This window comes from Lissotriton vulgaris, chromosome 2_2 (assembly GCF_964263255.1).
Source record: "Lissotriton vulgaris chromosome 2_2, aLisVul1.2, whole genome shotgun sequence".
Taxonomy (NCBI): Eukaryota; Metazoa; Chordata; class Amphibia; order Caudata; family Salamandridae; genus Lissotriton; species Lissotriton vulgaris.
The window spans coordinates 336157392-336229480 of record NC_141688.1 but is presented as its reverse complement, the minus strand read 5'-3'; the positions used below and the strand labels follow the sequence as shown (position 1 = coordinate 336229480).

At 47.9% G+C, this 72089-nt stretch overlaps 1 long non-coding RNA gene across 1 annotated transcript; it reads right to left on the bottom strand.

The window, feature by feature from the left end:
- Window positions 1-32960: 32960 nt before the first annotated feature.
- On the bottom strand, window positions 32961-64930 carry LOC147729433 (uncharacterized). Its single transcript, XR_015309220.1, has 3 exons — window positions 64813-64930; window positions 62936-62994; window positions 32961-33134 (listed from the first exon to the last, which is right to left on the bottom strand). It is a non-coding gene; the product is annotated as an uncharacterized LOC147729433 (long non-coding RNA).
- Between the last annotated feature and the right edge of the window lie 7159 nt (window positions 64931-72089).

Here is a 72089-nt window from a genome sequence, read left to right as displayed (position 1 = left end):
GGTACCAGGCTCGGCTGGTGCAGGTAAGACCAGTGGGGGGGAGTCACTGACAACAGAATAGGGAAAATCATATTAAATAATACATTAAAACACTTACCTTGCGCTGAGCAATGCAGCAAGTGAAAGGTAAGGGTTTTAAAAATATATATATATATATATATATATATTTAATTTACTGTTACCATATGCTGAGTATTACTGATCGGGCTTGGTACCAGGCGCGGTTGGTACAGGTAAGACGAGTGAGGCGGGGAGTTGTGCTACAGACAACGGACTAGGGAAAATCATATTACCAATAAATAAACCACTTACCTTGCACTCGCCTTGGTGAAGCGGCGAGCGTACGGTAAGTGTTTTTTTTATGAATTCGATGTTTCCTATTCTGTCTGTCGACTTCTCCCCTGCCCCGCTCTGCACGTGCCCTGCCCCTGTTCCCCACCAGCCATACCTGCTTGGTACGCACACTAATAATCACTGTCTGGTGTTGCCACATGCTTAGTTTCCCTGACAGGGCCCTGACATATACTAAAGTATATATAATGTAACTAGGACAGTGCTTTTGTCAGATAGATCCTTTTGTTACTCTCAGTGGTGTATACGTTGATATCCTAATTTAGAAAAGTGAGCTAATAACTGTCATCAAAGAGCTGCATGCAAACTGCAAGGCAGAGATTAGAGCAATTCGATTTTCCCTCTAGTCTTTCATTATTATAATGTTGCAAAAAGGGTTAATTTTGGCCAAAAAATAACAATTCTTATTGTTAAATATAAACTCAAATCATAGTGGTATGTTTTAAATACTGAGGTGGTGCTCCGCCAGACCAAGTACTTTTGAAATAAATGAAAAAAACTGTTATATAGCGCTATAGCTACCCTGAGGCATCCAAGTGATTCAGATTCAGAAATGCTTTATTCGATTTTAACAGTGTATAAAATCATAAAAGCTTCACAATATATATACACATTTCATAATATACATAATCACCCTCCATTAAAAACAACATTTTTTTCAAGGAAAAAGAGCATTAAAATGGAACATTCATCGATATAAAGCAATTCATATTATTTACATTAATTATCTCGATTAGATCGACATTCAATTGTCATCATTAACTTCCGTTTCTTTAAAATACATTTTAAAAAACCAATCATAACCATGAGACATTTCTCACTCCCTAATTGTAGTAAGCTTAAATACGCAGGTCTACATTGTCGCCAATAACCCTGGCTCAAATATTGTCTGATCCATCTTCTGCGTTCAATATCGTAATGTTTACAAAAAAAGATCAGATGGAATGTGGATTGTGTAGATGAATTATGACAAGTACAGGGTGCCAGATTCCGTGACCAGTCATTTCTTAATGGAAGAGTTACCAGGCGAAAAAATAGTTCAAATCTAAACCGTGTTAATATAAAACGGTCAAAGCCCACATTAAAAATAGATAAATAGTGTTGGATCAGCTGGCATGTCAGGGTCATTTGATGTTGAATGGCTGTACATTTCAAGAGTTCACCTGAGATTCTTAGTGTTTCAAAGTGACTCATACATAGTCTTTTCAGATCTTTCCTTGATATCCCGGTGTTATTATCTGGGTTACTGTATAACTCTGGTCTTTGCAAGTCTGAGAGGGTGTTCTTGGCATACATTAACCACGGAATACATTTTACATTACCAAGGGCCATCGCATCCTTTATAATGTCCCGATTAAGTCCGAAAGCTTTCGCCGTCCATACCCTATGCCAGAGTAAGATAGGTTGAAGTTTTATAAGATCGGAGATGTGATCCAGACCTAACCCTGCATGGCAGCTAAATGTTGAAGCACCTTGCGGCAGTGCTAATAAATATCTTAAAAAACTGTTTTCAACTATTTGAAGGGTTGATACATTTTGGATCCCCCAGATACCAGCCCCATATAGAGCGATACTCCTACATTTTGCCATGTAAAGTTTTAGAAGGATTTCCGGAGATCTTTTGCCCAATTGTTTAGAAAAATTCATATGGGCCGCTATGGAGCATTTAAATAGCAAGGTCCTGATCTTTATGGCTGCACCCCACGTGCCTGAACCATCGAGCAATACCCGCAGGTAAGGGAAGGTTTTTGTATATCCAATTGTAAGGCCATCCACCTTAATTTCCTTGTGTTCGGCCCGCCCCTTCCCACACACCATCATGAATGATTTTTTGTCATTGATTTTTAGCCCCCTTGATCCCATAAAATGATTATATTTTGCTAATGCCCTTTTGGCACCCATCTTTTTTCGGGCCATAAGCACTGCGTCGTCTGCATAGAGGAGTGAGAAAGCCTGTCTCTCACCAAATCTCGGGGATTAATTGTACTGGCCTCCAGTTCCCCCTCCAATGCGTTCGTATAAATGGAGAATAGGAATGGGGTCAGCACACAGCCCTGTCTCACCCCCTTCTCTATGCGGAAGGGCCCAGTGCATTCTCCCTTTGTCCCATATCTTACCCTTGCTCTAGCCCCAGAATACAACTGGCGAAGGAATGATACCATGGCTGGTTCCACTCCTATTTCTTCAAGGGTTTGCCATAACTTCGCATGATCCACACAGTCGAAGGCGGCTGTGAGATCAACGAAGATGGCATATAGGCGTTCTTTCTTTGCCCGTGTATATTTCCCTTGAATTATTACAAAATTGAGGACCTGTTCCACCGTACCCATCCCCTCTCTAAAACCGTATTGAACTGGACCTAGGATGTTGTTGTCATTTGTCCATATATGAAGTTTGTTTAGGACCACCCTGCCTGCTAGCTTCATATGGGAGTCCAATAGGGAAATTGGCCTATAGTTAGATGGGCTCTCTCTATCCCCCTTTTTGTGTATCGGTATTATCACCGATTCAGACCAGGTTTTAATAAATCCTATTGAACAACATGACTGCAAGACACGCGTGCATATTGGGGCCCACAAATCCGGGGTCAGCTTAAAGACGTCATTTGGTATACCGTCAGGGCCCGGGGCCTTATTTCCTTTACTACTATTAATTGCCATCAAAACTTCGTCAAGGCGAATTTCTAGGCCTATCGGTAAGTGGTCCATGATTGGTGCATCCGTTTCGATGATAGGACTTGGACTTCCCGCCTCCCTTTTGTAAACATTTGAGAAGAAGTCGATCCATGCCCTCTCATCAATGGCGACCTCTATTGTTGCCATATCCTCCTTGATGAAATAAGGAGCTTTAACTGCTTTCCAAAACAGCTTAGGGTTTCGGCTTTTTGAGGCTTGAGGCAGATTTTGCCATGCTTGTTCTTTAAGTTCCCTTTTCCGTTGTGACCTAGCTTGGTTATATGCCCTTCTACAATTTCTTATTAGTTCGTGAACTCTAGATTTAGCGCTAAACCCGGCTTTTAGCTTGGTATATGCCTTTGTACATTGGGTATCGAACCACCCCGTGGGCTTAGCACGCTTTTTACTAATTTTAATAAGGGTATCCTGGATTACCGCGGTGATATTTTCAAAGGCATCCAGTATTTATTTATGTGTGGCCTTTTCGTCTAAGCAGACCTGAATGTGTGGCAAAGCTTTAGTAATAATACCCTTGTTTGTTTCCACAGGATCTAATGCCCTCCACTTTAGGCTATAACCATTTAGTCGTGCCAGTGTTACATCCTGCACCGAAGCCAGAGCCTCAAGGGTGGTTGATTTATTGGAAGCTGGTAGGGTTAGATAAAGACTAATAGGCATGTGGTAGCTAAGGCCATTTGAATGGATCTTAAACTTTTCCACCCGATTATGATGTTTATTAGGTACTAGTATGAAATCAATGACCGATTGTAGGCCCCTTGATATAAAGGTCGGGCTAAATTCCACCAAAGGAGAGACCATCATATTTGCGAACCCCAGGTCAAAGGTGGCCATAATGTCATTTATTTTTTCCCCTTTCTCTGAGTGTGTAAAATGATTCGCACTATTGCTTTCTTCCCACTCATCTTCTCTGGAATTACATACATGTGAGTTACAAATGCTGATGTTAAAATCCCCTCCCCACACAACAATTATATCTCTATCGTTGGCAAGGTACAAGTGATTTAAGTCTTCCTTCAGATTATTCAATGCATCCACAAAATTTCCTTTTGTATTATTTTAAAAGTTCACCACCAGCAAACCTAGCCCCGATATTAGTTGGATGGACACCATTTGATAATAGGGGGAAGACTTCAGCATTTTTATCCCCCACACTCTCGGGAAATTAAATAAATATACGCAAATTCCCCCTTTGTGTCTACCATGAGCGGAGTATACAGCCGGGATATGAAAAGTCTTGTAGCCATCCAGGTGTTTTTCCCCTAAAGTCTTTATAAAGTCCCTCCATACTGTGTTAGAAACCTTATTCTCCAAACCACAGATGTTCCAGAAAACTACCCTTACCCTGTCTCGTGGTGCCGCTGCCTTTGTCAGAGGGTGGTTAACATTTTCATTTGACAGCGGCACAGCTACCTTTGGCCGGGTCACCGCTACACATGCTGGATTCCCAATGGGCTTATCAACATTTGCTTTGGGGATAGCTTGCATTCTGTTCAAATTAGTTGAATCCGTTTTCAAGATACTAGGGATTCCACTAACTGCATCGTTAAAGACCTCCGCGTAAGGTGTAGTTCCTAATGCTAGATCTTGTGCATTATGGGGTTCTGTTGGTACACCTCCTATTTCATCCCCTTCCAAGGATATTACTACCCTACCCCCACTCAGCTTTTGGATGTGGCCCCTATGTTTATTATAGCCCTTATTCCTTCCACACCGTCAGTCACAGTCATTTAGACCGGACAACGCTGTAAATCTATTAGGCCCTAAGTACATATTAAATCCCTGTACACCCCATCTCTGTCCTCTTAGCGTTCCACGCTGGTATCCTTCCTGTCCGTGGGGGACTCTCCTCGCTTATTGACAGTTATTCCCATTAGCAGGTCTTGCTTGATTTATGGGTCTATAGAGGAAGCCTAGCGGTAAGATCTCAATACCTTGACCCCTAATCCCCCCCCCACACCTTACTTCACTCATAATCCTCTCAACTGGTACTCAGCTATTAAAATTAATCACCACACAGTCACCCTTTTTTGATTTCCTAGAACTGCCAAGCCAAAACACCCGTCTAACCATCATGATATTCGCCCTACCATCCTACCCTCTGTTGTATTGCTAGACAGCCAGTGCATACCTTTGTTTCCCAGCTGATTATAGTTCTCTCGGGCTCCATCCTTAAGGGATGGCACATTTCCTAGCACTAAGACCAATGGTGCAGATTGCGGTGGTAGATTGAGGGTCTGAAGCTTGGCAGGGGTGCTTGCTATTTCAGCAATACATCTTGCTCCCTCATCCTGTGTGGGACATGAGTTTACCCCGGGATTCCTCTGCTCTTTAACTTTAGTGATCTTCTCATTACCTATTTTATTCCCTATGCTGTTCCCTGAGTCACTCTTTGTTCTGATCAATCTTATCCCCTCAGCTACACTGCCTGGTTTCAGACATGGGGTGGGGGCGGTAGGTTTATCCTGCTTACTTTGTTCATTAGCATGTCCCCTTTTTTGCTTATTAAATTCTGGATTCCCTTGTCCATTTCTATTGTTTGCAACTACCCTATAGAGATTATTCACCATATCATTTAGGACCTTCAGCCTCTCAATAAGTGGGAGAGTAAATGATCTTAATAGTTGTTCCATATCTGCTATGGTACAAACCCCATCACTATTGGCTGTGGCTCGAGGTTGGTAATCGATCTCTGGGAAGGGTGTAGACAGTGCTAGGGGCGGGTTTAGTCTTGGAGGGCCAGGTGGTATAGCCTTGGCTTTACTCGAAGATGTTTTCACCAATTTATTAGTTGTTTTCGGGACTTTAGATTTCCTACCTACATGGCGCTTTCCTCCCCTTTTCCTTTTTCCTGCTTGCTTAGAGCACACAGGTCTGCTATCATTTGGCATTACTTTACTTTTTATTACTATTGAACGGAATTCCTCTGAAGAGACACTGTTACAGGTTGACGAGTTATCGTCAATAGTGGATATAGTCACATTTAGATCATTTCCTGAAGATATCAAATTAACTGCATTAAGTCTTTGGCCATCAGCATGCTCTGGTGTACCCGCGTCTCTTATAGCACCTAGCGATGACCTTTTTGTTGCACCAAGTTCCAAGGCTAGCCGCTTCTCTGTTAATTCTATTTCCTTCCCCAACACCCAGGCTGCCCTTGTGAAGAAGCTTTCTAGGGTCCCAATTGTACTGCCACCGGATCTCATCAGTTCAGTCTTTCTCCCTTTCTTTGATTTGAGGACCATCTTACTTTCAACTATAGGTGGCCCAAGGTTCACTGTCACAGTCACAGTATTCCCTGTTACTTAATCGCCTATTACCCGTCAGACATCAATTTTTAGGGGGGCGGCCCAGCCCAGCCCAGCCTCCTCTGGCCTCCGAGGGCCCGCCCTTTGCCCGGGCTTGGCCCGGCGTTCACCCGCGCGCGTCCCGCGACGCGGAAGGGCTGGGTTGTTTTTAAGCGCCTCCAGGCGCTGGCTGGATGTGGGCGGCGTCAGCCGCAAAGGCTCTTGGGGGCTGTATTCCCCCCCTTCTGGCGGTCGCAACGCGAGATGGTATAGCGTCTCTGGCAGCTGGGGGGGACCTGTGCTGATGACTGGAGCCCGCACGAACAACAACAGACCTGGGCGTATGGCAGGAGCCCGATGCAGGAGCCCAAAAGGTGAGCACAAAAGGTTCGTCAACAGGTCACTTAGGCAGAGTAATCCCGCTCTGACGAAGGGCTGGGTTGTTTTTAAGCGCCTTCGGGTGCTGGCTGGATGTGGGCGGCGTCAGCCGCAAAGGCTCTTGGGGGCTGTAGTCCCCCCCTCCCGGCGGCCGCGACGCGAGATGGTATAGCATCTCTGGCAGCTGGCGGGGACCTGGGCTTATGACAGGAGCCCGCACAAACAACAACAGACCTGGGCGTATGGCAGGAGCCCGATGCAGGAGCCCAAAAGGTGAGCACAAAAGGTTCGTTAACAGGTCACTTAGGCAGAGTAATCCAAGTGCTGCAGACGGACACGGACAGACAGAGAAGGTCCAATAATTAAGTGCATTTATTAAAGAGCCAGGTTTTTAGGAGTTTACGGAAGGGCAGCAAGTTATGCTCTGCCCATATATGGGTGCGGAGAGCATTCCATAGTGTGGCAGAATTATAAGAAAAGGAGCACCCGTCACATCTAGCTCTCTTTATTCTCAGGAGTATGGCAAGAGAGATGGAGGCTGAGCTGAGGTTTCTGCTTGGTTAGTATGGAATGATCATAGATTAGCAGATTGTTGGTCCATTTCTCCAAAAGGGCTTGTGTGCAATACACAGAGCTTTAGTTTGGGTTCTCTCCCTAACAGGCAGCCAGTGAAGGCTCCTCAGTGCCGGTTTTGTGGATTGCCGGTGCGGGGTCTGGAGGAGCAGGCGGGCTGCGCAGTTTTGAACGATCCGGAGCTTGTGTGTAGTGCATTGAGGGGCACCTAGATAAGCGCCGGGATGCCCCCGGGTAAGCTGAGCGCGTTACAAATTTCATATTATTATTATTCTAAAGGGCATATTCTAATAGTCCAGGCAAGATAGAATGAGAGACCGGATCATAATTTCTCTTGCCTGAAATGGGAGAAGGAGTATTTTACGTAACATCCCCAGCATGCCATAACAAGTGGACAATATTTTTGCTGCCTCAGGGTAGATCCCTGAGGCCCACCACAAGTGAGGGACATACGTTTGGATACGACGTCTCCTTCAAAGACCTAGAAAGATCGTTCTCCTAGGAAAGTACTTTTAAACTATTTTATCTGTCAGTATTGATGACATGTCACTTCTACCCCTTGTAGTCCTCTGGCATATGTAATATTTCTATACACTGATTAAAACACACATGATTGTCTGTCTCTGTATAATGTGTGTTTGATGTAAAGTGCTCTGACACCCTATACTGGTATGAGTGGCGCTATAAACCTTATTAAATGCATCCGAGCAAGAGAGTGATTATGGAGACTTGAGAGGCAATGTTAAAGGGTGATTGTGAGGGAATCCGAGGCAAATATGGTCATTCAGGGGCGCCAACAAACACTTTTTCACACGGCGCCACCAGTGCGAAAGCCGGGCCTGCTCTCAGGGGTAGAGTGGGTCGAGCAGTCCAAGGCTTTGTGGGGGGGAAGTAAGTGGACTCAAAATTCATCAAGTAACCCGAATAAAGGATTTTCTAGTCAAATACTCGCTTTTATGTAAAAATATGATTTATCTATAAACACAACGTACAATACAACACACTACAAATAATATACACACTCTTCTTAAGGTAGGCGTGCTGCAGTTACCTGGGTCAGCTTCAAGTTCAACTTCCCCTTCTAGGGGTGGTGGTTATTCCCCATTACTGTGTGGCAATAACCACGCTCAGCTTCAATAGAAGTCTTAAAAGTTCTACACTGGCTTCGGCAGAAATTAACATGTCCACGCTATAGAGTACGTAGGTCAAACTAATTCCTTTCAGCGCCTGAGGGTCCAGTGGTCAGTCTTGCCCATTATAGCTGGAGCAGCAATTCAGAGCCCCGCGATGCCCCTGTACGGCCCAGCAAGGAGAACCAGTCTGGAAGCTGCGGGTGAAGCAACAATCTTCCACAGCGCTCCTCCGGTCCTGCACTGAGTTTTTTTCTCCATACAGATGCAGGTCTTGGCTGCTCCCAGACTCAGGCATATAAGATGTTGCTCCGACTCAGCTGTAACTGTGCAGAGGTCAGAATAAGGGGTATCATCACAGGCTGTAGAGCTCAGAATAAGAGGTATCATCACAGGCTGTAGAGCTCAGAATAAGAAGTATCATCACAGACCAACCAACAATAATCAACCGATTTTGGCGAACTCACGGCACATTCTTTAACTGACAATGGCACGCAAGAAAACTTGCAATGCACTAGCCAAAGTCGACCTGTCATTGGAACCCCAAGGCGCAACAAAAATGCATAGGCAATTGATATGGCAGGAAAGAAAACAGCAGAGGGAAAAGGATTGGCAATATCTCCCCTCAATCATGAGCAATCATAATCAGGCGATACATCAAAAACAAAAGAAGCCAAGAATTAGTAAGGAGCAACTCCAGCACTGAAGCAATGTGGTTTTCGCACGTAACTAACCTCTATGTAGTTGATCAAACAGAAGCCTCTCAGCCTGAATACTCAGATCCTTCGGATGACTCAGAGGACCATGCCCCCATATTTACGATTACTAATATTCAAAAAGTACTAAGCAAAATAAGATCTTCAGGTGCACCTGGTCCGAATGGCCTCCCGGCCCAACTGTTCAATGAAGACGCGTCATTATGGTCTGCAATACTTCTCTCACTGTTCACAACCTGCACTAAACACCATCAAGTACACAACAGCTGGAGAGGTTCAATATAGCACCCAATTTTCAAAAAGGGCGACAGACTGAATCCCTGTATTATCGGCTGATAGCCTTACTGGACATCGAGGCTAAGATCTATGCAGCGGTACTCCTAAAAGATCTAGAGGCTTGGGCAACAACAAATGCAATAATTCCTTTTTGCCACATTGGCTTTAGACCCAATTCCTCCACACTGGACAATATCATCACCCTATTATACCTTGTCCACCAGGCAACAAACCAGAAAACGTCAGCACTCTAGGCATGTTTCGTGGACTATTCATCTGCATTCGATCTGGTTGGACAGAGGCATTCTTTGGAGAAAACTGCAGGCGTGGGGCATTCCCAGCGGCCTCCTCAATGCCATCATATCGCTATACACAACCACCTGGGTGAGGGTCAAGCTGTCAGACACTGCGCTAACCAAGAAGATCAATACCACCCAAGGGTTAAAGCAAGGGTGCGTCCTCGCTCCACTGTTGTTTAATTTATACACAGCGGACATGTCGCGGGCGCTTACCAACAATAATCCAATCTCCCCAAAAGTCAGCTACACAAAGATCAAAATATTGCAATACGCGGACGATATCGTCCTCCTCGACAATTCAAAAATAGGAATCCAGAGAGCATTAAACTCTTTCCACCTATACAATAGTGTAAATAAACTAAAAGTAAACGAAGCAAAAACAAAGGTTCTATCATTTGGAAGGACGCTACAAAAAATAAATTACAATTGTTTCCTGGGTCCCTTAAAAATCTCTTGAGCCAAATCCTATAACTATTCGGGCACATGGTTTTCTGCAAATGGCACATCAGCAACACTTAAGCGTCACTTAAAGAACAAGGCAGCATTAATAACCACAAGACTGTATCAACTACATGCAGCCCTTGAAAGTCCTTCCTTAGCACCAATTAGAAAGGTACTCAGGGCAGTATTACCATCTGCAAATACCTACGGCAGTGAGGCTTTTCCAGGTCAACTCACCAACACCATCGAAAAATTACATCTAAAAATATACAAAAGAGAGCTCAAGTTGCCCTGTTATACCAGGGGACCCTTGATGAGACTTGAATTTGGCCTGGAGGGCATCACATGGTCAAGTATGGGGTATTTTATAACGTACTATCACAGATGCATCACGGCAACATCGGGCACCCTGAAATTTATTTTACTTAATCTGTTTAGCTGATAAATGAAGTAATAATCTCCCTGCTGACCTTGACTTCTTTGCTGCTGGATATAAGAGAACATCATAACCTGGTGAATTAAAAACATCTAAATTCCGGGGCCAGATTTACTAATGCTTTGCACCAGGCTTGTGTAACACAAACCCAACAAAAAGTGCTATGCTAGGATTTGCTGTCCAACGCAAACCAGAATGTGCATTTGATAGTTTCCCAAAGGAACACAAAGATGTACAATGCACTGTCTGGCGGTAAAGTCCGGCCAGGAGGTGTTCCATTGGTGGAGTACGGGCGTTCACATGGGTTTTGATGCAAATTCATAACACAAACCTCAGTAGTCAGAGATTTCTGATAAATCCTGAACGCAGGTGCAACGAGAAGAAATGTTTTATTTTCTCCTCGTTTTTCTACTTTGCACGCACGGCGAATTGAACATCACACATACAAAGCAGCAAACGTTTAAAAAAATAATTTTTGTACCAGAAAGTCCCTTTCTATTACAAAAACTTTTCCTTACAAATGCCACACACCCTGCTCTATGGCGTGGCAACCAGTGCAGGAAGTGAGTCTAACAGCTCCATTGTTGGTTAATATAGAGCTTTCTGCTGTCTCTCTGTCAGGCAACATAGTACAGACACGTTAGTTGCTGCCCTTGTGTTGTGTTACTTTTTAGAAAATCTGGGCTAGGTGGCCTATTTTTAGAGTTTGGTGAATAGTACATCACAAATGTGGTGGATATTCCTTCCTCTGTATTACATATGGAATAAAGTACCCCTTGCCGTATATCATAATGATATTGCAAGTCACTGAGGGGTTCCATGACCATATAGAGCTATGAGGCTGCATGCCAAGACCCTTTATAAGGTTAATGAACTCTGAGGTGGTTTACAATATCCGTACTGTCGTAATTTGACAATGACTGGGTTAGCGTTTAGTTTTGCTACACGTTATTTCCCTTAACTTGGCCTTATTCGAAAACGCCATTTTGTATGTTACGGCGGCCATTTTAGGGAATGAGCGGCCTCGTGGTCAGCATGCCCTTTTGTCCTTTGTCCGTGCCGCTGACCACTCGAGTTTGCCCAGCAACAGGCTATTTTTAGTAACGGTCAAGCCTGTACATGCGTAGTTCCAATTGACCAGTCACCCCTCAGGAATGTTCTGCCAAACTGACCAGTGGAGTTGTAACCCCTCCCATGAGTTGGCCGTGTTCCAAAAATGACCATATATGTACCTACACTCTGTAACCATGTACCGCCTACCTTTTTATTGTCTGTAAATTGTATAAAAGAAGGACTCGCACCAACGTTCGGTGTGATACTTCTTGCATTGCCGAAGGGTGCTGTAGGAATGTACCACCACCCCATGGGGTCTTAATAAACTTGTCTTTTGTACTTTTCAGTTTCCGTGCCAACAGTTCTTTTGGTGTACATGGGTATTCTGCGGAGCATGTAGGCCTTGGGAACCCAATACCACAAATTGGCGACCACGACGGGACTCATCGGCGACTCGGATGCCCGAAGGAGAGGTCGTGACGAAGGATTGGAAACTCGCCATGGACGCGTACGCTGCCACTGAGTGACCCAAGTCTTGGCACCCACGGTGTTTTCTTCCCTTCCTTCTGATCTGACCTTCCAGGTGGCGCCGGTCTCCGACTGAGATCCTGATCGTCTGCGTTGCTGTACAGTGCCCGTTTGGCTGATTCGATCAAAGACCTTGGCAGTTGGAATCTGGATATTTGATATTGGGTAAGATTTGTGATCGGTAAGGTAGTCTACGGACGCTTACTGAAGTTCTATGATTGTGACTACGATTTGAGTTAGCTAACATTTTTGACTTTGTGAACTTTGAATATATATGTGTAGTGCACTTCACAAAGGCAGGCATGTAGAGATGTTTCTCTAACCTTGTTCGTACTTTGAGCGGCACATTTGTGTGAAGTACTGTAAGTGCCATTTTTATGGTATCACGCTTTCGTGGTACTTTTTGAACATGCCTGTTTTAAGCACACTCCGAGGGATGTGCTGTCTTGGAAATGGTACCACATATAGGTTAACAGAATCTCAGCCGGCTCCCCCAGAGGGAACACCTAATCGTGAGATGTATGTGAAATTCGGCCTTCCCCCTATACTGTACAGTAAATTATGGCATAAATACACTAGAACCGATCCCGAGTTGCAATGGCCACTACATGGGTCGTTTGATATGCGAAAGGTTCAGTTTGTGGAGCAATGTTTGTTTCAGCGCAGGTCTAGACAGGATATGTTTGATTGTGTGCGAATGTGGGAGAAAGCGGTGCGTGAACGTATGAAGCATGAGGTTGCCTTGGAGGACAAAGAGCAGCGCAAGGCTGCTCGAGATAAAGCTTTACAGCTTGAGGAGAAGGAGGCGCAGGAGAAGAAAGAGAGGGAGGCACGGGAACGTAATTTGCAAACGACCGGTCAATTTCCTATTCGACGTCCGCTTTATCCTCTCCTTAATAATGAAATTGATGATTTTTCGTTCTTAGATCGATCTCCGCCTCCGTACGTTCAGCCTACGGCCCCGACTGAGGATTCTGGTGATGAAGAGCGGGATAAGTCGGATAAGACGGATAAGTTGAGTGTCAGGTTAACTGCGCAGAGAGCTGCGGATTTGCGTAGTTTTGCTAGGAAACTGAATCTGAATCAGATAACTGTGTCAGAAGTTGTAGCTGAAAGGAATAAGTGGACAGAATGAGAATTGATGTGTTTTTTGAATACTCTTGCAGATGAAGTTATTACTCGATTCCGTAAAAATTCAGAGGACCTAGAACCTAAGGATATGTCAGTCCATCGTGAGAATTTGGGTAAAGGTGTATTTGTTCTTGCAGATGCAGATTACTTTTTCATGCGACTGCTCCAGTTACGGGATGAGGCATCCAGATTGCGGGAAGAACGAAAGACAGACAAGGAGTCCGTGCCGGGGTCGACGGAGCAGTCCAAACAGTGTTCTATCCTGGGTTCAGATAAGAATTCTAAAGTGCATGTTATGCCTATGCGTGAAGCTGCACCTTTGTATGTTCCTCCTAAAGGGGACGGTACAGATGATGATAAAACGTCGGCAAATTCAAAGGGGTATTTTATATATAATTGGGTGTATACGCCTTGGAATAGAGCAGATGTTATGGCATTGAAAAACGCTTTACCTGATCTCCGTAAGAATCCGGCCGCATTCTATGAAGAGGTGGAGGGGGGCATTTCCTCTTGTGTTATGACTCTTGTTGATATAGATCTTTTCTTTGGATTAATACTTCCCCCTGATATGTGGAGGTCGATTCGTAAGACTAATGATCAAACGATGTTTGGGGCAACTTGGAAAGAGATAAGCCAGGTTGACTTAGACAGGGAACCTGCATGCAAACAATGTGATTTAATTTTAGAACTCCCAGCGGCTATTTTGAACAAACTAAAAACGCTTGTTCCTCCTAAAAAGATCGATTGGACTATGTTAGCTTCGTGCAAACAGAAGCCAGATGAATCGGTATCTGATTTCTTTACACGTTTCGAAGAAGCGTTTCCTGATTACAGTGGTCAATCATTAACAGATGATACGGGTAGGCATTTGTTTGTAGATAAGTATGTGGCTAATCTCCTACCGGAGATTGGGAAGCGGTTGAAAACAAGTGAAAGTTCCTGGACCACGGCGACCCCTGCGTCTTTGTTAACTATGGCTCAGTATTACGAGCGGCAGGAATTAGAGGCCAAAGAAAGTGTTGATAAGAAAACGAAGGAATTGAAAATGAAGGTGATGTTGGCACAGGTTCGCGGTGCGCAATCTAGAGGGAATGACAGAGGTAGACGAGGAGGGGGTAATGCGTCGTACGGTCGTACCGACATTGCTGAGGACCAATGTGCATATTGTAAAGAGTTTGGGCATTGGGCTGAAGATTGTCCGGTGCTTCGTGAGCAACGTAGCCAGCGTGGTCGAGGAGGTGGAAGGTCGAGGAATAGTTATTCAGGAGCGAGAAGTGGCAGAAGTGATCGTGGTAGGTTTGAAGCGAGGGGTCGTGGTCAGGATGAACGAAATACCTTTGATAGACGGAATCAATATCAGATATCGGAGGGTGAGAATGTGGAGCATCAGGATTATGTGCATGCATAGGATTGCGTAGGATGGGGTACGGAATCAGTTGAAGTGCCAGTAGATCAAAGAGGTCCATATGTATCAGCGGGCATTTTGGGTTCTACTGATCAGTTTTTAGTTGACACAGGAGCTACTCGTAGTGCTTTGTCCAAAAACTTGGTTCCAAGGGCTCCCCTGTCTGGCGAAACGATAACATGTATAGGGTTTGATGGCACACCCTCTCCTAGCCCATTATCACAACCTCTTGCACATTGTATTGACAAATTTTTCAGCTTTTGCCCATTTTTGTTGTCACCTCACACTCCAGATAACATTATGGGCATTGATTTGCTCAAATATTTTCGAGCAACGATACGCTGTGCTCCTGAAGGAGTGCGGGTTATTTTGAACGACAATTACCCAGATTCGGACAGATTTTGTACAATGAAGGAAATTGAAGCATTAGCCTCTCTCCCACACATGTTATGGGCGACATCAGATACGGATGTGGGACAGATGCTTATTCCACCTATTCGAATTACTGTCAAGGAGGGAGTACTTTTGCCACGTGTACCACAGTATAAGATCTCTAGGGAAGGTGAAATTGCTCTGACACGTATTGTTCAAGATTTGATCATTGCAGGAGTAGTGGAGGAAGTTCCTTACAATGTTTGTAACAGCCCTATTCTTCCGATCCTTAAGAAAGATACTGACGACAAAGTCTACCGATTTATTATTGATTTGAGAGAAATTAACAAAATTGTCATTCCCCAATACCCGGTGGTGTCTGACATCACGACATTGCTTACATTGGTCCCCCCAACAGCAATGACCTTTTCTGTTATTGACCTTAAGAACGCATTCTTTTCCATTCCTATTCATCCCGACAGCAGATACCTATTTGGCTTCACGTTAAATAATAAATCGTATAGATTTTGTCGTGTTCCCCAAGGTTACACTGAGAGTCCTAGCATCTATAGCCAGGCTTTAAAAAGATAGCTTGACTCTTTTGAATTACAATCCGGAGTGGCTCTTATACAGTATGTTGATGATCTCCTATTGGCTGCAGACACCTATGGACAATGTGAGGAGAGTACACTTGCTTTGCTTTCCTTTTTGGCTCAGAACAACCATAAAGTCTCCAAGAAAAAGCTACAATACTGTAGACCCAAGGTGACCTACCTCGGTCATCTTTTGTCTAAGGAGGGGCGTGCATTAACATCAGATCGAATTCAAGCGATTTTAGATACGCCAGTCCCCCGCAATCAGAGAGATGTACGCGCCTTCATAGGACTAACGTCCTTTTGCAGACAGTGGATCATGGGGTTTTCACACATTATCAAACCTTTGTTAGCGTTACTGTCCAAAACTACACCAATGCCCCTTGAATGGACAGATGAATGTCAAAATGCTTTTGAACAATTGAGACAGGCCCTTTGCTCTGCACCCGTGTTAGGTACACCAGATTACACAAAGATTTTCACGTTGTACGTGCACAAGAAAGATGGGTGCGCGTTATCAGTGTTAGTGCAGGCACACGGGGATAAGCAGAGGCCATGTGCGTATTTTTCAGCCATCCTTGATCCTGTAGCACGAGGGTTACCTGGGTGTTTTCGAGCAGTTGCAGCAACAGCAGTAGCTATACGGCAAAGTGAGGGAATAGTTTTGTCGCACAAATTGTTGGAGCTAGTTCCCCATGCAATAGATGCCCTGTTAAATCAAACAAAGACTCAGTATCTTACGAGCGCACGTTTAACAGGATATGAGCTCACACTCCTGGCGCCACATATCACACTGAAAAGATGTGCTACCCTGAACCCTGCCACTTTATTGCCTTATCCGGTTGAAGAGGGCCAGGAGGAAAAACACCATGATTGTGTTTTCCTGACCGAGGAACAAACAAAGGGTCGTGTCAACTTACAGGATATGCCACTTCCAGATGTGGATGGGGAACTGTGGGTTGATGGATCGTGTTTGAGGCTGCCAGATGGCACGACTTCTGCAGCATATGCGATCACGACGCTTAAGACAGTGGTAGAAACAGCACGAATACCCCAGAAATCAGCCCAAGCAGCGGAGCTGATAGCTTTGACAAGAGCCTGCAAATTAAGTGCTGGCTTATGTGTGAACATCTACACAGACAGCCGGTACGCCTTCGGAGTAGCGCATGACTTCGGCCTACTCTGGAGAGAGCGTGGGTTTTTGACTTCTCATGGAGTACACATTATGCACGGAAAACTAGTGCGTGATCTCCTAAACGCGTTGCTTTGTCCAAAGAAAGTAGCGATAATCAAATGCAGTGCACATAAAAAGGTCACTGACAAAGTAGGACAAGGCAATGCCTTTGCCGACAGTATAGCAAGACAAACAGCTATGTCACGAAACGACCCCCCTATGTATGTAGTGAAGTCGCAGGCCGAGCGATGGCATGATGCTAGAGCAGAGATACTAGACATCCAAAAATCAGCGACTGAAGCAGAACTTGTAGCATGGGCAGCAGAAGGGGTGTTGGATTATGAGGGTTGCTGGAGGAGCAAGGACATGGAACAATCGAAATTGCCTGCAGCTTACTTGCAAGCGATGGTCCAGATGACACATGGGTTGGCACATGTTGGAGCTCTTGCGATCACTCGATTGTTAACACGAGTTTGGGAGCATCCTGAGATTGCCAACACTGCCAAGAGAGTAGTGCAAACCCGTTTGATATGTTTACAGCACAATCCTGCAAAAGGGACGCACACTCCGAAAGGAGGGTTCGTTCCACCTTCTGCACCATTCGAGGTACTTCAAATGGATTACATCCAGCTTGAGCGTTGCAATAACCTTAAGTATGTCTTAGTGGTGGTGTGTGCCTTTAGCAAATGGGTTGAGGCCTTCCCAACGAAAGAAAATATGGCTTTGACAACAGCTAAGGTCCTGCTCAAAGAGTACTTCCCTCGATTTGGAGTTTGCAAATTTTTGTGGAGCAATAATGGTCCTCATTTTGTTGGGAAAATTGTGGAATATGTGCTAAAGGGATTGGGGATCCAGCAAAAGTTCCATGCTGTGTTCCACCCTCAGTCAGCAGGTCTTGTCGAGCGGTACAATGCCACGTTGAAACTAAAACTGGCTAAGATTGTGGCGTCCACGTCATTGAAGTGGCCGGACGCCTTGCCGCTAGCATTACTCTCTCTTAGACCAGTGCCCCACCCTCGAACTGGCCTCACGCCGTATGAAGTGGTGTTTGGAAGGCCTATGAATATATGTTGAGTTCCTAAGCCGCGATTGTTACATGATGTGCCTTGTATAATGATGAACGATTATTTGGCACGATTAACAAATGATTTACTTTCTATTCACCAGCAGGTTCGAGAAGCGCTCCCTGACAATTCCATTGGAGAGGCTCACAATCTTCGTCCTGGCGACTATGTAATGATTAAGTCGTTTGAGAGAGCGAACAGCTTGGAACCGAGGTGGCGTGGCCCCGAGCAGGTCTTGCTTGCAACTCGAATGGCTGTGCGAGTGACCAACAGGAAGCGGTGGGTGCATTCAACTCACTGCCGTCGCGTCTCTCCGGACCTGGTGAATCCTACTGTGCTGTCCGACTACAGAGATATCTTGGACGAAGAAAAGAGCCCAGCTGTGACGTCGGCCGAATCTGAGGGAGCCTTTCCGGACCACGCCGTTTCTGGACGACAGCGCTACAATCTGCGGCCACGATAGGAAGAAGATTTTTTTTTGGTGCGAGACTGGTTGGTTACCGCTCTGGGGTTTGTGAAACGGAAGCCGGGAATCTCAAGGGGGGGGGGATCAGTTCTGCCAAGAGTAGCGACACCCGTCTTGACCCCGGAGAAGAAAACAACGGCTACCTCGGAGCTCAGCACTCACATTTTTATTTTTTTAGTTGTATATTCGAGACATTGTGAACTCTTTGAACTATGGCGTCCTCTGCTTCACGAGACAAGAGAATTCTTGGTGCTATTCTGTTCGTACTGACAATTGTGGTGATAGCAGTGATAGCCTGGGTAGTAGAACTTGTGGTGCCTGTACGGGAACATTTGCTGCCAACTACCCCGGCTCCATCTGAACATTTTCATTTCACCTTACCCTATCATGAAGAACGGCACCGACAGACTTATTTGAACAATAGCTTCATTCAAATCTTGCATCATACTCACAATATGACGAACACTTCTAATTGTTGGGTGTGTGGGATGTTACCTGGGCATCAGAAGAAAGGGGGCACACCGCTCATCCCACTCCCGTTTTCCCATAATGGTTCCTGCAATGCTTGGTATACTCTTCTATTCACTTTGCGCTGGCCAACAAAAGGGGGGGTGCTGTTCCGTTTAAATAAAATATGCTACCATGACCGGGATGGCTATCCACAAGCTGAAGGTACTCGGTTCGAATGGGAGGAGTACCGCCCCGATAATGTATCTGCACCCCGGGTTTACAGTAACCAAAGGAACATTAATATGTCCAGTTCTCATGTTATAAATGTCATTGATACTAAGGCGGATCTTTGCATACGAAATAAAGGTGCAATCCCGGTTGGAAAAAGTGAATGTAACACCACACTTACATTTAACAGTCCGAATGGGATATCATTTGTGGCATCCCGAAATACATATTTCATTTGTGGTAATAAAGGCTAGCATCAGCTCCCGTTAGGATGGCTAGGTACATGTTATATCTCTTTTGTATTGCCCCCTGTATTCATTGCCCCACCAATGTACCATAATGATTATATACTGTACCATGACTTTGTGTTAAATAGAGTTAGACGTGCTGTAGTCCTGGAAGACATTGACCAGACCTATACTGCACTACAACAATATGTAGATTTTAATTTGGGTTTGTTTTCCTTTGTGGGGGCTGCTCTGAACAGTCGGAAAATACGACGACTGACCCGTGTTATTGAGGCTGTGGCTAATGATACCGCTTTTGCATTGGGGAATATAACTGAAGAGCTTCAAATATCTAGAATTGTTACGCTCCAGAACCGGATGGTTCTTGATGTAGTTCTAGCCGATCGAGGGGGGGCATGTAGAATTATCGGAAGTAGCTGCTGTATTTACGTTCCTGACAACTCACCATCTGTATATGATGCTATATCAAAACTACACAAAATCGCTGCTGAAATACACCCAGACAATGGTACATGGACCCTTTCGGGGTGGTTCTGGTCAATGTTTAGTACATGGGGCTGGAAGCTACTGACGATTTTATGTATCATAGTTGGGATATTATTATTCTTGTGTTTATGTATACAATGTGGTCCTGCATTATGTTCTATGTGTTTATCAGCTTGTATTCCATCTAGACGAGCTCTTGCCCAAAATGAATTGATGCTTCATAAAGAAGTGGCTCAAATTATGTCAATTGATATCGAAGATGAGTATCCCGACTACGTCCACTATGAGGTATCTTCAGCTAAACGCTAAAAGGGTCGTCTGTCGTAATTTGACAATGACTGGGTTAGCGTTTAGTTTTGCTACACGTTATTTCCCTTAACTTGGCCTTATTCGAAAACGCCATTTTGTATGTTACGGCGGCCATTTTAGGGAATGAGCGGCCTCGTGGTCAGCATGCCCTTTTGTCCTTTGTCCGTGTTGCTGACCACTCGAGTTTGCCCAGCAACAGGCTATTTTTAGTAACGGTCAAGCCTGTACATGCGTAGTTCCAATTGACCATTCACCCCTCAGGAATGTTCTGCCAAACTGACCAGTGGAGTTGTAACCCCTCCCATGAGTTGGCCGTGTTCCAAAAATGACCATATATGTACCTACACTCTGTAACCATGTACCGCCTACCTTTTTATTGTCTGTAAATTGTATAAAAGAAGGACTCGCACCAACGTTCGGTGTGATACTTCTTGCATTGCCGAAGGGTGCTGTAGGAATGTACCGCCACCCCATGGGGTCTTAATAAACTTGTCTTTTGTACTTTTCAGTTTCTGTGCCAACAGTTCTTTTGGTGTACATGGGTATTCTGCGGAGCATGTAGGCCTTGGGAACCCAATACCACAGTACCATGTATGACAGGGGGTACTTTATACCTTATAATGCATGGTCACATGTTCACCTTTCCTGCACCCACTTAAATCCTTGGTGCTTAGCTCTTTCATATGAAAGCGAGAGCATTTTTGCAAACATTAAGAATAACAAAAGAATCTCTAGTGCAAATTTAAACACATCAAAAATATGTTAGGTATTTGTTGCAAAAAGATATTATATTAAGTTTAATACATGTTATTTAAAAAAAATGGAGCAGTATGGATCTCTGTCACAATATTGTAGTAAACAATATTGTTGACAAAATTATTGTGTCAAAAATATTGTTTATCACCATACTGTGCTCCTATACTTATAATATAAAATGTATTTTACATAATATTGTTTTTTAAATAAAAGTAGGTAGTTTTAGTTAGGACCTAGGGGCATATTTACAATCAAGTGGCCAAGAAGGCTAACAACATGCTTTGTCACTTTGATACGCCGGGGTGCACCATATTCACTAGATTATGGTGCAGCTCTGCATTTCCGCCAGCACTGGTGCTAACTTCAGCTGCCCAGCACAAACACAGGCACAGCTGTGTTGAGGGAAGATTGATGGCTGTTTTGTAAATTCTATGTGTGCTGCTTAATGAAGCATACATAACATTTTCAAAACTGCGCTTTTTTCCAGATGATTGTTTATGTGCAGGAAGAGGGACCTTCCTGCACATAAACAATCATAGGCAATTTGTTCATCTATCTGTGCTGCACAAGGAGGCACAAATGGAAACAGCAAAAACGAGGAGAAATAAACCATTTCCCCTTATTTTGGCTGTTTAAGAACAGGTTTTCCTACTATTTACGCCACCCTTGTAAATAGGGGTCAACGGCAAAATCAATGGGCGTTGCGGTGGAATTCCTACCACACCACCCTTTGCCCGCCCCATTCACGCTAATATTACTATGTGAAAGGCCACCTTATTACAAGGCAGCGTTAAGCCACGTTTAGTTGCTTAATGCTGCCTTGTAAATAGGGTGAAGCCCCTATCGCCACCACAACATCAGTAAAAGTGAAGTTGTGGTGGCGATAGGGGCTTGTAAATATGCCCCTTAGTTTCCTTAGACGAAGCATTTTGTTCTTTGCTAATAACATTGGCGACGTTTGACGAATCTTCACAACATTTTTAAAACTAGTTTGTCACTCACTTCCACTGCTGTTTTGAAAGTTTTGAGGTGACCAGAAAAGGTGAGTTGGGGGTCTAAAGGTCTCAAAACACATTTTCACCATGCAGTTTCCCATATGAATTTTAGACATGACTACAGCCAGAACAGTTGAACGGAATGACACCAAATTTGGCAGAGAGCTAGATCTTAGTCCAGGAAGTTCTATTTTTGTAATTTGGTGTAAATCTTTTCAGTAGTTTTGGAGTTATTAAAGAAACAAGAGATATAGATATTTGGGCAAAGCCTAAGCACAGATTTTAAAGTGAGATCTGATAGGAAGTGATTGCAGCCATGTTGGGACTCAGGCCTGAGACCCAAAAAATACATTTATAAAACCCCACAAGGGAGCATGGGAGGAATACCCTGACCGGGCTGCAGAGCTTGATGGCGGGGAAGATGGCGGCTTTCAGTTGAAGCTCCGGGAAGGAGAAAAGGCTGCGCCCCTTTTTCGTATCTCTACATGGTCATCGCCGAAGCGCGATGCTGGATTCGTCCTTCTGAAGTGCCGGTGACCCCGCGACAAACAGTTCTTTCACCCGGCGTTGCGCCCGTCATTGTGAACTCTGGCTCCTTCCACGCAGCCTGCCTTGTGACCTGACGCACACAGCTCCGAAAGGCCCCAGCTCAGGCGCAATCCCATGTACGGATTCACAAGGCAATTATAGCCAATGACTAAATGACTGAGAGCGTCATTATGAGGTACTGTTGTTGTGCTTTGGTTAACTAGAGTGGAGACAAGTGTATTTTACCTTCACTCAATGCTTAAGTCTCACTCTCATCTATAGCCTCACCCAATCTGAAGCAATGAACACTGTACATTTGAAATGTATCTCTCTTCTATTCCAGAACGAGCCATGGTTTAACGAGGCACTGCGGATGGCTAGAAATGCATCTAAACGGCTAACATGCAAATGGAAGGTGGGATTCCTAGAATCAGATAAAGCAGAATCATTTGGTATCTTCAAGGAGCTATCTTCACTAGAGAGAACAGTAGCACCAGCCTCAGGTTCAGAAGAGTTATGCAATCAAATTACAGACTTCTTCGCTGAAAAAGTATCCAAAATCCAGTACACTTTCCCAGCCGATGCTCGGAATGGCTGTATATGCCATAATGGACAAACGCGCGATTGGGGGAATTATGGGGCCTCATTTATGAAAAGTGACTCGTCGCTGCGTGAAAACAGCGATTCGTCACTTTTCACTGCGCCCTCTTTGCAACACCAATGATGCGTCATATTTACAGTATGACGCATCATGGCGCAAGGAGTTACAGATATGTCAGTATTTCCAACGTATTTGTATGGCGCAAAAGTGACGCATTGCGGGAGTGTGTCACAAAAGTGATGCAACTCCAGCAATGTGTCCCTTCAAATGGGGTAAGCCCCATGTGAAAGGGCCTGCGTCAGTCTTGCGCCTGCTGTGAGGCAGACATAAGATATTGACGCATTTGTGTCCTAGAAGTGGCGCAGTGAAATCGTATTGATTTCACTGCGTCACTTCCATGACCCTTTCTTGCCTCAATACGACCCCCTTGCATACATTATACCTGGCCCAAGTATAATGTGGCGCAGGGGTTTACAAAGTGACGCATCTACCTAGATGCGTCACTTTGTAAATATGGTGCAACAAGGCACATTTTTTACGCCACTAGTGCGTCACAAAAAGTGACGCCCCGGCGACGTAAAAGTGACGCACAGCATCATAAATGAGGCCCATAGTATCTCACAATGTCTTCCTCCCTCTCTAGAAGAGTTGAGAAAGGTAGTGCGAAGCGTACGATCAGGTTCCCCAAAAGACCCATCTACACCCAAAGTGATCTGCACAGGATAGACTATATCCAGCAGCTGTTAGAATCCTGCTCTTGGGAAGGGCGGGTACCTGACATGTGGAAGCGAGCAATTGTTCGCCCACTGAGCAAAACACCTCCAGCTGATGGCAAGGTATGGGGGAAGTTGCGACCGGTCTAATTGCACCCTTACCCTTCAAAAATAGCAAAAAAAGTGGGTTATTCACAGCTGCTGGCACATATTTAAGAATACAACTTACAACACCCCACACAATCTATTTTCATATTTATTTATTTATTTATTATTGAAACTTGTAAAGTGCGAACAAATGCCCTTGGGCATCTCGGCGCTAAAGATTCCATGCAAGATCAGGACTGAATGTTTTACTGATTAAAAAGCCACGTTTTTATCTTTTTCCGAAACAGTAGCAAAGATTGACATGAGCGAATCTGCGGTGGTAAGGTGTTCCAAAGTTTGGCTGCTGTCACCATGAAACGTCGATCACCCTACTCGACTGAGAAGGCACTGCTCTATGCCACTGAGACAGTACGCAGGACAGTGGATGAAGGTCTTACAACTGCGCTGGACCTTTTAGACCTCAGTGCAGCCTTTGACACTGTGTCACATGAGCTGTTAGTGCACCGACTCAGAAGAGGGGGTCTGGATGGTGCTGCTCTTGATTGGATGGTCTCTTATCTGCATGGTCGTGTCTTTCAAGTGTCCCAATCTGCGTGTACTTCCAAGCCCATCACATTAGCCCAGTGGGTGCCGCACCTGAGAGGCCTGTATTGGCTCCCCGTCAACAACAGGATCACCTTCAATCTCCTCATCCACGCACACAAATCCCTACACAATGCCGGACCAGCATACCTCAACGAACGACTCAGCTTCTACACCCCCACCCGCAGCCTCCGCTCTACCAGCTCGCGCTTCTGTCTTCGGACTGAGTGTAACCCCACCTGTGACCTGTCAATCAGTAGGCTTGGGTTTGGGGTGCAGGGCCTGCCTCACCACATATCTCTGACTCAGGGTCAATGGGGAGGACATCTCGGATGGATTCTAAAGCAATGATACGAGTTTGTTATGAAATGTACATATGACACAGCAGTCATTAATATTGCGTTTACCGATATTAACATTTTTATGTGTACATTTGTCATGACGTACACAACGTTGTATTTACATTGTTCTGTGTTCATATATTATGGCATACATCAACATAGTATTAACCGGCACTGACATTATGTGTGCATGTATTATGGGGTACATTGACATCACATTTACTGATATTAGCAAAAGAATGAACTCATTTACTCTCCCGCTTTTACCTGCCCTAGTGGTATGAAGAATGAAACAACGAAATTAGGGGCATATCATCAAGCCCTGGGGATAAAATTATCGCCGCTTTAGCGTCAGTGTTCGGCCGGAAAGCACCGATAATTTTATTGCCTTATAAGCAAGGTCACGTTATCGCGTGAATCCTTGCATTATCGCCCTTTCCCCCAAAGCCCATCTTTGCATCTCTAATGAGATGCAAAGTGGGCGTTCCTGCCCTGACATAACTGGAGAAATGTTGCTAAGTGACATTTCTCCAATTATCAATGGGCACGCTAACCTGCAGAGCGACAAGCAAAGTAGTGATAACCTCTGTTATCGCTACTTTCCTTACGCCTACTACAAAACTTACTTAGCCATGATAGCCTATGTAAGGTGGATATCATGGCTAAATATGCCTTGCCCTATCAGCAAGCTTTCACCAAACATTGTGCGATTATCTGAATTTGATTACTTTGGAGATAAGCGTTGCTGATAGCACGCTATCTCCGCGATAAAATTCAGAGTTGGCCGGCAATAATTATCCTCGCGCTAAGAGTGCTGAGCGATAGTTATCACATGGCCTTGATGATATGCCGCTGAGTTCTCAAACTTCTCGTGTTTTCTCTTTCTCTCCTTTAGAGTCTTCAGAAACAGCACACTATCAAATACTGGCTTTGTGACTATCACTGCCCGCTCTGAAATCCCACAAGATTTAAAAATCTCGGGGGGGTTCGTGAAGCCATGCCTTTTTCATGAAATGCTATTCTGCTGATTGAAACTTTTAGATTCCACAGGCCACCACTCCTGGAAAGTAAATTTAAAAGGTTTTGCACCAGTTTGCAGTATTTTTGTGACTCAAACGCAGCACAAAATCTTAGTAGGAATACACCTGAGTCTGAAGGTAAAAGTCTTGACTGGGCAAAGGCACGTAAATATCGACCCGTAAGCCGGCTTCCCAGGGCATGAGACCTTTTGCTTTCACTTGGACCTCATCTAAAGGCTGTCCCACGTCTTGAATCTGCCCACGGATCCAGTCTGCTGCCTGGCCCTGCTGCAGGAACCTGACTCTATTTCACATCTAGCGGGGTCTAACCAGGTTGGGTTATTCAGCCCGCGCACCATAGTGATTGGCCTGAAATCGCACGTATGTCCAGGTCTACTGCAACCAGTTGAGGCACATTGATGGTTTTGTACTTTTTGGAGCTGTTTATTTAAAGCTTTTTAAAAATCATACCTTTGGTTCTGTTTATAGGATTTTTGTTGTCATTTTGTTTAATAACCTTTTTCTTCACATTTTAAACAGGAATGGGATTTTTAGGTCTCGCCTTTTCCATTGGAAAATGGCGAGAATTCAAGTGCTCAAAATGCTTGTGAAACCAAGGGTTTCGTTCGTGCGGTTTTCTTTAAGTTCACGTGAATCACGTGACCAAACAGGCACGAGCATCAGCCTCCCTCCCTCCCTCCTAATTGCATTTTTTCACGGCCACACAGCACATCAAAGGGCTTCTCCCAGCGTGTGCTGTGCAGCTTCTCCTCCCCTAATTATTCATGGCTGGCCGGTGGCCGGCCGTACTTTCAGTTTCCCTAACATCTCACGCGACAGCCTGCATCTCCCCTGCTCTAGGATATCAAACACTTCCTCCATCTAATGTTGCCTAATTCTGCCTTTTGTTTCAGGATTCAATCTCTTTTTCTGTGTCCTGTGTCACTTTATTTATTTCTTGTTTAAACTGGGTGACTTGACCCGTGACGTATTAGGTGGCCGTTGCAATTCACGCTGGGCGTCGATTTTTTTATTATTTTTAAAGTCGTGTGCCTGACTGCAACCACCGCTTGTCACCGAACAGCTGCTTCATGATTAGCACACACTTCTACTTCATTTTCTGGTGTTCCCCGATCCGGCGTGACATTTCCTCCGACTACATTACAGGCGCGGCTGCAAGTGAGTCAGTCATGCCTGTGGTGGTGTTTGATAAATCTTGTACCAACGTTGGTAAGTATACATGATAAAATGTAAAACCGTGACGTGCAATGGCCAGGATCACACACTGTCCAAGTGAAAGCGCCGGGACTAGAACACAACCCCCTTTGTTTCATAGTCAGCAATTCACCTAATCACTTGAGCAAATCTATTCCCGAAGCCGTTCAAAATGTTGGCAAAACTTTGTAAATACTGTTCAACACCAGCTATGGAACCTACGGCGAAAGAGTTATTTTGCAATAAGGAAACATATTTTTAAATACACAACTTTGTTACAAGCAAAATTAGCAAGATGCAATATTCCCTTTTACTAAATTAGCGTTCCAAAACGCAGGGTTCAAATATCTCGGGAGAAGTTTCAATAAAACAGAAAATACTGCAACAACCGAACAGCTGCTGCATAATAATAGCACATTTCCATTTCATTTTCTGGCGTTCCTGATTTGTGTGAGGACTTCCTCCAACTGGATTACACGCAGGCCAGCAAATGGGTCAGTCGGCAGGCAGACATACAAGGTTTGGTTTTAGTGACACGGTTGACACCGCCCTAACCCCACTGGCTTTGGCAGAGGCAGCTGTAGGTTCAATATTGCCTATTGGTAATGTTTATAGTGCCCACACCCAGGCATTACAATACATGTTGCATAGCTCATTTGTTTTGGGTTTCTTAGTAAAAACACGTGCAGCGTCATGGGGTTTCTCTTCTGTTACCCACCTAATATGTGTACAGTCGTGCAGACGCTGCACCAACTCTGTGTACAGTGACCAAGTGGATCCCACTCTCTAAACCTGAGCTTTAAAAGACTGCAGGAGACCTTTTACTTATTTTAGTTCATTCCGACCCATTACTTTTTAAATACTTTGAATCATGCAAGCGCAGTTATTTGTCGGTACTGACCGCGCTTACATTTTCAGAAAATAAAACTGAGCAGCTTTTACTAAAATTCTTTTACATCCATAGACTGTAAAGTTGCATGACCTGAGTGAGTTTCATGGGGAATTATACACTGGCACTGCAACAGCAGCTGGCTTGCTGCAGAAACGTTCAGGTAAAAAAAAAAAGCAGCGGAAAACCAGAGCTAGCTCAGCATGTAAAACAAGCACATCTGATTTCCAACCTAACATCTGAAACCTCAACACTTCTGGGCACGATTCTAAAAGGTTAGTTAGATTAAAAAAAGGATTGGCTTCTGTACTCCCTTTGTTTGCCAATGGGCTAGGAGCCTCTGAGCATATAGACTGAAGGCATGAATGAAAGGCAAACCCAAGCTGCCACTGGTCTGCCTCTTTACTGGGTGTCCCCAGGTGGCCTTTCCCAGACTCCCTTAAGGTTCTTGGCCATACAAGGGCTGCTACGTTATTTTAGGTTGTTCTATGGCGCTTCGCTTGGTTTAAGTTGCCCCTTTGGCTCTGCCGCTGGATGTTAATCTCGCAGTGCTCCATAGCCCCTGGTTAATGCTCCCTCACTGTTAGCAGAGTACTGCATCTGAGGTACTTCAATGTTAAGCTGTTCAGCATAAGTATCATTCAATGCCACAGTTCTACACCACACAATCCAACTTCACCACATAATTCGACCACAAACCCAAAGCCAAAAGGGCGACAGCCAATGCCAGGACTATTGTCCTTGCAAGTGGTTGTGTAATAAACTCTTGCATCTTTTCCAACCATGACTTGTTCCTATAGGCACAGAAAAGTTGTCCTGAGAAAGAATCACTTGCCAATAGGTCTCGCAGTAGGAAAGTTGGAGCTATTACAATTGCAAATAACAATGCCTTTTTTTTTTGTTTTCATTTTAAAAACATAAAGGGCTTTGTCATTTACAAAACCAATAGCACCAACTTTCCTACTCCGAGACCTATTGGCAACGCCAGTGCTTGTTATTGTTGAGTTTTTGCCTTTTAAACTATAACGGTACTTCTAAATGGTTTACAATTTTTTTTAAGTTAAGGCAGTCTGCTCTTTGCCATATCTAAGAGGGGGTGAGATCAGGTTTAAGTTTCCTAAACCTATTCTGGACCTTCTAAGATAGGGGCTGTTTTACTTCTGGTGACTACCATCCACCCCAGTTAATAACTCACTTTCTTACAGTCATTCAGCAAGCTGCCTGATAAAACTGTTAACACTTTAACTACTGCTCTGGAGGCTAAAGTCTGCTACACAACCTGGTATTGTGGCACCACCTGTTAACAAGAAGGAACTGGGAAGGAAACTGGGAGGAAAAGCAAAGAACAACGGGCGGAAGACCAGAAACATATGGGCTAGAAGACCTATCATAAGACTTGTGCTTCTCAAAGACCCTCCCACTTCCTGACACTCTGGACCCATGGGCAGCCACCAATGCCACTGCCTGACACACTGGACCCACAGGCAGCCACCAATGCCACTTCCTGACACTCTAGACCCACAGGCAGCCACCAATGCCACTTCATGACACTCTGGACCCATGGGCAGCCACCAATGCCACTTCCTGACACACTGGACCCACAGGCAGCCACCAATGCCTCTTCCTGACACTCTGAACCCACAGGCAGCCACCAATGCCACTTCCTGGCACTCTGGACCCACAGGCAGCCACGAATGCCACTTCCTGAAACTCTAGACCCACAGGCAGCCACGAATGCCACTTCTTGACACTGTAGACCCACAGGCAGCCACGAATGCCTCTTCCTGACACTCTAGTCCCACAGGCAGCCACCAATGCCTCTTCCTGGCACTCTGGGCCCACAGGCAGCCACCAATGCCACTTCCTGACACACTGGACCCACAGGCAGCCACCAATGCCACTTCCTGACACTCTAGACCCACAGGCAGCCACCAATGCCACTTCCTGACACTCTGGACCCATGGGCAGCCACCAATGCCACTTCCTGACGCACTGGACCCACAGGCAGCCACCAATGCCACTTCCTGACACTCTGGACCCAAAAAAGCCACCAATGCCTCTTCCTGACACTCTGAACCCACAGGCAGCCACCAATGCCACTTCCTGGCACTCTGGACCCACAGGCAGCCACAAATGCCACTTCCTGAAACTCTAGACCCACAGGCAGCCACGAATGCCACTTCCTGACACTCTAGACCCACAGGCAGCCATGAATGCCTCTTCCTGACACTCTGAACCCACAGGCAGCCACCAATGTCACTTCCTGACACTCTGGACCCACAGGCAGCCACGAATGCCACTTCCTGACACTCTGGACCCACAGGCAGCCACCAATGCCTCTTCCTGACACTCTGAACCCACAGGCAGCCACCAATGCCACTTCCTGGCACTCTAGACCCACAGGCAGCCACCAATGCCTCTTCCTGACACTCTGAATCCACGGGCAGCCACCAATTCCACTTCCTGACACTCTGGACCCACAGGCAGCCACGAATGCCACTTCCTGACACTCTGGACCCACGGGCAGCCACCAATGCCTCTTCCTGATACTCTGAAACCACAGGCAGCCACCAATGCCACTTCCTGGCACTCTGGACCCACAGGCAGCCACGAATGCCACTTCCTGAAACTCTAGACCCACAGGCAGCCACGAATGCCACTTCCTGACACTCTAGACCCACAGGCAGCCACGAATGCCTCTTCCTGACACTCTGAATCCACAGGCAGCCGCCAATGCCACTTCCTGGCACTCTGGACCCACAGGCAGCCACAAATGCCACTTCCTGACACTCTGGACCCACAGGCAGACACCAATGCCACTTCATGACACTCTGGACCCATGGGCAGCCCCCAATGCCACTTCCTGACACTCTAGACCCACGGGCAGCCACCAATGCCTCTTCCTGACACTCTGAACCCACGGGCAGCCACCAATGCCACTTCCTGACACTCTGGACCCACAGGCAGCCACGAATGCCACTTCCTGACACTCTGGACCCACAGGCAGCCACCAATGCTCCTTCCTGACACTCTGAACTCACAGGCAGCCACCAATGCCACTTCCTGGCACTCTGGACCCACAGGCAGCCACGAATGCCACTTCCTGACACTCTAGACCCACAGGCAGCCACGAATGCCACTTCCTGACACTTTGGACCCACAGGCAGCCACCAATGCCACTTCCTGACACTCTGGACCCATGGGCAGCCACCAATGCCACTTCCTGACACTCTGGACACATGGGCAGCCACCAATGCCACTTTCTGACACACTGGACCCACAGGCAGCCACCAATGCCACTTCCTGGCACTCTGGACCCATGGGCAGCCACCAATGCCACTTCCTGACACTCTAGACCCACAGGCAGCCACTAATGCTTCTTCCTGACACTCTGAACCCACGGGCAGCCACCAATGCCACTTCCTGACACTCTGGACCCACAGGCAGCCACGAATGCCACTTCCTGACACTCTGCACCCACAGGCAGCCACCAATGCCTCTTCCTGACACTCTGAACCCACAGGCACCCACCAATGCCACTTCCTGGCACTCTGGACCCACAGGCAGCCACGAATGCCACTTCCTGACACTCTGGACCCACAGGCAGCCACCAATGCCACTTCCTGACACTCTGGACCCATGGACAGCCACCAATGCCACTTCCTGACACTCTAGACCCACAGGCAGCCACCAATGCCTCTTCCTGACACTCTGAACCCACAGGCAGCCACAAATGCCACTTCCTGGCACTCTGGACCCACAGGCAGCCACGAATGCCACTTCCTTACACTCTAGACCCACAGGCAGCCACGAATGCCACTTCCTGACACTCTAGACCCACAGGCAGCCACGAATGCCACTTCCTGACACTCTAGACCCACAGGCAGCCACGAATGCCACTTCCTGACACTGTGAACCCACAGGCAGTCACCAATGCCACTTCCTGACAGTGTGAACCCACAGGCAGCCACCAATGCCACTTCCTGCCACTCTGAACCCACAGGCAGCCACCAATGCCACTTCCTGACACTCTGAACCCACGGACAGCCACCAATGCCACTTCCTGGCACTCCAGACCCACAGGCAGACACCAATGTCACTTCCTGCCACTCTGAACCCACGGGCAGCCACCAATGCCACTTCCTGGTACTCTGGACCCACAGGCAGCCACGAATGCCACTTCCTGACACTCTGGAAACACAGTCAGCCACCAATGCCACTTCCGGGCACTCTGGACCCACAGGCAGCTACGAATGCCACTTCCTGACACTCTGGACCCACAGGCAGCCACAAATGCCACTTTCTGACACTTTAGACCCACAGGCAGCCACGAATGCCACTTCCTGACACTGTGAACCCACAGGCAGCCACCAATGCCACTTCCTGACACTGTGAACCCACAGACAGCCACCAATGCCACTTCCTGCCACTCTGAACCCACAGGCAGCCACCAATGCCACTTCCTGACACTCTGAACCCATGGGCAGCCACCAATGCCACTTCCTGGCACTCCGGACCTACGGGCAGCCACCAATGTCACTTCCTGACACTCTGAACCCACGGGCAGCCACCAGTCTTTGTCAGACTCAGAGACTTCAGAAAGACTCATCTCTTCCCGTAAAATGCGGCTAATGCCATCTTGCTCAAGACGTTCCTCTGCAGATGTGCTTTGAAGTCCTGGCCGGTGACCGCTAATGTCCAGGAAGCCAACTTCAACCTTGAAGCTCTTGTTGCCATCTCCAGTTGTCTCTTCTTGAGGGTCATATTCAGAGTGAAGTGTCCTTACCAAGCCCCACCCTTGATGGACCGGCCACTGAGCGTTCTACAACAGGCTCTTGCAAAGGACTGTCCATCGCCCCACTAAGGGTATATCTGCCCGAACCCCCAGATCTCTGAGGCTAACGTTGGGTGGACGTTGGGTGGTTGTTGTGCGGACAGCAGTGCTTTTCAGAAATCCCAAAACAAAGAACATAAGACTAGTGATGAATGTTTCCCACACCTTGGATACTAACAGGAATGAGTCTAGATGAAGGTTTGGGGTTTATCTCCTCTTAGAGGTAAGACATGAGCCTAGAACACAGATGGGCCTTCCTCATCCCTTGGACAGTAAACAGATGAGCCTCGAATAATGATACATTTGATACTTTATTAGTGAAGTGACACAAGAGAAAGCAGAATCACAGCGGCTTTCACATGATTTAGGGTTTTCAGAAATTACAGATGAACCCTTATGTTCTAAAAAGATGAAGATGCAGGAATCAGCCAACGTCTTCCTCAGAAATACATCAAGGCACCAGTCCCTAGGAAAGAAGCAGATGGACAGCTCAGTGACCTGTTGGAGTGACCAGGGGTCAACGAACACATAGCCTGAGCAGACATTTCAGCTCACGTACACCTTTTTGAATTTCTGTATGATCATTTAAATATTTCTCCTAAACACAAAGGCAAAGATTTTTAATTGGTTGCCATCACTTTTCTGATGTAGACCTGACACAAAATCCATTTTGGTATTTAGCAAGCAACACTTATGTTCATTTGCATTGCCAAGCTCTCAGCTACCTGTTTTGGTCTGATGAGGATGCTATGGAAAATCTTACCTTTACTTCCTTTTCAGGCGCGCAGGATTATGGTGCAAGCCCTTATCCTGTCCCGATTGGACTACGGGAACGCCCTATATTTGGGTGCTCCTTGTGCTACTATAAAAAAACTTCAAGTAAACCAGAACTGCGCAGCCCGCCTACTCTTTCGGATTCCTCGTAGGCAGTCTGCGAGTCCCGCTCTGAAAACGCTTCACTGGCTTCCCGTTCAGTCCAGAATACGTTTTAAGGCCAAGTGCCTGGCCCATGGAGCTATTTGGAAAACTGGTCCCGCCATTATCCATTCACTGGTGGCTCCTTACTTACCCTCTAGGAGTCTCCGCATTAGTGATGCCTTCCTGGCTACTATAAGGAAGGTACGCAGAACTCGATGGGGCGGTCGCTCCTTCTCACTGAATGCTTCCAATCTCTGTAATTCTCTTACCTTTACTCTCCACAGGGAATCCAACTTACAAATCTTCCGTAAGCTGCTTAAAACTCACCTCTTCAACGCTACTTAACATTCCTGCTATGTTTCTGCCTGTCTGCTCATAAGTGCTACGAGGCCTCCAGGTAGTTACGCGCTATAGAAATGATATTTCATTCATTCATTAGTAAAAATGCAGTGCATTGCTGTGTCCTGTGCTGCTTTGCGACATAGAAGGGTTCCAAGCGTGGCGCCTGGGCGTTCCCGTGCATCCACCTATGGATATTGATGCAAACCGATGTATGCAAAGAGTTGCAGACTTGGGGTTGTGCCAAAATGGTGCTCCTGTCTGAAGCTGGCGTAATAAGGAGATATATATCTTTATTTCCACTGGTTATTTCCTCTTTGTAAGTGCCCTGCATTCTGCAGGACACACCAAGGAAACGTCTCCAAAGATGTATATTATGAAGGAAAGGGCCCCTTCCAGCACAAAAACTATCCTTATCCTAACGCAGGCACGCTTGCACTACGGCGCGAGGGTGTCTGCTTTGGCGCAAAGCAGCCCAACATGTTCCAGTGCAGGGAACAATCTAAACTGGGCCATTTCTGTGAAGCAACGGCTCAGCTGCGCTCTCCCTTTCACACACTGCAGCACAGCAACCTCACGGCCGCATTTTGTTTCTTGATATTATTGCACATATGACCCGTACTGACTGGACCAGGGACGGGAAGATACTGGGCAGCAGAATCGCACATTTACCAGCGGCGGATGTTCTGTGTTAGATATTTTGTTTACCAACACCCACAATTTGGTCTGCCATTAAAAATGTTGTTTCTCTGTCTGTGGCCAGGTCCTTTTTTTAATACATTAATAATCCACAATCACCCAAGCACTCCAAAGATGTATCATCACAACTGCAATTACAAGCAGATTCTGACCAGAATTAAGGCCAGTCATAGGTGTATGTCAGTGACATCTTTAACATGTGGGAGGTGATACCAGCAGAAGGTGTAAGACTGTGATAGTATGAGTGAGGGGTGACACCAGCAGAAGGTGTAAGACTGTGATAGTATGAGTGTGGGGTGACACCAGCAGAAGGTGTAAGTCTGTGATAGTATGAGTGAGGGGTGACACCAGCAGAAGGTGTAAGTCTGTGATAGTATGAGTGGGGGGTGACACCAGCAGAAGGTGTAAGTCTGTGATAGTATGAGTGGGGGGTGATATCAGAAGAAGGTGTAAGACTGGGGATAGTGTGAGGGAGGGGTGACACCAGCAGAAGGTGTAAGTCTGTGATAGTATGAGTGGGGGGTGATATCAGAAGAAGGTGTAAGACTGTGATAGTATGAGTGAGGGGTGACACCAGCAGAAGGTGTAAGTCTGTGATAGTATGAGTGGGGGGTGACACCAGTAGAAGGTGTAAGACTGTGATAGTATGAGTGAGGGGTGACACCAGCAGAAGGTGTAAGACTGTGATAGTATGAGTGAGGGGTGACACCAGTAGAAGGTGTAAGACTGTGATAGTATGAGTGGGGGGCGACACCAGCAGAAGGTGTAAGACTGTGATAGTATGAGTGAGGGGTGACACCAGCAGAAGGTGTAAGACTGTGATAGTATGAGTGAGGGGTGACACCAGCAGAAGGTGTAAGACTGTGATAGTATGAGTGAGGGGTGACACCAGTAGAAGGTGTAAGACTGTGATAGTATGAGTGAGGGGTGACACCAGCAGAAGGTGTAAGTCTGGGGATAGTATGAGTGGGGGGTGATATCAGAAGAAGGTGTAAGACTGTGATAGTATGAGTGAGGGGTGAAACCAACAGAAGGTGTAAGTCTGTGATAGTATGAGTGGGGGTGATATCAGAAGAAGGTGTAAGATTGTGATAGTATGAGTGAGTGGTGACACCAGCAGAAGGTGTAAGTCTGTGATAGTATGAGTGGGGGGGTGATATCAGAAGAAGGTGTAAGACTGGGGATAGTGTGAGTGAGTGGTAACACCAGCAGAAGGTGTAAGTCTGTGATAGTGTGAGTGGGGGGTGATATCAGAAGAAGGTGTAAGACTGGGGATAGTGTGAGTGAGGGGTGACACCAGCAGAAGGTGTAAGTCTGTGATAGTATGAGTGGGGGGTAATATCGGAAGAAGGTGTAAGACTGGGGATAGTGTGAGTGAGTGGTGACACCAGCAGAAGGTGTAAGTCTGTGATAGTATGAGTGGGGGGTGATATCAGAAGAAGGTGTAAGACTGGGGATTGTGTGAGTGAGGGGTAACACCAGCAGAAGGTGTAAGTCTGTGATAGTATGAGTGGGGGGTGATATCAGAAGAAGGTGTAAGACTGGGGATAGTGTGAGTGAGGGGTGACACCAGCAGAAGGTGTAAGTCTGTGATAGTATGAGTGGGGGGTGATATCAGCAGAAGGTGTAAGACTGTGATAGTATGAGTGAGGGGTGACACCAGCAGAAGGTGTAAGTCTGTGATAGTATGAGTGGGGGGTGACACCAGTAGAAGGTGTAAGACTGTGATAGTATGAGTGAGGGGTGACACCAGCAGAAGGTGTAAGACTGTGATAGTATGAGTGAGGGTGACACCAGTAGAAGGTGTAAGACTGTGATAGTATGAGTGAGGGGTGACACCAGCAGAAGGTGTAAGTCTGTGATAGTATGAGTGAGGGGTGACACCAGCAGAAGGTGTAAGACTGTGATAGTGTGAGTGAGGGGTGACACCAGCAGAAGGTGTAAGACTGTGATAGTATGAGTGAGGGGTGACACCAGCAGAAGGTGTAAGTTTGTGATAGTATGAATGGGGGGTGACACCAGTAGAAGGTGTAAGACTGTGATAGTATGAGTGAGGGGTGACACCAGTAGAAGGTGTAAGACTGTGATAGTATGAGTGAGGGGTGACACCAGCAGAAGGTGTAAGTCTGTGATAGTATGAGTGAGGGGTGACACCAGCAGAAGGTGTAAGACTGTGATAGTATGAGTGAGGGGTGATACCAGCAGAAGGTGTTAGACTGTGATAGTATGAGTGGGGGTGATATCAGAAGAAGGTGTAAGACTGTGATAGTATGAGCGAGGGGTGACACCAGCAGAAGGTGTAAGTCTGTGATAGTATGAGTGGGGGGTGACACCAGTAGAAGGTGTAAGACTGTGATAGTATGGGTGGGGGGTGACACCAGCAGAAGGTGTAAGTCTGGGGATAGTGTGAGTGGATGGTGACACCAGCAGAAGGTGTAAGACTGTGATAGTATGAGTGAGGGGTGACACCAGCAGAAGGTGTAAGACTGGGGATAGTATGAGTGGGGGGTGACACCAGCAGAAGGTGTAAGTCTGGGGATAGTGTGAGTGGGGGGTGACACCAGCAGAAGGTGTAAGTCTGGGGATAGTGTGAGTGGGGGGTGACACCAGCAGAAGGTGTACGTCTGGGGATAGTGTGAGTGGGAGGTGATACCAGCAGGAGGTGTAAGTCTGGGGATAGTGTGAGTGGGGGGTGATACCAGCAGAAGGTGTAAGACTGGGGATAGTGTGAGTGGGGGTGATACCAGTAGAAGGTGAGTGGTTGAGACAGGAGGTGGGGCGTCCGATGAGGATTCAGCAATCCCACGGAGTGTTACTTAGTAGTGGTAACAGGAGGGGTTCTTGGCCTCAACTACCCCCAGCATCCAACGTCCTTTCATTAGGGGTGGCCGAGCAACAAGCAGAAATAGGATGAATAAAGTTCAACAACGAGCAGAAAGAGGCAAAAAAGGTGATAAACTAGCAGAAAGAGGCAAAATAAATGTCAGGAACGAGTAGAAAAAGCAAAATACTATAATTTGATCTCATCAGTGATGTCACTGACCTTGTCATGAGTGATTTAATATGTGAGGTCATAAGCAGTGCATTGCGGGGCACCAGTTGTAGTTAGCTAAGCTATCTATAACCACTGAATTTCACTGGTTTTGTAAGAGTGAAACATGAGCCTAACTATAACATCCTTATAATCTTAGATTTTTTCAGTGAATTTCTATATGTTTTTAACTATTAGTCGCGTTTGCAGCTCTCAGTAACCCCGCTCTCTGGAGGTAACAGGAGAGGTTTCATGCTCCCCAGGACCCTCAGACGGCAAGGTGACGTCTTCACCCCAACTAGTAGTAGACCAGGAGGCGCATTTGCAGAGTGGTTGAGAAAGGGGCGTGGCCACCAAAAACCTCTCAGCAAACCCACTGTGCGTGACTTGCTGGAGGTAACAGGAGGGGTAGTTGGCTCCAAAGAACCCTCAATAGCCAAGGGGTAGACGAGAGGAGCGTTTGCAGAGTGATGGAGAAAGGGGGCGTGGCCTCCTACCAGGTTTCAGCAGTCCTGCTGTGTGGGACTCACTGGAGGTAACAGGAGGGGTTATTGTCCCCCATGGACGTCCTTCGTGGCCAAGAACGCCTCCTGTTCTCTTTAGTAAGTTACACCAGCGGGATTGCTAAGAGGTCTTCGGTGGCCACGTCCCCTTTCTCCACCACTCTGCAAACGCGACTCCTGGCGCAATACTGTTTGGGGGATGAAGTCCACTTTACCCCTGAGGGACCTTGGGTGCCAAGAAGCCCTCCTAGTACCGCCTGTAAGTCCTGCACAGCAGGATTCCTGAGAGCTAGTCAGAGGCTTCACTCCCTTTCTCCAGCACTCTGTAAACACAAGTACAACTTAAACAAGCACTGGCAAGGCATTGGTTTAGCCAATGGAATGAATAATAAGCTGTTTTTATCAATCACCGTCCGGGACGAAGGAAAGAGCTCCCTTCCAAGTATCATGAGTGTAGAGCGGATGTGGTGCAGTGGCCAGAGATGCTGACTCAAAAGCTGAGGATCCTGATTCATAAAGATCGATTTTCCCAAGAGCTACAGATTTGTCAGATTATAGTTAGTTTTTACTGAATAATAATAAACAGAAATTAAAAAGAGAAATAAAAGCAATGCTGGTTTTGCTAGGTTTCCCCATAGACCAGGGGTTCACAGCCAGTGCCACAGAAATATGAGCATGTTATTTTCCTTAATTAAACATAAAAACAAATCTTTCATCATATAACCTCGATTAGCATTATAAGAATCAGACAAAGATTAAAGCCACAACGCCAAGTGGGGTAATTTGTCCAGATGGAGAAAAGGCATTTGTGATGTAAACCCCCAAAAAATCGAATATTTCCCAAGTCTTGAGTATATGAACCAGGACCTGTTGGATTCATAGTATGCCCGCAAAATAAATAAATAACTAAAACCAGCTGCAACATCATAATGAAAATAGTCTCTGGTCCAGGAGTGTGTGAAACTCTGAACCCCGAACCGTCCCACTCACTTCAATCAATCAATCAATTTATACTTTATTCGGTTTATCAGACAAAACCATGAAAGCCATACATACATTATAAAACTCCGACATGTGTATAAAAAAAAAATGATACAGTAAAAAGGTGCTAAACCCTTCATTACAGTAGTAAGAAGAAAGAGGTCCCACTGTCAGATTTCATCACAGCCGGACCTAAGTCCAATGGCGGCCCTTAAAAAGCTGAGCGTGTGGAGCACAGAATCACTGGAGACAAGTCGAAGCCTTCTCTTTAAAGAATAGGATTGATAAAAGACTTTCTGGGACCCTCATAAAGTAGAAAACATTAAAAAGTGCATCATATTCTGTGTAGACTGACAGTCGCAGCCACAGGGTATGAGACACTGTCCTTGATGGGCCGATTCACAGAACTAACTTGACAAAATCCTAAACTTACTACCATTTTGGTACTCACAGAAGACACTTACTCATTTTTTTTTTTGGGGGGGAGGCTTCATTTTTTTTGTCAACTCTGTTTTATTGGCATTTTCATTTTTAACATTACTTTGGGTGCACCCTTAACATCTAGGAAATTCTACAACTGCGCCTAGTTGCCAATGCACTGGCAGTGCGGCAAGTCAATAAGGCGCTACTACAGTTACACCTGTATGGCATGTGGCTAAGTCCTGGAAGCCCAGACATGCCCGCAGCATACAAGAGTCATTGCGTTTCATTTCTGCGTGGAGAGACAAGTCTAACATTCATAACCCAATTGCAATCCAAACTTTTGTAAGAAAACAAGAACATCAAAAGACAGCATTGTCACCAGGATACAGTACAAAACACCCCCCCTTTTCATTCCCCTATGCCCGCCTCCCCCTCCCTTTCTTTATGTTGTTTGTCCCCCTTCTCGGTCTTACTGACTCTCCTCACTCCCTAATCATGTGTGCGTACCTCCATTCCTGTTACACCCTCGCCGCAATCCCATGGCGTGCACCAGCCTGTGCGTCAGTGGTGTCGTTCGCTGCGCACCCCTCCCTTCTACTACCCACCATGTCTACTGAGTCCCCCACCGCCCCCTCAGCCGTGTTAGCCCCTGCAGGGCGTTAAGCATGCCCTCCCAGCACTCTGCCATGGGCTCCCTGCGGAGCCCAACTACTTCCTCTCTCCGAATGGCAGTCCACTCTGCTCGGGCCCACGACAGGAGAGACAGGGTCCATGCCTGCATGCTGGGCAAGCCACTTGCCTTCCACTTCCTTATAAGGAGCCGCACCGCTGTTACCATCCACAGATCCAGAAAGCGGGACGATGCCTTATCCTTAGGCGACCGCTTGAAATGATGCAAGAGAAATTCAGGCCAGTTACAAGGGATTGTGTGACCAGTACATTGTGTGAGCAGGACACTGATGTCTCTCCAGTAGGTGCCGAGTCCCGGGCAGTGCCACAGAAGGTGAAGGAGGTCCGCATTCAGCTCGCCATACCGGGGGCAAGACGCGTCCGCCCTGTGAAAGTATTTATTTATTAAGTCGGGGTGAGATAGGCCCTGTGAACTATATATACTTAAATCTGGCGAAAGCGCATGTTTCTGGGGATGGGCATTGGGCTTTTAAGTATCTTCTCCCACTCTTTGTCTGCCATCATGCATCCCATATCATGCTCCCACTTTCCGCGGAGAGGAGTCAGATCTAGCTCCGTATGTATCCGTAAGGATGCGGCAAACCATTTAATTAGATGCCTGCCCCTGCCCATGTCGTGCAGGTATTGCAACATTAAGTGCTGCGCTGGCTCCTCTGCAATTTCGCCCCATCCAGACGCAACCAGTGTCTCAAAGGGAATCAAAGTTCCATCCTGGTATAAGTCGCCTAACGTCTGGACATACGCCTCCTGCCCCTGCTCTAGCATGTGGCGTGTGAGGACACCCTCACCCAATGGCGAGCCTTCCAGTGGTACCGCCGGTGCGTATGGGAGCACCTTCCTCATGAGGTACAGTGCCCTGCAGAAGCATTTGTACGCAACCCCTAGCAGTAGCACGGTGGGGCGTGCCCTGGCCACTAACGGGTGAAATAGCGCAGTGATCCTCTCCACGGTGTAAGGCGGCTCGCTCGTGGCAGTGTCCTCTCTCCCCCTGTCCGCTAACCAGCGGGCAGTCCATTGGAGCTGCGCTACCAGGTAGTAGTGCTCAAAGCAGGGGGCGGCTAATCCACTTTTTTCTGTAGGTAGGAACAGTTTCCAGAGAGCCAGGCGGTGTCGGGATGCACCCCTGCCCACCGCCACTTCCTCCGAAACATACGGCCCCAGCCGGACGCAGGCCACAGGGTTCCTGTACAAAAGTCACACCATTTGCAGGAAGTTTCCTTCCAGTTCGTATGCCTCCAATACCGCCAGCAGATAGCCCCACTCAAGGCAATCAAAGGCCTTTTCTAAGTCGAGCATCAGGCACGCCACTCTGGGCCAGACCGCCGCCGCCTCTGTCGCTACTCAGAAATACCTCCTGAGATTCAGAGATGTGGACCTCACTGGTACGAAACCATTTTGGTCCGGGTGGACTAAATGCGGAACCATCGGCGCCAGACGCTCTGCAAGGTTTTTGGCTAGTATCTTATAGTCAGTGTTGAGCATCGCCAACGGCCAATAGGAGCTCAGGGACATGGGGTCGCTGTTGGGTTTAGATAGGGACACCAAAAACGCTTCTCGTAGAGAGGACGGAAGATGGCCCTCATCAATTGATGCCCTGTACATCTGAAGGAGCTGAGGCGCTAGAATGTCCCTATTCGCTTTGTAGTATTCAGCCGGCAGGCCATCCGGCCTAGCGTTTTTCCCGTCGCCAGTGCCTGGATCGCATCTCCCACCTCCTCTAATGTGAGCAGGGTACCCAGCTCTGCCCTCTGGGCTTCTGGGACACCAGGCAATGCAACCGACTCCAGGAATTCAGTCACCGCATACTCCTGACCCGTACCTCGAGCTCTATATAGGTCCCGGTAGTGATCAGTAAGCGCCCGGTGGATCTCGCGCTGCGTGTACACCACTGTCCCGTCCCCCGAGCAGATGGCACCAATCGGGATATTGCGATCTGTTGTCCGTATCAGCCAGGCCAGCCCTATCTGCCTTTGCGTGTGTCTTGGCAGTATGCGCTGCATAGTTATGGCATCGCAGTCGCTCAAGTAGGATCGCATGCTCACCTCGAAGTTCCTCAAACGTTTCAGCGCATGCCTGCCCGTTCCATCCCCCTCCCGCTCATACTGCAGAAGCTCGGACTCTATGCGGGTCAGAGACGCGGACACCTGCGTGCGGATGTTCCATGTGGCCCCTATACAGTGCCCCCGGATAGTCGCTTTGTGGGCATCCCACTCCACCATAAGGTCGCTCCCTGAATCCTCATTTTCCTCAAAGTAGGATAGAATTGCAGTGCCTAATGAAGACCTAAACTCTACATCCTCCAGTGCAGCTGGCTGTAGTCGCCAAGTAGGCACCGGGGCTCGGTCCGCCGCCCAGCTAAGCTGAAACAATAGGGGGTTGTGATCTGAGTGCATCCTACATAGGTATTCCGACTTGGTCAGAAGCGGGAGCAGGGACTGGGAGCCTACTATTCGGTCCAGGCGGACGTGGAGACCGTGCACCGCCGAGTAGTATGAATATATTTTGTCTGTAGGGTGCTGCGCGTGCCAAAGGTCGTGGAAGCCCCAGTGTGCTTACCAGTCCCTATGAACCTGCGCTGCCGAGGTCGCTGCCACTGCATGAAGGGGCGGAAAGGAGCGGTCTAATTGCCTGTCCAGCACCATATTGTAGTCACCACCCAACAGCCAGGGGAGGCCCATGTACCACTGAAGTATGTGATTTAAGGACGCCAGGAAGGCAGGTTGCTCCGTGTTGGGGGCATAAATAGAACCCAACAGTATCTCCTGCCATTGAGACTCCCCCTCACAAAGGAGTACCTCCCCTCTGGGTCTATTTGCGTGTCAGTGCATGTAAAAGGAACACCTGCGTGCGCTGAATAGGTCATACCATGAAGTTGCCCGCTCCATCGCCTGCGAAGTCTCTCTAATTCCACTCGGGACATGTGTGTCTCCTGAAGAAGCGCGATCCCCACCTGGTGACGCTGCATATATGCGAAGACAGAGTAATGACGCGCCGGGGTGTGCATGCCACGGATGTTCCAGATCATGATGTTAGTACACGCCATGTGGTGTGCTGTAATGTAACCACCCGGAGGGTCAGGGGTGCAACATGTGGGGCCAAGGGGTGGGCTATCGGCTGACGAATTCTAACTGCCACTTCTGAAACATGCAAACCAGAACTAACATTGTAACTTTATGGGAGTATTCCTAATGGGGAATGCGTCCAGACTAGGCAAGGCGACTACCGTTTAAAGTGTTGTGACTGCAATTTACGTGCGTGTGGGGGAACGTGCAGTCAGTGATGTCATCAGGTTGCTCCCTCATCTAGGGCCCTTAGCGCTGCTGAGGTGCGGTTGGTGAATCACCGACAATGAAGCGGACCGGGCTGATGCGGGTTACCCATGTAGACCACCCCGCACAGTGGTGATGAAACCTGTGTCCCAGACGAAGGTGCGATTGTGTACCTGCGCTGCGCTAACAATTCCTAGTTCTAGGTTTGCGCAAACGTGAAGCTCCAGAGCCAGCAGTGGAGTATATCAATATGCGACAGCAGTCATATAAAGGATATAATGAACCTTGCACTGAATACAGCAGTCTATCCCTGATCCACCATCAGTCCCATTATGTAGTCCGCTGTCTGGGGTGTCACCACAGGCAGCGTAACATCCTCCGACATTACAGTGGACGGTGAGGATGATCCGTTAGCTCCAGTCCCACTCTGTGGTCTGTTGTCCGGGTCTCCGTGCCCATTGACCGCTCCCAGTGTCGCGACCGCCTCCAGCACCTCCTGCCACTCCTGCCGCATCTTCTCCGGGCTGGGCGCCATCCGTCCCAGGCCTGCTCCTTGACCGGCCCCTCTCTTCCTCCCCCTCCTCCTGGAGCGTTGCTCTTGCCATCCGCCGTCTTCCAGGCACCGTCGGCCGCGTCCCCGTCCACTGCCCGGTCTCCTCCATCCAGTCCCAGACTTCCGACAGAGCCTCAAAGAATCTAGTGCCCTCCTTGGAGACCACGCACAGGCGAGAGGGGAACAGCAATGAATAGGGCAGTTCCAGGTCCCACAGCTGTTTCTTCACTGCCATATATGAGCCACGCCTCCTCTGTACTGCTGCTGTGTAGTCCGGGAGAAGCATCATCTGACTGTTGCCCACCTGAAGGTCGCTCATCTTCCGAGTTTCTCTGAGCACTGTATCACGGTCTCTGTAGTTAAGGAGCTTGAAGAGAAACGGGCGGGGCCTAGCTTCTGGCCTCAGGGCTTGCGCCAGTACCCTGTGCGCCCTTTCCACCATGAAAGGAGGGGATAGCACTCCAACCGGCAAAATTGTCCGCAGCCAGGTCTCTGTGTACCTTTCAGGGTCTGTCCCTATTTCCCCCTCTGGCAGGCCTACCACTTGGACATTGTTGCGCCGAGAGCGTCCTTCTGCATCCTCCGCGCGGTCCTCTAGTGCATGGACTCTGTCGATCAGGTCTTGTAGGGCTGAGGCATGGCTGCGCACCACAGGTTGCAGTTCCTGGACCGCTTGGCGTTGCTCCGTGACTGACTCCGACAATTTACGGTGGTCCGCATGCAGCAGCATGAAGTCAGATGTGACTTTATCGATCTGCCCTTTTAGAGACGACTTAGTTTGCTCCAGGGTCGTCCCGATGCGTTCCACCGCCACTAGAACAGTGTCCATTATGGCCGCTAGAGTAGCCATGGATTCCATGGCCATCCGCCTCGGCTCCTGCGGGGGATTGGGGCCGCTCGCGGCCTGTTGCCTCATCTGCGGTTTGTCCCGAAGCTTGCCTATTACAATTTGCTGCGCCGTGGGCATCAACACGGCTGGCTGCGGGCCCAGTCGCGGTGTCAGGGGGTGAGGGGGGCCTCCCGCTCCTATCAGCCAATCAACCGACACCGTGCGCCAACTAGGGGGACACCAGCTGGGGTGAGATCGGCCCCCAGAGGCCGCCGCCTAGGCATCCAAGGACAGTGCACCTCACAGTCCTACTCCCGGACTCCTCTATGAGCTCTCTCCCATCAGGGCCAGTGAGTACAGGCAGCAACCTTGCCCCAATTGTTTCCTGACCAGTTTGGTTGCTAGTTACAACTGCAGGTGGATCAGGCTTGTACAACCAAGTAGGACTGGCAGGCACAGTCAGAAACCCTCTCTCTAATGTTCTTTGGTCTACCTTACTCCTAGTGGCGGCCGTGGGGAGAGCAGTCTTACTGCAGCAGGCAGGGCTGCGCGTTGGTGAAACGTAAATGAGCTGCAGTAGGCCTCCGCCGATGGGCGTCTACTTCTGAGGCAATTAGAAGCGATCTCCGCACAGGCTGGCTCCACGCCTGCCATACAGATGGGCCCCTCACCTCCCGATTCCGTAGTGCTGACGCAGTCTCAGTGTCCGTCAGCGCCCGCAACAAAAGGATTGACTGTTGTGGCCTAGGAACAGGGGCAAAATGTACAGTCTGCAGCCAGTCACACTCCCTGCACCTCGTGTCTCCATCCTCCGATGCCGGGCCTTGTATCTCAGCTTCTCCTGCAACGCCCAGTGCCTCGCAGCCAGTAAATGTCCGGCGTGCTGTATCCTGGGCCCTCACCATGGCCTAGCCTCCTTCCTGCTGCTCTCCCCTGGGGCACCGAACTGCAGGGCGATCAGGTTTGTTCCACCAGATAGGACTGCGCTCTGGTCAATTGGCGATCAGCTGCGGTAGGTCTCCGCCGTCGGGCACCTCTGCCTGGGTCCTTGGGAGCCGCTCGCCGCACAGATCAACTCCAACCCTTCATTGTGCGCCTCTCCACAGCGTGACATGTGACTGTGGACAGCAACACTCTCCTAGGTGTACCCCTGCTCCAGTAATACAGGGGGGGTGTTCCCCTCTCCTCTCGGTTCCATGCTCCTGGCGCGGTCTCAGCGCCTAGCGATGCCCGCAGCAGGGGGAACGACTGAAATGATCCGGGGGGGCATGGGCCTCTTGTCATGCAGATGTGCAAAATGGCGCCCGAGGCGAAATTGCGCCCGAGGAATGTAATCTGCGGCTCGCCGCACCCTCTACACCTTGCGGCCCGACCTCCTCCGTACTCCTGTGCCCCCTGGCTCCGATTGTAATGGTTAGCATCCTCACTGCGCCCCTTGGCTCCGGCCTCTGCGTCCAGTGCCCTCGTAGCCGTTAGTCAGCCAGTTTGCAGTGTCCCATGCCCCAGTGTCTCACAGGCCAGCAGCAGGCTCCAACAGTGTCTCCGCTGTGGCCACTCACCAGGGCCAAGCCTCACCTCTCTTGTCCGCCACTGGGCTCCCGCAGTGCACTTCAGGGTTCCGACGATTCTCCCTCAGCTCAGCTTTGAGCCCGCAGTGCACACTAACTCCAGGGTGGGCGCGTTGCAGCCTGCCTCCCTGCTTGCCTCTCTTCTGACGCCAACTTTCAGTGTCCGTCGTTGGTTGGAACCCCACCTCCGCTTCTCTCTTCTTGCTGCGGGGTCCTCCTGCGGGCGCACATAGCGGGGCTCCCTCGCCTCTCCGCAGTGCTGGGAAAACGCGGCTCACCTTCCTCTGCTCCTGGCACCGCGGGCCCAGTCGCTTCAGGGCCTCGCCTCACGGCCCTCTTCTCGGCCTCCCCTGGTGCCTCCGGTCACTTGGCCTCTCACGCCAGGACCTCTGTTGCACACCGCCGGTCCGCACAGGGGTCCGCAGCACCGATCAGGCCCGGCTCTGTCCTTCTCCACCTTAGCACCGAATCCGGGGGCCTCCCTGCCTGTCTAGGCCCCAGCCAGATTTTGCGCTGTTTTTACTCCTCTGCTGCTCCGCAGTCAGGCGGCCGATTCCTCTACGCTGCAGCCTCGACGTCTTCCATCTCGCACACCGGCGGACTCCTCAGCCAATGTCGCACCTGCTCCTCCCAGTGTAGGTGGGCTGAAACCACTCTCTCAGGGAAATTTCAGGATAAATCAGGGCCCTACAGACGGAGCCCTAAAGAGTCACATCCGCCATGTTGCCTGGCTGGCCACGCCCCCACAGAAGACACTTACTCATTTCGGTATTCACAGAAGTTAGAGGTCCTAACTTTAGGACTACAAAATGCCTTCTGTGAATACCGAAAGTCTTAAAAATTTGATTTTTCTCAGTTTAGAAGTAGTAAAGTGAGGACTCCTAACTTTAGGACGCCTAAACTGAGAAAAATCATAACTTTAAGCCTTTCGATATTCACAGGAGGCATTTAGGAGTCCTAAAGTTAGGACTCCTAACTTCTGTGAATACCAAAATGAGTATGTGCCTTCTGTGAATACCAAAATGGTAGTAAGTTTAGGATTTTGTCTTAAGTTAGTTCTGTGAATCAGGCCCTATGTGCGCCACACGGTTGGGCCAGAAGATAATGAAAATGAACAAGCAGAAATCTAGTCAATAGGAAGCAATCATAATTACCTTTAATTTCTAGAAGGTTTGGTTCAACAGTGGGCACAGATTTTAGGGCAATGCACCTGAGCAGAAAGTGCTCTTTAAGCTGAGTTAGATCCCTTCTACATATTGTTTCTGGATTATCAAATAGGTCTGTCCTTCCTAGACTGCAAAGATGTTCTCTAACGTAGTTTAACCAACGAATGCGAGTAGCATGGTCAAGAGAAGGCAAATCCCTCAGAACGTCCTTGCTGAGGGAGTTTACTTTCTTGTTCCAGATCTTCATCCACAATGCAAGGGACGAAAGGCCAACTCATCGGAAAGAAAAGCCATGCTCTGGGGTAAAGAAAGCACTTGGATCAAAATGGTGTTTTTGACGATTTGCAGTGCCTCGTGCCCAGTGTGACACCATATCTCGCTCCCATAAGTGACCTCCGCAGTACATTTAACTCTATGAATCTTCAGGAGGGCTTCAATCGGTTTCCGTCCCACTCTGGGGGGGGAATTAAACAGTGAAATAAGAGAAATCCCAACGGGTAGATTTCTATACACTTACAGGCACATGCATCAAGCGATTTAGGAATCGCAAACGGTGCGAATCGCAAAATTCGGCCGTTTGCGATTCCCAAATCACTATTTGGGATGCATTAACCAAAAAGTGAAGAAATCGCTATTTTTGCGATTTTTTAAAGTGCGATTGCTTTTAAGGAATCGCAATTTTGCGATTGCTTAAAAGCAATGCATGAAACTGAAAAAAATTGCGATTTCGCAATTAGAGAGAAAAAATTACCATGAGGTTGGACCTCATGGTAATTTTGCGAAATGTTAGAAAAATGCAATTTTTTGCATTTTTTTTTTCTTTCATGTTGTGCACACACATGCCCTTAGGGCATGTGTGTACACAACATATGTGCATTGTTTGATTTCAGGGGTGCAACAGGGTGTCCTTTGGACACCCCTGCACCCTTGAAATCGCAATCTCAATTTGCGATTAGCTAATTGCGAATCGCAAATTGAGATTGTCTTCCCATTCATTCCTATGGACCTCTAGGCCCATAGGAATGAATGGGAAGGGCTTCCTTAATTGCGATTCGCAAAATGCTAATCACAATTAAGGAATTCTAAGAAATCGCAATTTATTTAGCGATTTCTTAATGCATAGGCATTTGCAATTCCTTAATTGCGATTCCTTAAAAATCGCAATTAAGGAATCGCAAATGCCGAGTTTGATACATGTACCTGTTAGTAGGTACCAGACACTAGTTTGCAACCTATTCAACTCCACACTAACTGCTTTCACTCAGCATACACCAATAAATTGTGCCATATATAACTGGAGGACTGCAGTTATATATGGCACAATGTATTGGTGTATGTTGAGTGAAAGCGGTCCGTGTGGAGTTGAATAGGTTGCAAACTAGTGTCTGGTACCTACTAGGTGTATAGAAATCTACCCCATGGGATTTCTCTCATTTCACTGTGCCCTAGTCCCACTGGGTGTATAAGGGGCTCCTCCTATTTCTCAAATATGGTGAAATTAAAAACAGCGGCAGTCGATCTGGCCAGGTCCCCTTTCTTTCCCTTATTTAAGGGGCACCAGCTCAGGGCTTCATCAAACACTACTCTCAGCTTTCAGAAAATGTTTGTCTTGGGGATTGACTTACTTCCTATCTTGAAAGTGTAGGGCTTAGCGGAGCCTGGTCCCGCTTGCATAACAAACGATTTACTGTTATTGACTAACAAGTCTAGGTCCCCCATAAAATGAACCAAAGAGTTCAACCATAGTTGTAGTCCTCTACCCGTACTCGCCATGAGGACAGCATCATCTGCGTACAATAAGGCCGGCAAGCTACGCTCCCCTACCTGGGGCATCAGCTTTGCAATCCAAGAGAACCTTCTCCAGGGAGTTCATGTACAGATTGGAAAGGAAAGGGTCCAGAATGCACCCCGGGCACCCGCTCTCCTGATGGCAGATTTCTGAGTCACTTTCAGGTCTTTCGAAAAACAAAGATCCCTTAAAAACAATGTCTCTGTCAATGGAAAGCATCACCTGCCAAACATTTGATCTGTTTGCACGGTCAAATGCCGAGGACAGATCCATAAATGCTAAATGGATGCAGCCGGTGCGAGCCACAGTGCACTTGTTCAAAACCATATATAGGATCAAACATTGATCCACTGTGGAACGACCCGGGCGAAATCCATATTGTACCTCAGTTAGGGTGTTGTTGTCATCTGCCCAGGTCACAAGCCTATGTAATGCCATACGGCCCACCACCTTCACCACCGAGTCCAAAAGGTATAGGGGTCAATAGCAATGGGTACTGTCCCTGTCACCCTTTTTAAAAACAGGGACAATGACCGGCAGAGCCCCGACCGACCTGAACTGACTCGTCTAACACTGCCGTAAGTACAGGCACCGAAATATCCACAGTTGCAATATAAAGATATGGCAGAATCCCATCAGGAGCAGAGGCCTTGTTTTTGGGCACTCCCATGATACCGGCTCTCACCGCCTGCGCTGTAAATACAACCTCAGATTTACCTGCCAAACTTTCTCACCTTTCTCCGGGGATAGGCCAGACTGAAACATGCTCTCAAAGTGGCTTACCCAATCTTCCTCTGGGATGTGGGCATCCATTCAATTATCGGTGTTGCCTACTAAAAAGGGGTGTTGATAACGCTCCAGAACTTGGATCTATTACCCAAAATGCTGGCCTCTCCCAGTTCTGATCAAGCCTCCTCTTTCAGGGCAGACTCACGCTTTGCCAGGGGAGCCTTATAGGCTCTTCGAAGGCTCTTAACAATCAAGGGGTCGCGAGGTGTCGCTCCCACGCCCTCTTTAATTTCCCAGAGGCAAGGGAGCTCCCAGAGTTGAACCCTCTCAGTCTCAAGTGCGGTGTGCACCTACCTGGAGTCCGTAATTGGTTCACTATGGCACCCGACAAACTCCAAAGGCCTGCATAATGTCCAAAGGATCAGCCTCACTGTCTACACAAATAGCAAATTCCCAGTTGCACTGAGTTAAGGGACTCGTGTAACTGTTCGGGCATGATTTAACCCCACTTTAATCTCCTCCTCACTTCCACGGCTTTTAGGGGAACCCCCAGACCCACCTTAAATTTGTAATCACCCGAGTCCATCCTGTCAAAGCACAGGGTTATGATGGCTGTGTAGGCGTGCCGTAATGGAGAGGTCAAAGATGTAATAATAAAGTGGTGTAGAGGCGAAAATAAAATCAATCAATGTCTCAGACGCTCTCCTGATAAAGGTAGGGACAGTATCAGTGTCTCCGGAGGCAGCTTGTTTGTAGCAGGTGTTGAATCGCCTGCGCCGGCAGCTCTGGCGGGACTTCACTGGCTCCCCTTGAGGCAGAGGGTACAATTCAAGTCCCTCTGTCTCGTCTTTAAGGCTCTTCGTGGGATAGGACCTTTACCTCTGCAATCTAAATGTGATTGGTGCACCCCATCTAGGCTGATTGGCTCCTCATCGGCCAGATTGGTGAGAGTGCCTAGGTTTAGGAAGGTCAGATCAGGGGGTAGATCCTTTGAGGTAGCAGCTGCCAAACTATGGATCACGTTCCCGTATGAGATCAGGCAAATCAAGGAGCTTCTTCCTTTTAGGAAAAGGGTTAAAACTTGGCTGTTTCCCAAGTAACTCAGTTTTGACCGGCCTGACCTGACTCCCCCCCCCCCCCTTTTTGAGCCTAGCGCCAGGATGCCTGCAAGGTGATAGTGTGCTTTATAAGGCAAATAAGTAAATAAAATAAATCAAACTCATGAGAGATAGCTTTAAGTAGGGTGCCCCGGGAGGTGTGTTCCATGAGCAAAGCGGCTTCGAGTGCCCTCCTCTCGCCTGATGTCCACACACATGTGAGTGTTAAAACCCCCTTCTATAGGTATGTTAGAATGGTTCTGCCCACTCACGGTGATGTTCCTCAGTGGGAGCCCAGCCGGGTGATGTACCTCAGTGGGAGCCCAGCCGGGTGATGTACCTCAGTGGGAGCCCAGCCGGGTGATGTACCTTAGTGGGAGCCCAGCCGGGTGATGTACCTCAGTGGGAGCCCAGCCGGGTGATGTACCTCAGTGGGAGCCCAGCCGGGTGATGTACCTCAGTGGGGGCCCAGCCGTAGATGTTCCTCAGTGGGGGCCCAGCCGGGTGATGCACCTCAGTGGGGGCCCAGCCGGGTGATGTTCCTCAGTGGGGGCCAGCCGGGTGATGCACCTCAGTGGGGGCCCAGCCGGGTGATGCACCTCAGTGGGGGCCCAGCCGGGTGATGTACCTCAGTGGGAGCCCAGCCGGGTGATGTACCTCAGTGGGAGCCCAGCCGGGTGATGTACCTCAGTGGGGACCCAGCCGGGTGATGTACCTCAGTGGGAGTCCAGCTGGGTGATGTTCCTCAGTGGGAGCCCAGCCGGGTGATGTTCCTCAGTGGGAGCCCAGCCGGGTGATGTTCCTCAGTGGGGGCCCAGCCGGGTGATGCACCTCAGTGGGGGCCCAGCCGGGTGATGTACCTCAGTGGGAGCCCAGCCGGGTGATGTACCTCAGTGGGAGCCCAGCCGGGTGATGTACCTCAGTGGGGACCCAGCCGGGTGATGCACCTCAGTGGGGGCCCAGCCGGGTGATGTACCTCAGTGGGGGCCAGCCGGGTGATGCACCTCAGTGGGGGCCCAGCCGGGTGATGCACCTCAGTGGGGGCCCAGCCGGGTGATGTACCTCAGTGGGAGCCCAGCCGGGTGATGTACCTCAGTGGGGACCCAGCCGGGTGATGTACCTCAGTGGGAGTCCAGCCGGGTGATGTTCCTCAGTGGGAGCCCAGCCGGGTGATGTTCCTCAGTGGGAGCCCAGCCGGGTGATGTTCCTCAGTGGGGGCCCAGCCGGGTGATGCACCTCAGTGGGGGCCCAGCCGGGTGATGTACCTCAGTGGGAGCCCAGCCGGGTGATGTACCTCAGTGGGAGCCCAGCCGGGTGATGTACCTCAGTGGGGACCCAGCCGGGTGATGCACCTCAGTGGGGGCCCAGCCGGGTGATGTACCTCAGTGGGAGCCCAGCCGGGTGATGTACCTCAGTGGGAGCCCAGCCGGGTGATGTACCTCAGTGGGAGCCCAGCCGGGTGATGTACCTCAGTGGGGACCCAGCCGGGTGATGCACCTCAGTGGGGGCCCAGCCGGGTGATGTACCTCAGTGGGAGCCCAGCCGGGTGATGTACCTCAGTGGGAGTCCAGCCGGGTGATGTTCCTCAGTGGGAGCCTAGCCGGGTGATGTTCCTCAGTGGGAGCCCAGCCGGGTGATGCACCTCGGTGGGGGCCCAGCCGGGTGATGCACCTCAGTGGGGGCCCAGCCGGGTGATGTACCTCAGTGGGAGCCCAGCCGGGTGATGTACCTCAGTGGGGACCCAGCCGGGTGATGTACCTCAGTGGGAGTCCAGCCGGGTGATGTTCCTCAGTGGGAGCCCAGCCGGGTGATGTTCCTCAGTGGGAGCCCAGCCGGGTGATGTTCCTCAGTGGGGGCCCAGCCGGGTGATGCACCTCAGTGGGGGCCCAGCCGGGTGATGTACCTCAGTGGGAGCCCAGCCGGGTGATGTACCTCAGTGGGAGCCCAGCCGGGTGATGTACCTCAGTGGGGACCCAGCCGGGTGATGCACCTCAGTGGGGGCCCAGCCGGGTGATGTACCTCAGTGGGAGCCCAGCCGGGTGATGTACCTCAGTGGGAGCCCAGCCGGGTGATGTACCTCAGTGGGAGCCCAGCCGGGTGATGTACCTCAGTGGGGACCCAGCCGGGTGATGCACCTCAGTGGGGGCCCAGCCGGGTGATGTACCTCAGTGGGAGCCCAGCCGGGTGATGTACCTCAGTGGGAGTCCAGCCGGGTGATGTTCCTCAGTGGGAGCCTAGCCGGGTGATGTTCCTCAGTGGGAGCCCAGCCGGGTGATGCACCTCGGTGGGGGCCCAGCCGGGTGATGTTCCTCAGTGGGAGCCCAGCCGGGTGATGCTACATGCATCTGTTTCCGCGGCTCCTGCGTTATAGAGTTTAAAAGCAGGAGCTTGTTCGTTCCACTAGTTAATACCATTGCTCGTACGGTGGGTGAAGTGGGGGCAATGTGACTACTCCCCCCTTTATTGCTAATGAAACAAAGGTTACCAGCCCCACTAGCTCTCCCTATCCTAGATGGGGCAGCTGGTACAAAAAATGTTTTCTAACCTTCCATGGAATCAGTCCTCGACAGCCCAAGTTTCCCGAAGGCATATTACGTCAAATCCTTTAACAAAAAGCAGCCAGACAGCGTCATCAATCTTGCTCGCAAGCCCTGCAATATTCCAAGAAATAAACGTACACCCCTCGCAATCGTGAAGGCCCCAGACCGATGGCATTGCCGTCTCCTGTGGGGGGAGGACTGCAGGATCCTGTGGGACAGACAGACAGACAGACAGTCACAAGATTCAAATGAGCTCAGGGGGGTGAACCTGTTAGACAAGCTTAAAACTGGTATTGCCTCCTTCTGGTTCATGTGAGTCCCTGTGGGTTCCCAAAAGGTGACAATGGATCATTGAAAGACCTGGTAAGGTAGCCTATCGGCAATGCCACAATAGCCAAATTCTGGCTTTTATGATTACATTGCGCAGCTAAATGTAAAATTCTGAATACCATAAAAGGATTTTTAAAGTTAATAACGGCACAATCCCCTGCCCATCCTTTCCTGGAGCTTCCCACCCAATATGATTTTCCACCCTCGGCCCGGGGCGATATTCAAACTTAACCAGTGCACATCCTTGTTCTTCAATTGGTCAAAGCCTTCCCTCGAACCCGGATCGAGTGTGGGAACATTGGCCAAGACCACTACAAGCAGGGTCAACTGGGAGGGCAAATGAACGATGCAGCGACGCAGAGTGGTGTTGCTAAAGACCCCTGAGGTCATCCCACCTCAACTTTCATCTAGAAGACAATTTATACCACTCTGTGCGGGACCTAGAGTCTGATGAGACTCTAAATTCGGGACCCCCCTTCCAGTTTACTGGTCTTGCTAGTCGTTTAGTACTGGTGGAAGCTGGTGCTGCTGTGGCAGAGCGTACTGTTGGCACGGGAGGACACGTCGCTCTATAGCTACTTTCGGCATGAGCCTGTGAGAAGACGTGGGGCGCGGCTCCTGGCCAGTCCCACCTGAGCTGTTGCACATGTCCTTTGAAGTTGGAAGCCCTGAGGGCAGCGTTGTATATACCCCTTGTGATGAAGCAGTCAGTGTGATCAGCCTTCTTTGCAACCAAACTTACTCCTTTATTCAACCACTCTTTCGCAACCGCAATCTTGCCATTTTCCTGGAAAGGCTCAACCCTATTTCCTATTCATAAAAAAGGCGATCACTCGAACCCGGCTAATTACAGACTCATAGCCCTTCTTGACATTGAATCTAAGGTATATGCCCGCCTTCTCCTAAAGGACCTGGAGACCTGGGTGGATAAGAACGGCATTCTTCTGCCATCACAGACTGGCTTCAGGGCTAACAGTTCCACGCTGGATAACATCATAGCGCTTACGTACCTCGCTAAGAAGGCTAACACGAGGAATAAGCTGCCCCTGTTCTGTTGCTTTATAGACTATTCAACGGCCTTTGACCGAGTGAACAGAAGCCGGCTCTGGGCAAAACTAGAGACCTGGGGGATCCTCAAAGATCTGCTAAAAGCCATAAAAGCACTTTATGAGGGGACCTGGGTCCAGGTGAAACTAAGCTCTACAATTACACCCACAAGAATTGCCACCAACTCTGGTGTAAAGCAGGGGTGTGTTTTGGCCCCCCTGCTTTTTCATCTGTACACAGCAGACATGGGGCAAGCCCTGAAAGATGCCAACCTAGCACCCCCTAGACTGGGGAAGCTGGTCCTGGGAACGCTCCAGTATGCAGATGATACAGTAATCATGGACCACACCAGGGTAGGGCTTCAAAGAGCCTTAAACAGTCTACAACAAGGAGAATGAGCTACATATTAATGTGAGCAAGACCTACATAGTAATCTTTGGCAAATAACATCACAAAATAACAGCTTCATGGTCCCTGGGTGAGCACCGAATCACCACGGCCCCATCTTACAACTATCTGGGTACATGGGTATCAGAGAGGGCCACTGCAGCTAAACACCTGAAGGAGCTTAAACCCAAAATAGACAAAATAATATCGTCTCTAAGACGTTTAAGCCATGGCTTGGCCAGTCCCTCTGCAGATCCGATGTTGACAGTACTTAGGGCTAAATTGATCCCCGCCATCATGTATGGCCATATAGCCTACCCAGGGGCTTTTGAGAATGTGGTCCAAGCGGCCCAGATGAATGCATACAAGATGATGCTACGGGCCCCTAGACAGGCACGGAACAACAGGCTCAGACTAGAAATAGGCCTGAAACGACCTGAGCTGGCACTACTGGGGGATTTGCTAAAATATTACATTAGAGTTCTGAAATCGCCCGAAAACACCTTAAAGCACTCGCTAAAAACCATCTTTGGTGATGCAGGCTCCCCATGGCACTCCAAGGTGGAACTAGCCATTGAAGTTCTGAAAATCGAGGGAAGGAGCCTGCATCTTCATGAAATTCCATATTCCGCTTGGCCCAAACCGTTAAGCGCCAAGTGCAGTCTATTTCCTTTGAGCTTGACCTTTCCTCGCTCCGGCAGAATCCACTAACGCTGGCCCTGGGCAAGTCCTATATCCCCGGTAAACCCCAACCATACCAGCAAGATTCATTATCAACCAAGGTAAGACAGAAAATTCTGTTTATGCGCCTTTTGGCCCTCAGGATTGCGGACTTTAACCCAACTTGGGCACGCACGGACGGAGCCGTTGCCTGCCGACTTTGCAACTATCGCAGAGAATCCTAGCTACATCTGCTATGTTGCTGCACAAAGTTGGCCAGCGACCGACAGCCATTATTGCGTCCGGCATTTCGGATTCTGGGCCATAGAACATGCAGAGAGGCCTCGGACTGGTGTTTCTCAGAATCCACGACCTGCTTATTAGCCAGGATAGGCAAGTTCATCCATCAAGTTAAAATGGCACTCGACTCCCAACTAAAGGCTACTATTCCGATGGGCCCCGACAGTGGGCTTAGCGCTTTCCTCGTCGCCCCAAAGTTGTCAGCCTACAGTTAATTTGGGGAGATGCTGAAAAGTAATTGGAACCATCGGACTGAGGTATTTAACCCGGGTCGACTAAGGGTCTGATGAAGTCCGCAGTGTGACTGATGATGTCGAACTTTTATGCGTCTCTCAGACTCTAGTAAGCGTGGTCTCATGGTGAATTCAAAACCCTTATTCTTTTAATAACGTACAATAGTAGTGAACACAGTTAGACTTGTGACTATATAGTTGCACCAACGGTTTTACTTGGTTTTGGCTGAGAACGGGGGGGGGGGGCTATTTCATTGTACTTTATTGAAGTTCATTGTATCTTATACTGTAATGATTTTAAGTAATCACACTGTTTACTAATAAAAAAACTATACCCCTTGTGATGAAGCAGTCAGTGTGATCAGGCTATCCTCAATCGCAGAGAAGCGAAGTAGGATTGCGTCTAGTTTGGAATCCAATGCAGATAGCAAAGCGGTCCGAAACGTGTCAAACAAAAGTGTCCAGTCCATGCTAGGCTCTTTAGTGGGCACTCACGAGTTATAGTGCGGGCGGTACTTTTTCACTTCTTTGCAGTGCCCCCCCCGATGGGGGGCACTTCCTCTTATCCCACCTGCTCCCCTCCTCGTCCCGGGTCTCACACCGGGGATTGTACATGCCTTCTGAGGCCCTGGTAACTGGACACAGATCAGTGTGGCAGAGGTTGTTGTGCACGGGCGGGCAGCTTTGGTCAAAACTTGTGCCATGTCTACCTGACTGGCACAAGGATTGTGTGCTAAAACTGGTGACCCTGAGTATGAGGGGGCAACAGTGCTGTGCGAGAAAGGGGGAACCGGGGATCGAGATAACCGACGGATGGCAAGTACAATTCCCTTGTCCAGGACCCGATGGCTCGCTGCAGGGAAGCATCTGTAGTGGTCACTGTGTTCGCGGATTCCTTTGGGGTTGGTCCACCCGGTACACGTTGGCCCATTGTAACAACAGCCACTCAATACCCCTACAGAATAGGCCCAGCTAAGACCAACAAAATCCCGCAGAAAAATAAAATACACTGTCCACTATAAGCCAAGGGGCAGATTTACAAGATCTGATGCATCTCTGCATATCAGCAGAGATGGGTCAGTTAAGTTGCGTCACATAAAAAAAACCTTGCGCCACCATGGATGCGCCACATTTACAATGCGGCGCACCGTTGTGCAGGGAAATACAGATACGTGACGCATCTGTTGCTGTAAAGGTGATGCAGTGCTGGAGTTGTGTCGCAAGCGCAACGCAACTCCAGCACTGCTCAGGGGCAGCCTATACTTGCTGTGCTGCATCACTCCTCACGCTTGCTTCAAGCAGACATAAGGTTTTGACGCAGCGGGGTCGTAAAAGTGAATCTTGTAGATTTCACTGCGTCACTTTTACGGGGCTGCCTTGCGATGGAACGCCCACCCTGCATACATTATCCCTGACGCAGGTATAATGTGACGCAGGGTTTTACAACATGACGCATTCCCCTAGATGCGCCACGTTGTAAATTTGTCTCAACGTGGCGCATTGTTTACAACGACACTGGGTCACAGAAGTGAGGCACTGGTGGCGTAAATGTGTCGCAAGGGTCTTGTAAATCTGCCCCAAGAGAGGAAAACAGCCAGTAACAATAGGTCGAAGACTGAGCCTACATAGATGGTAAGATATAAAATGGGGTCTTACCTGCACCAATCTTCAGGGGTGGTAGTAGACAGGCTAATATAGGATAGATCCAGATGTAAGGTAAGCAAGGTGTGAAAACTTCAGTTTGGCTCCCTACGATAGGAGGAAGGCTGATGCACAACAGGGGTGGGAGGAAAACAGGTTGAGGGTCATATGCTGTCAAAGTAGGGGTTTGGTGATGCCCAGAGAGTAACAGAGGATGTATGACGTTACAACGCATGACAACCTAAATTTCATGGCTCACGCAAACCAGACAGCATCTAATGCCTTTTACAAGCTACGGTTGGTAAGGAAGATTCTTCCATTTCTCCCTACCAATGTAGGAAAGACATTGGTCAGCGCAATGGTCCTGTCAGCACTGGACTATTGCAATGGCTTGTTCGCAAACGCCCAAGCGAAAACAATCAGGAAGCTGCAGACAATCCAGAATGCAGCAGCCAGACTTCTCCTCAACATTCCTAAATTCAAACCTATATCTGAATCCTTGAGGAGTCTCCACTGGCTACCTGTTAGGAACCGAATTAAGTTCAAGACGCTATGTATCGTCTATAAAGCACGGCACCATCAAGCACCTCAGTTCCTATGTGACCATCTCGTCCCGTACATTCCTACTCGAATGCTACGATCTGCAGGACAGAACGACCTGATTGTGCCTCGAACCAGACTGGTCAACTGGGGAGATAGACGTTTTCTAGTCACCGCCCCAAGACTGTGGAACATGCTTCCACAAAACATAAGGTCAAGTCCAAATTTATTGTCCTTCAGAAAGAAACTGAAAACTTGGCTATTTAACCTCTGAAAAACTAAAAGATCATATAGGAGAGTATTTCAGTACAGCGCCGAGACGCCTGCGGGCAATTGTTCGCGCTCAATAAATGCCAAAAATAAAAAATAAAAAAAATAAATAAAATTTACCACGCATGCTGTTACAACGCAAGTATTACAACGCAAACCTTTACAACGCATAGCGCTTTGGGGTGCTGGATAGTGAATAGTTTAATTTACTATTCCAACTCCAGTCCCCGTGGACACTAGGGAAGGTGTTGGATAGTAAATTAAATCTATTTCCTATCCTAGAGCGCCCCCCAGCGCAATGCGTTGTAATGGTTTTCGATGTAAAACCTGCGTTGTAAAAGCACTGCGTTGTAAAAGTTTCAATGTAAAGGATGTTTCCCGTAACGGATGGAGGCGGAGAGCAGAATGAGGTCCTGTGATCTGACATGAAAGTGAGGCGTGATCAGTGGGACGATCCATAAAAAGCTTATTAATTGGGTTTTGCTCAATACTAAATCGATGGTAAAACACAAATACCACTTAGAATGCATGATTCAATTGGAAAAGCCGGATTTGGTTTTTCTTACTAAGACATGGGCCAATGCGAATAGTGACCCAGATTGGCAGTTAACAATCCCGATGGGTTATCTTGATGTCAACTATGATCGAATAGGGGCTAAGGGTGGTGGAATTGCTATAATATACCGCTCTGACGATACGGTCAGAATTGGGCCTGAGCCCATAGCTGATGTGGAGGCTATATCCTTTTCTATAAAATGTAATAAGGTAGAAATGTTTTCAGGCTTACTCATTTATAGACCTCCAGGACCTAGAGCAGGTGTTCTGAATGCCATCGACAGCTATCTGGAATCCTGTGTAGACACAGAGCATTTTACAATCTTGGGGGATTTTAACTTCCATTTAGAAGATAATAGTAATTCTGACCCTATATGCTTGCTAGATAAGCTAGCCAGCCTTGATTTTACACAGATCATTAATGAACCCACACATACAGCAGGACACACGTTAGATGGGATATGTACCAACAATTCTGGCATATCGATTAGGAAGGTCTGCCCGTTACCATGGACTGATCCTTCTGCTGTGTACTTTGACATATTGCCAGCAACATCTATCAGGAGACGTAGCTCTCATCCTCTGGATAACAAACACAAGACATGGACGTCAGTAAGTAAACCAGATTTTGTATCAGCACTTAGTAAGGGACCGGAAATATCCAATGACTTAAAATCAAACCATCACTGGTTTTTATAACTGGTTAAACACAGCAGCCAATAAAGTTGTACTTGAAGTGGCCAAGAAATCTCGAGTTAAAAAGGTCTCATCTCCCTGGTACTCACCCAATTTAAAACCTATAAACATCAAGTGTAGACAGAAGGAACGACTCTGGAGATCACAATATGATGTTGGTCTCAAGAAAGAGTATTGTGCAGCCCTGGAAGACTACAAGGCAGCAATTAAACAGGCTACGGGCTACCTACTACACTGCCAAAATCCAGGAAGCTGCAAACTCTTCAAAAGAACTATTTCAAACGGCCAATGCCCTGTTGAAATGCCCGCGTGATGGTATCCCCTTGCATGCTGATGACGGCCCCCAGCCGTCATGCACTACAGTGCTCGTGTGCTGATGACGGCTGGGGGCACCCGTGCTCAGAATGTGCCGCACAGGCGCAGAATCGCGGCAGCATGGAAGGGGTTAAGTTTACGCCGGAACACAAATTTGTAGACAAACTAGCTGTCTTCTTCCAAAACAAGGTGCAAGCAGGGTATGAAAGTTTAGAAGAATCAATAAATAATTCAGGAGAAGAAACTGTAGCTCAGTCTGAATTTAGGGTGGACCATGAAGGTGTGCAATCCTTTCCCCTAATTACAGAGGAAAGGGTAGAGGAATTGGTACTAAGCATTAAATCTGGTTCCCCCCTGGAACCCTGCTCACCTTATATACTGCATATGGCATCAGAAGCTATCAGGATTTCTTTATCTCCGGTAATAAATTACATTTTGTCTGAAGGAGTCTTTCCCACTGCAAAGAAAAAAGCAGGTATATGTCCGCGTTTAAAAAAAAAAAACTGGATCCACAGGTTGAAATGAACTATAGACCTATCTCCTGTTTGCCTTTTGCAGCGAAAGTATTGGAGAAAGTAATGAGCCTAGAATTAATGTCGTTCCTGGAGATAAATAACCTATTAGATACCACGCAACATGGTTTCCGTTCTAAACATTCAACGGAGACTGCTCTAATCCTGTCAATTGAAGAAATACGTAAGGTAACAGATGAAGGGGGAAGGGCTGTACTGGTTCTGCTTGATTTAACAGCGGCCTTTGATACGGTAAACCACGCGGTTTTAAATCAAAGGCGGCAGCATGCAGGTGTCAGTGGTACAGCGCTTTCCCTCCTATCATCTTTTTTGTCAGAGAGGAAACAATTGATTTGATGGAACAGCCTCAGATCAGAGGAATTTTCCCTCCCGGACGGAGTCCCGCAGGGATCGGCCTTATCACCAACACTATTTAACATTTGTGTAGCCCCTCTGGCCAGGTTGGTAAAGAGCCATGGCTTTAAGGTGGTATCTTAGGCTGATGATACGCAGCTCATAGTGTCTGTAGCTGAGTCGGTAGATGCTCGGGCTGCTGATTTCTGTAAATGCATTTCATCCTTAATGACCTGGATGAATGTGAACTTTTTGAAGCTAAATGCTGAAAAAACAGAAGTCCTGGAATTTGGTTCAAAAGATCAAATCTGGAATCAGCTATGGTGGCCTAGTACTGCTGGTTTACCCCCAGTACCGGTCCCAAAAGCCATGAATCCGGGAGTAATGGTTGATAAAAGTCTCACCTGGGCGCCACAGATTAATCAGGTACGTCTGCTTGCTTTTTTACTTTAAGAGGATTTAGAAAGATTCTGCCTTATATTCCTTTCGCCCTGAGGAAAACGGTGGTTGTATCTACTATCTTGTCAAGAATTGACTACTGCAACACCCTTTACCTGGGAATGGGTGTTGCTCAACTAGATAAGCTTCAAGCTATCCAAAATGCGGCAGCCAGAGTTTTACTTGGGCTGTCTAAGCATCACCCAACATCAAAAGCGATAAGGAATCTCCATTGGCTCCCTTTACGAAGACGCATTGAACTCAAATCCCTCTGTCTGGTGCATAAAGCTTTGTTCAGAGAGGGGCCTGAAGATGTGCACGTCCTCTTTTCACATTATGTCCCCACCCAGCCTTTAGGTCATCTTTCCTTGGACTTGTAAAAATTCCAAAGATAAAAAGAGCACGCTGTGGGGGAAAGCGATTCTCCTTTTTAGCGTCCAAACTTTGGAACACACTTCCACTACATCTTAGAAGTCTACCTAATAGATTGGCATTTAGGAAAGAAATCAAGACCTTGCTTTTTCCTCAACACTAATGGGCTGTGCTTATGTCCTAGTTCACTCTAACATAGCGCCAAGACGCTTCGGCAGTAGTGCGCTCTACAAATACCGTCAGTCAGTTCAGGAACACTCTGCTGTTTTTGAGATTCGTGTCCATGTGAATTCAATATGTACCTTGATGGAGGTTGGAGAATGCTCACCCTTCGTTGCATACCACTGTGCTGGCATTTCAGTATTTTAGATAATATAAGATGGGACATCCACCCCTCCTTTCATGGCACCCAAGATGAGTTAGTATGCTCTCAGTATAATTATGGCAAGTAAAAATGACATTTTGACATTCAGATAAATTAAACACCACTTACTTGCAATGTGAGTATTACTCAGGATTCTTTAGCAGAATTTCTTAACCTACAAGTTGGGTCTGTAGGAATCCAAAAAAACTGAAATTAGAGCGGTGTAATTCACATACAAAAAGCAACATTTTTGAGCTGGAAATAATTACAAGATACATTAAATGAAGTAGAAAAAAGAAATCAAAGTTTTCTGTCCAATAAATGCCTGTTGTACAAAGTCTGTGATAATACGATATATATCTATCTCATACGTAACCCTTCATTATACTGTCATCTAACTGGGGAGTTGGTAACTTGGACTTGTAATGTCCATGCACAAACGGAGCCCAACCTTAGGGGTCCATTAGGATGGCGGGCAGACTTTGCCCACCCGACATCCTGTCTGTGAAAGGGACCGCCCGGCATAAGGGCGGGGGTCCCGTAGGCAGCATTAGGTTGCGCTCGCCACAGTGGCAGGCGCGTACTGCATTCCTACCATTGTGGCGGGCGGTGCGCTCAGCACCGCCCGCCACAAAGGCAGGAAAGCATGCTCTACACTTCCATGCACAGCCTGCCTTGTTGTGCATGAAACTGCTGGGGGGTACTATAGGTACCCCTCATGTGCACTCCCCACCCCCCGGAGTCCCTGGGGGCCCGCCACGGAAAGAGATTGTTTAAAGCCCATGCTAAAATGGCTGGCTGTGTCTGATAGACACCGCCACCATATAAACCCTTTTCCGCCCCGGTCGCAAGGCTCGCTCACCCTCGTCTCATGTGACCTCCCTGCTCGCTCACCCTCATCTCATGTGACCTCCCTGCTCGCTCACCCTCATCTCATATGTGCTCCCCCTGCTCGCTCACCCTCATCTTATAAGTGCCCTCCCTGCTCGCTTACCCTCATCTCATATGTGCCCTCCCTGCTCTCTCACCCTCATCTCATATGTGCCCTCCCTGCTCTCTCACCTTCATCCTATAAGTGCCCTCCCTGCTCGCTCACCCTCATCTCATATGTGCTCTCCCTGCTCTCTCACCTTCATCCTATAAGTGCCCTCCTTGCTCGCTCACCCTCATCTCATATGTGCCCTCCCTGCTCTCTTACCCTCATCTTATAAGTGCCCTCACTGTTCGCTCATCCTCATCTCATATGTGCCCTCCCTGCTCGTTCACCCTCATCTTATAAGTGCCGTCCCAGCTCTCTCACCCTCATCTCATATGTGTCCTCCCTGCTCTCTCACCCTCATCTCATATGTGTTCTCCCTGCTCTCTTACCCTCATCTTATAAGTGCCCTCCCTGCTCTCTTACCCTCATCTTATAAGTGCCCTCCCTGTTCGCTCACCCTCATCTCATATGTGTTCTCCCTGCTCTCTTACCCTCATCTTATAAGTGCCCTCCCTGCTTTCTCACCCTCATCTTATAAGTGCCCTCCCTGCTCGCTTACCCTCATCTCATATGTGCCCTCCCTGCTCTCTCACCCTCATCTCATATGTGCCCTCCCTGCTCTCTTACCCTCATCTTATAAGTGCCCTCACTGTTCGCTCATCCTCATCTCATATGTGCTCTCCCTGCTCTCTCACCCTCATCTCATATGTGCTCTCCCTGCTCTCTCACCCTCATCTTATAAGTGCCCTCCCTGCTTTCTCACCCTCATCTTATAAGTGCCCTCCCTGCTCGCTTACCCTCATCTCATATGTGCCCTCCCTGCTCTCTTACCCTCATCTTATAAGTGCCCTCCCTGTTCTCCCACCCTCATCTCATATGTCCCCCCTGCTCCTTGCCCTCTCACCCTGCAGCATTCTGGGAGCACTCACCTGAGGTCACACTACATTCTAAGGACACATGTGTAACAGTAGGTGCCTCACAGGCACTTTTTCTGACCTGATTTCAAGAAGATAGAAGTTCAACCTACCAGAGACGACGCCACCTCCTAGGAAAGAGAATCAGAGTTTATCAGATGAGACAAGTGGAAAAGAATCATGAAATACTCAGACCCAGACATTTCATCCATGACATCACATCTGTCTGTCCCAAACATGTATGAACTAGTTCACCTCATCTTACAGCGCAACTTTATTCCCGATAAGATTAATCTGAGGCTTCAACAGGCTGATTGTCCCGTTAGACCTGGCACCATTGGCGTGGGTCTCCCTTCCATTTTTTTGCTGCTGCCTCTTATGTTTTTGCTGGTTTTAGATGCTTTGGGCACTGTGCCACTGCTATCCAGTGCCACAGTGCAAGTGCTCCCTATTGTAAATTGATGTATTAATCAGTGGTTCCATGTTTGGCCATTTGGTTTACTTGTCAGACCCTAGTACAGTGCACCAGGAGTTCCCAGGGTGTGTACATCCAAATGCTGCTGGTGGGCCTGCAGCACACGTTGTGTCACCCACAGAAACGTCCTTGTAAAATGTGTCTAAGGTCTGTCATTGCAGAGCCTGTGTGCAGTCTGGTGCTGTCATGCTGACTGGGCAAGTGCACCCACTTGCCAGTCCCTAAACCTTCTCTTTTCTTCATATCAGACACCCCTATGGTAGGCCAAAGAGCAGGGTGCATTATAAGTATAAGGTAGGACAAGCCCTGATGTGTATGGAATGTCCTAATAGTGAATTACAGCCATTTTCATTTTTCACTATTGCAAGGCTACCTGTTTCACATGGACCAGAATGGGTAGTTTGATTATAACATCTTATAATCCTAAACGACTCAGGGAAGATGGTAGAAAAACGAATTTAGTATGCCTAAACTCAGAATGATAAAATACATCTTTTAGTGCAGTTGATTTTGCAAATACCACTTTTAGAAAGTAGGTATTTTTTTGCCTAACTATCCAAGCCTGCCTCTGCTGGGTTGTGTATTCCTTGTCTTGCTTTTGAGTGGCAGGGGCTGAGGGGCTCCAGGAGACAGGGTGAGTCAGCAAAGCTGAATAGAGAGAGCTGCATGTAGATGGGTGGGAGAAGTAGCACCTGAACCTGAATAGGCAAGATGGCGCCCGCTGCGTACAAGTAGGCAGATCGTTCTTGCTCCCGCTCACGGATTTCATTGCGCCAGGGGAGAAATTTGCTACAACTCGCTACAATGTTGCTGATTTGAATCATGAGTGACTCTATTGTGCCTTTTGATGTTCCGGCTTGGATTTAGACCGGTTCGCCTGGAAGAAACAGGTTAGCGCTGCTTACCTGTACAGTGTGTGGAATACAGCGGTGGTTTTCAGTGTGTGGCCGGGTTGATTAATGGTGGCAGGTGGCTGACAGCTGGCGCTGTTTGGGGCAACATAGGTGTTGGCGGATAACGCTGAGGCTGATGTCTGACGTTGCCTGGGGCTTCACGGATTTGCTTGATTACTGCCGGTGGCTGATTCCGTTGATTGTGGCTCGGATTCTGATCAGTTTATTCATGGACAGGAACTTGTTTGAGCCGCCAGCCAGTCGCCTACCGTGGTGCGTGTGGAGCACGGTCTGTGGGGCTCGGTGCTCAGTAGGGCTGATTACTGGTGGCTGGCGGATAACGCTGAGTCTCTCGGTTTTTGAGCTGGTAACGTGGTTGCAGCTCTTCAATATGCCCCCAAAGGGAGCGTGTGGAAGACCCCGTGCACCTGATACGATAAATGCAGATGCCAATACTGCTGATATCGAGGTGAGCGAGGCTATGGCAGAAGATCATAATAAAAGTGTTAAAGGTGCTGGCGTTGGTACACGTGTCGTAGTGGATCCCCTGATTAAGTGACTGAGAAGAATGTCAACAAACAGCTGACATGCTACCTCGAAGACAACAACATCCTGGACCCTTCCCAATCAGGTTTTCGCAGCAACCACAGCACAGACACCGCCCTCATTGCCGCCACTGACGACATCAGGACCCTGATGGACAAAGGAGAAACAGCCACCCTCATTCCTCCTGGACCTATCAGCAGCCTTTGACACGGTCTGCCACCGCACCCTATCAGCACGCCTCCATGACGCCGGTATCCAAGAGATGGCCCTGGCCTGGACCACATCCTTCCTCTTCGGCAGAACCCAGAGCGTCCGCCTCCCACCCTTCCGCTCCAAAACCACAGAGATCATCTGCGGCATCCCACAGGGATCCTTCCTCAGCCCGACGTTGTTCAATCTCTACATGGCACCTCTCACCCACATCGCACGACAACATAACCTCAACATCATCTCCTACGCTGACGACACCCAGCTGATCATATCCCTCACCGAAGACCCCACACCGCCAAAGCCAACCTCCACAGAGGAATGAAGGCTGTAGCCGACTGGATGAAGGACAGCAGACTGAAGCTGAACTCAGACAAGACGGAGGTCCTTATTCTCGGACCCACCCCATCAGCCTGGGACGACTCTTGGTTGCCCACGGACCACGCACGCAACCTGGGGGTCATCCTCGACTCCACTCTCTCCATGACCAGGCAAGTCAACGGCGTCTCCACGTCCTGCTTCAATACCCTCTGTATGCTCCACAGGATCTTCAAATGGATCCCCCTCTGCATGAGAAAAACCGTCACCCAGACCCTCATCACCAACAGACTCGACTACGGGAACGCCCTTTACTCAGGAACAACAAACAAGTTTCTGAGACGACTCCAACGTATCCAGAACGCCTCGGCCTGACTCATCCTTGACATCCCCCACCGCAGCCACATCACACCCCTCCTGAGAGGCCTGCACTGACTCCCCGTCAACAAAAGGATCACCTTCAAACTCCTCATCCACGCACACAAAGCACTATGCAACACCGGACCCACTTACCTCAACAACCGACTCAGCTTCCACACCCCCACCTGAAGCCTCCGCTCAGCCAACCTCGCCACAGTCCCCCGCATCCGGAAAACCACCACCGGCGGCAGATCCTTCTCCTACCTCGCCGCCAAAACCTGGAACACTCTCCCCACCATCCTACGACAGAATCAGGACCTGCTGGCCTTCAGAAGACTCCTCAAGACCTGGCTCTTCGATCAGTAGCGGCCCCCCGTCCCCAGCGCCTTGAGACACTCTCAGGTGTTTAGCGCGCTTTACAAATGCAGTGATTGATTGATTGATTGATTGATTATCAAAAACAAAGATGGGGCTGAAAAGAAAATACCGTCAATTTTCTCTGCAAATAAAGAAAAACGTAAGGGGAAACAGCCCACTCTCACTGCAAAAGACTCTGCTCAATCGAATTTAAATGAAGACTCTGCTTTTGATATTGTGGCCTGTGTTCCCCACTAGGCAAGGGGCTCATCTCCCCGGTGCTGTGATTGATGGGACTGGAAGGGGGGATGGCGAAGCTGTCCTCGAGTCTCATCCTGTAATTATTACACCCCCAATACCTGCTGGAGCTAGCACAAGAGGAGAGAGTGCTAGTGCTGGTAAATTGGCGAGTCTGGGGGCCACAGAAGCAAACCTACCAGAAGCAAATGAATGTCCTAGTCGGCTTCCTCACTCTTCATTGGATGATCAATTGCAGTTACCTGATATAGAATCAGGCAATTTTTTTCTTTGTCTGATCACTCAAACTCATCACGTGAGGATTTAGTACTGCATTATGCAACACAGATGAGTGTTAATGATGGTAGTGGCAGATATTGAAAATCGTGCCCGCAGGAACAATCTAAGAGTGATTCAGATCCCTGAGGGGAAGGAAGGGCAGGACCCATGGCGCTATATTGTTGAACTTTTTACAAAATCCTTCCCAGATCCTGGGTTTACTTATTACTCTTTTGCTCACAAAAAGTTTGTACGTTTAGATTTTTTTTTAACTGCTTCATTATTGGGGGGGCTTCTATTCAAATCTTGCCAAGGATTACATCTGACCATTCTCCAATTTTACTAGGGGTATCCGCTCCTGCTCATCTTCTTCCAGTAAAAACATTTTCCTTTGACCAAAAACTATGCTTGAATGAAGATTTTCATGGACATATATCTAAGTGGATCAAGGAGTTGTTTTCTATTAAAATATTTTCTTCTCATTATGCAACTGTATGGGATTCATTCAAAGCATGTTTTAGAGGAGAGGTATTAAGTGTTGTTTGTCAACAGAATAGGAAGAGAAAGCAGGTGATGTTGGAGCTGTATTCGATGTTGAGAGAAACAGAGAATAAACTAATTCAGGGGGCTATGTCAAAGGCGGGCGATGTTCCAGAACTAGAGGAAGCAACAGAGTAGCAAGGGCTAAAATTCAGGGCATCTGGAATACGGATAATGCCAGGAAATATTTGGTCCACAAAAAAGAAATCCAGGAATTTGGTGAAACTGTTGCCCGGTGCTTGGTGCTTCGCCTTCGTATGAAAGAATCTTGGAGCCGTATTGGTGAATTAAAAGATAATGCTTGGTTAGTTTGTCAGGATCCTAAAGTTTTTTCACCAGTTTGATTCAGAACTATACACGCAACAGCTAGCGCCTAGTGCACATACCTTACATTTTTTGGACGGGGTTATAACATAGCTTGATCCCTGTGAAAGGGCGTTGTTGGATGGTCCAATTAGGATGGAAGAGTTGGAAGCAGATGTTATTGGGTTAGCTTATGGGAAAGCTGCTGGACCTGACAAACGTCCAGCAGAAATATATAAGTATTTTTTCAGCATATTAAAACATATGTTGTTTACATTTAGGGCGGCACAGGAGGGATCTGCCCCTAAATCGTGGGCAGAAGCCACTATTGTGGTTTTTAGTAAAAAGGGTAAAGACCCGGAGTTGGTGGGCTCTTATCGGCCGATTTCATTAATGAACCCTGACGGTAAAATGTATTCAAAGACTTTGGCCACCAGATTGTCTAAAATTATCACTCCTTTAGTGTCCCAATCTCAACACGACTTTATCCCTGAACGGAGCCCAGTAGTGCATGTTAATAAGGTGGAGACACTGTTCGATGTTGCCCAGACCGAAAAGCGGGAACTAAGCCTAATATTATTGGATGCAGAAAAGGCGTTTGACCTTGTGGAGTGGACTTACCTGTGGGAGTTGATGTCACGGATGGGTTTTGGTTCACGTTTTATAACTGCCCTACAGGTTTTGTACACTTCACCGGTCGCCAGGATTACTTCAATGGGCCTATTATCCGAGACGGTCAATATAACTCGGGGCACAAGGCAGTGTTGCCCCTGTTCACCGCTGCTGTTTGCGCTCTATATAAATCCTTTTATTGAACAACTAAGGAACAATTCTTTGAATAAGCACTTCAAGGTGCAAAATGTTCCCTATTCTGTGTTTGCATACGCAGACGATATTGCAGTAATCACTTCGGATCCTCTTTCAGCGCTACAAGAGATTGAGCGGCTCGCCTTTTTTATTTGGCCAGGTATCAGGCTACAAACTAAACGTCACTAAGACACAGGTATTAATTAGAGACAAGGTGATTATGGATGACATTTGAGTGGTAAAAGAAGCAATGTACTTGGGGATCAGAATTAGATCATCTTTACATGAACTAGTCGATGCTAATTGGACCTCGCTATTACGTAATATTCAGGTAACATTGGATAAGTGATCTAGATTGCATCTTACATTTATTGGCAGAACCAATATTATTAAGATGAATGTCTTACCCAAGGTTCTCTATGTGTTTAGAGCTGTACCGCTAGAAAGCTCTTTGGCCCAATTGTAAAATTTGCCGTCTATCTGTTCTAAGTTTCTTTAGGCATTGGGGAAACCTAGACGAGCCATGAGATTTTTTACCTTACCAATTGAACGGGGAGGGTTAGCTATCCCTGATTTTGCTTTTTATTTCTACACTTGTTTTTTTGTTAAAAATGCGGATCTTATTGACGGTGGAAGATACTGGGAATATCGCAGAGGCCCCCTCAATTTTTCAGAATATGCTGGGTCCAGAGGCACGTGAATGTTTTTTTAAACAAATTGATAGCAGTTATTACAAGCGAACAACGTTTAAGGTGTTGATATCAGCCTTTAATTTATGGAAGAGAATACTGAGGCTTTTCCTAGTTGACATATTGTCCCGGTATACCCCTACAAATGCCGTAAAGCTTCTCCCTCCTTTTTTTGGGATAATGTTGCTGTGGGTTGGAGGGCGAGTGGCATTGTTCAACTTGGGGATTTTTTTGATAACGGTGGTTCACTGATGTCTTATGAAGAGCTATCTCAACAGCATAGTTTGTCTAAAAATTAATTTTCCAAGTTTCTCCAGATTAGAGATTTTATTTCCCGTAAAAAAATTAGATCTAATTCAAATAAAGTAGTTAGGGCTGTCCAACGTCATGTTAAAAAATTGGGGAGATGTATCAACTATTATTGTCATTTAGAAAGGATGATTTGGACAAACATTATGCTAAATGGGCTTTGACTCTGGGAATCGATAATATATCTTTGAAGGATGCTATTATTAGATCAAAAGAGGTCTTGTTGTCAGCCAACTTGAAAGCACAAAGTTTCAAAACTTTTTTAAAATGTATACTATACGCCATCACACATGTTAAAATGGGGGACTGGTCAAGATGGGAAATATTTTCGATGTGGGAGGAGGATGCGGTTATGTTGCATATTTTTTTATGTGTGGCCACTTGACAAATTATATTAATGGCATAGAGCGATGTTTGTCTAGAGTTATTGGGGTGCCGATTGTTATAACACCTACAATGCTCTTGGGCATCAGGCCTGAATTGGGGAGGGGTACTCCCCTTTTAAACATAGATACTTTATTTTTATAACAATGACTGTTTCCCGGCTTTGTACTGCAGTGGAATGGTTACAGGCTGAACCTTCCTCCTTCTAAAGATGGAGGGCAAAGATGTATAATTTATTTAATTTAGAGTTTAGTTTGTATTCTGTTAAAGGGGTGAAGAAACGAAAGGTTGGTTTAGGAATCTGGGGGTCGTTCTCTGATTGTATGCATATGTGAAGGTTTTGTCAATGTATTTGTTCTTTGAGTTACTGTGGAAAACAAATAAATGAACCTGAATAGGCTTGTGCCTGCCTCCGACGATGCCGGCTCCAACTCCTGGGGTGCGTCTGATGTCCCTGGCCCACACTGGCAAAGGAAAGAAGGAGTCCTGTAAACAAAGTGCTCCAGGACTGCATAGAGCTGGTTTGGACTAGCCACAGACACTCTCTGCCTTCAGAGACAAAGGATTTTGCTGTATAAAAGGGGTGACCCAGACCCCAGAACTTTAGCTCACTTCTGGGAATCGAGACCATCCTTTGCTGAGAAGAAGAACCAGGAAGCTGAAGGAGGAGACTACCCCTGTGCTGT